Genomic DNA, 71,222 nt, shown 5'->3' on the forward strand with positions numbered 1-71,222 from the left:
GATTTTTTGGCTAGAAATCTAGATCATGCAATCACTTTTACACAAAAAGATAAGTTAATTTTTAGTACGTATTTGATTTTTTCTTGCTTTTTCCATCTAAATTAAAATAATATGATTTAGATATCAAGCACATAAATCTCAAAGAAAGAGAATCTCAATGTCTCGTGTATTACTCAAAAAGACTATGGAATCACTCGAAGATGATAACATATTAAACTAGAATGGCTATTGCCAAAGATAATAAGACTAAAAAGTCTTGAAACAAGACTAGAAACTAAAAAGATATTGACAAGGGTGAAGAAGACTTCACTCTTGCTTCCATACATACTATCTAACTAGAAATTATATAGTAATGCTCTATATAACCTCCAATATGTGTTGACTTTATAAGACACATGTTTAACTTGTAGGTAAGTTTTCTATATGTGTGCCATATTGTTAACTTGTTCTATAAGCTATCAATATCTATGGCACATAGTTAATTTGTTGATCGAATTTCTAATCTATCAATCAACTACAAATATGTATAAAATCAAAATCATATCTATGAAGCTTCTAAGAAGTTTTTTTAGAATTTATTATAAATTAATTTATATTTACCTACTTCTACTTAATCATATAGATAATTATTGGAATAAATATGCATGTCCATGATATTACCTCTTCTTCTAGAGATGAGTTCTATAAGAAGTGATCATCATCTTTCAAGAATCTTGATATTCTTTATCTTGATTTTGATGGATTTTGTCAATGAAAAGCTTCAATCTTTATTGCTATATTTGTAAGATTCTTTGTTGGCTCTCATTTGTATTCACTAATATCATATTCATGCCTATGAACAAGATATTTCAATTTATTTTAGCGCTGCCTTAAATTTAAGACTTTTTTCATTCAAATTCTTGATTATTATCTACTTTTGTAAGAAGAGGTGGCATTTGTCTTCTTCTCAAAATATTTTTTGTCTTATATAGCTCAAGAATATTAGTGCAAAAATAAATTAGTACCAAATAAATATTATCTTTTAGGCTTCAAAAGATACTTCAGCTTTGTTCCTCTATTCAAGTTTGTCTATACATGTCAAATGTATACAAGAAGACACAACTTGAGAAAAGTTCTTGATGAAGATCTTGTAATAATTAAAAATCCAAAAAAAAAAAATTTTACATCTCTGATTGTTTTTGAGATGTTCCAATCCATAATAGTCTGGACCTTCTTTAGATCCATTACAATATCATCATTTAAAATGATATATCCTAGGAAGTCAACTTGAGTAGTATAAAATATATACTTTTTCATCTTGATGTATAATCGTGCATCTCTTAATTTTTATAATATATGATAAATATAAACTTCATACTCTTTTCTATTGTTTCAGTAGATTAAGATATCATGTGAATAGCAAATAATAAAATCATCAAGAAACTCGGAAAACACATCATTCATTAGATATTGAAAAAGCAACTAGTACATTCATAAGTCCAAAAGGCATGACATTATATTTAAAATATCCAAACTTGATTTGAAATGTAATTTTTTATTCATCTTATTTTTTAATACATACCAAATTCTATGCTTCTTGTACATTTACTTTTGTATAAATTTTTTTTTTAATTTAATTGATTAAGAAGTATTAAAACCAAAGTTAGAAGATATATATTTTTGATGGTAATCTTGTTGAATTTTTGATAGTCCACACATATCTACAGAGATTTGTCTTTTTTCTTCACAAATAAGATTGGAGCTCCAATTAGAGATTTAGTATGGCATATGAAGTTTTTAGCAAAATTCTTATCAATATACTCTTTAAGTACAACCAAATTGCTTTGTGATAGGTTATAGATTGGTCAAAATGGTAGTTGAGTTCTTTCTTGAAGATTAATAAAACAATCATAGAGATGATGCTTTTGAAGAATATTTACATTTATCTTTTCAAAAATATTTTAATAATCATGGAATTGGCTTAGAATATGACTTGAAATCTTTTTTCTATCAATAATAAGTCTAACGTATATATCAAAAGTTGATCTTTCTTTTGCAACATGTATAAAAGCTCTTGAATCTACCAATAATGGTTTGGATTTATTAATCTTATTGGTTTCTACTTATTTAGAAAAATCTTGGTCTAAACTAAGAAAAAATTAAGATTACAAGAAATCCAGTCTATTTGAGGGTTATACTTTTTTAGCCACAAAATTCTTAAAATAATTGGATTAAAAAGAGATCTAATCATATTAAATATTATTAGACTATTATAACTACTAGTTGCTACATCTAAATGAATGGTTTCATGTATAATATCTCTTGAAGATAACAAACAAGCATTTGTTACTTCTACATGTATAGTTTAGGTTTTTTTAATTAAGGCAATTTCTTATTTTTTGACAAAGTCTTTGTCTATAAAACAAGATAAAGCTCTTGAATCTAATAAGGCTAAGACTTTGTAACTTTTTGGTCCTATACAAACTTCTATTATAAAACAAAGTGACAAATTTGAAGAGAGAATAGAACTTTTATTAGATATTGTGTAAGATTCTAGCCGCATATTTTCTATTATAGCTAAAAAAACTTGTTTTTCAATACATCATCCTCTATAGTAACCATACTCCTCATATTATAAATGCATTGCTTCCTTGAATAATATTGAGTAATGTGCTTGGATTCTCCACAATATAGACATAAACCTTCTTAATAATGACGAGTCTTTTTTCTTCTATACTTGTAGTAATAAGATTCTTTAGATTCAATGGTGAATTTGATCTACTTGTTTCTCTTAATTGTACAACTTCTTGGCAAAGACTTTCAACTTTATTATTGACTTCTTCCATGGATGTAGGAATAATGCATCTATAATTGACATTAGAAATATATGAGATTTCTATTCTAAGAATGTTGACAAACTTGTGAAGATCTAAAATAGTTATAAATCTATTCTCACTTCCATCAATAGTAGCATCTATAATTTATTCTTCCTTCTTTTCATAGATAATTCAAATAAATTAAAAATAAATAAATAAATAAATAAGGAAGATAATCTGCAACTAATAGTATCAAATGAAATTTTCTACAAAGAGAGGTAATTTACTCTCTTTAATGAAAATTAAATGTTAGAAAATTAAATTATTTATTTAAAGATAGATAATCCATAATCTTTAAATGAAATATTAAAATTAAAATAATCTACTTTCTTCTAAAACAAAACAAGAAAAATAAGTTAGTATTCTTGTCAAACTATCAAGGACATGATTTAAAAAAAAAAAAAAAAAAAAAAAAAAAACATCAATACACTCTTGTGTCATTCAACAAGACTATGACATCTTTCAAAGATAATAATATATTGAACTAGAATGGCTATTGCCAAAGACAATAAGACTAAAAAGTCTTGAAAGAAGACTAGAGACTAAAAAGACATTAACAAGAGTGAAAAAGGCTTTACTCTTACTTCCATATATATTATCTAACTAAGAACTAAATGGAAATATTTTATACAACATCCAACATGTGTTGATGTAGCAGGACACATGTCTTAACTTTCAAGGCAAGTTTTTGATATATATGCCATATTATTAGCTTGTTCTATAAGCTACCAATATAAATGGTATATGATTAATTTGTTGACCAAATTTCTAATCTACCAATCAACCACAAATATGTATAAAGTCAAAACTATATCTATCAAGCTTTTAAGAAGCTTTTTTAAAAGATATTATGAAATTAATCTATATTTACCTACTTCTACCTAATTATATAGATAATAATTGAAATAAATATACATATCTATGATACTAGGATATTTATTGTTTGTGAATGAAATAAATAATATTCTCAATTTTTTTGTTTTAAAGCAAGAAAATAATAATAATAAATAAATAATAATTAATTTAATAAATATTTTTTAATATTCATTAATAAATGGTATGGAATTTAGATTGGCTTAAAAAATTTATGTACTAGTTTTGAATAAAATTTAATTATTCTAATGTCCTTATTAGAACCTTTTCAAAATAATTTTTTAAAGTATTGTCATATTATATAGAATTTGGTTTTAAAATGCAATGGACTTAAAATTAATATATATATATATATATATATATATATATTCTACATTCAAGTTATAATATAAAATAATAATATATTTTATAACACATTTCTTTAATAATCTCAACTTCCTTAACAATTCTATATCTTAAATCCTAATCCAAGTTTGAAATCTTAATCCATTTGAAATGTTAACTTTTTTTCAAATTTGGTTTAGAATTTAACTATAACAACTCCTACTAATGACTTAAATCTCTACTTTTGCAAATTTAGATAGTTAAGAAATTGTGATTAACCTGAAATAGCTTAATACTAATACTTTCTTGTGTAGGAGGTCAAATATCCTCCAATCTTATCAGGAAACATGTAAATGCCAAGTAATTTTACAAATTTTAACTAAAATGTTTTATGGAATTTATTCAAATTTATAAATAAAACTTTGAATTTTTTTATACAGAAAGCTAAGTAAATATAAACATAATTATTGCAAAGATGTATATATATTTCAAAGTTTTTTATTTTTTAAATTTATACTTAAAACTTAAGATATGTTTGACAAAACTTTACCTTAAAACACAATCTAGATAATAATCAAAGGATTAAATATGTATTTCTTGTCATTTTATGTTTTGCATTTTCTTTTCTTTTCTTTTTTCCTGAAGCAATACAAAATATCTTGATTGCTTCAAAGAAACTCTAAATTTCAATTCAAGGTTACTACATATTTTAAACTTTAACTGAATTATTTGCATGTGTATATATATATATATATATATATATAGTTTTATGCAATGTTTTGAATTATTGATGCAATAAAATTTAAATGAAAGATAAGTTATATACATCCTCCCAATGTAAAACTTAATCCTTTGAATATTTTATAACTGTATTTCACATTTAAAAAATTTATTAACTTTCAATTCATTAACATAATTAACTCCAATTCAGCAATAATATGAGGCATATTAACCCAAAAATTAACAAAGAATATTATTTTTAAAAAACATTTAATATTTTAATAACTGATCATAGTTGAAATGATTGCATCAGAATAACAATGTAAGGTTAAGCTGTGCAATTTAATGATCCAGCAACACATTGCATCATCTTCTTTGTACAAATAAAGGAGCCACAATCCTAAATCAAGCCTTTGAAAACCTAGCAATTCCGTCAAAAATTATTGAATGCCACAAGTAATCCTTGTCTTAAATGTATCAAAACTCAATTTCTATAAGGTTAGATTGATTTGAGATTTAGATCAATGGTTGGTAATTGTCTTTAAATCAAAATGTCTTTAAATAAATATATATATATATATATATATATATAATAAAAAACATTTTGATTTAAAATAAAGGAATTAGCAATCATTATGAGCTTCAAAGCAATTTAAAAACATAGAAACATGCATATATAGCGTTGTCTAGAAATGATCAAATTGGTTTCATACATTAGAAAACTTAGTTATGGTACTAGTTGTTCCCTTATGAATGTGATTGAGTTCTAATCAACTATTGGAACTCTGTGGTTTCAAGAGCCAAAACCATATAGACAATGATGTTGTAATTTTTTATAATTTTCACCTTTTTAAATGCATCAGCTGTATTTCAACAATAACTGTAATTATTTTATTTTTGATAAAATTTGAAAATTCACCATTGTAACCATAGTAGAAGTTGGTTTCTATTTAGAAGATGAAAACCAAAAAATCAGAAAACATATATCATGGAAGCAACACCCAAAATTATGAATAAACCCTAGTTTCCAATCAAATAGAAATACCATATGGCATCATGAAATATCAAATATGTGAAACATGTAAAATCACACTTCAAGGTGTAATATTAGGGCAAACGGTGAGAAAATGTCAAGCATGTTTATGCAAAGCAAAATTAGTCAATACAAAAATCCCACATTATTCAACTGAGGCAAAAGTCTTTGAGGAGGAGGAGGAAGAAGAAGAAGACTAATGAAGACATAGGCCAAAAGAAACCCATAAAAGATGGAATAATAGAATATGATGTTGTAGATGAATTATTGCTTGACACTCCATCAAAACTTATTACCAATGCCAATATTCAATTACAAGAATGTTTGCATGATAAAACACTAGATCCATGTTATGAAAACTTTACCGTAAAATATGAGCCAATTGACACATTCCATGTTGATGCATATCTTATTTCTAAAAATAAAGAAGCTATAAAATTGGATAATAGAAGAAATTTTTTTTTCCATGGATGCAAAAGAATACAAAACTTTGATGGTAGATAGGCCAACAACAAAGAAAGAAAAAGAATAGATATTTCAAAACAAGGTTGGTCATTGGGTAGACATTAGCAATTTGCAATGAAAAAAAGAATTGATTGTTGATGCATTAGACAGGTATGGAACAAAAGTAGAATTGAAATTAAAGAAAAAAGAACAAGGTTGGATTGTGAATGGAAATGATGCAATTCAAAAAGTAAGGTTTACAAAAGATGGAGTAGTAGATCAAAGTTTTGTAGGAAAAGAAAAAAAAAAGAAAAAACATGAATGCAAGGCTTGTGAAGGAACAACTTGAAACCAAGAAAAAATTCAAAATAATTGCAAAAAGGATTGAGAGTAGATTAAGCTCTTTCATACATCCGTTTCAATATGCATTAGAAAACAACGATGAAGAAGGGGCATCTTACACAACTAAAACAAGGAGCCATTCACTACCTTCAATCATATCACAAGGAAGACTCTCTAATGAGTCAAAATTGCATGAAACAATCAATTGCATCACACCAAAAAATCAAATTTGACAGTGGTGAAAAGAATTCGGAACCATTTTTTATAAATGAGCCATTGCAAAACCAATTTAATCAAACACAAAAAGATTCAAAATTTGGTTACTTTCCATCCACAGGTTCAAAATGTAACATTGTTAAAGTTTATTTTTGTGATATACAACACATTTTGGAACAACTTGCTAAAAGAGATGGAAGTGGAGAGACTTTGGTTCAACACAATTGTATTGAAAATAGTGAAAAACGAGGTGAAAATATGAGAACATTAAATGAAAGATTAGTAAACTATGTGAGCGGCAATGAAGCATTAGAACCAAACAATATCAAATTTCATAAATCCATCTCGCATCAAGATTCATGCACAGAACATCAACAGTCTAAAGAAAGCAATGAGAATTTTTTTGTATTTAAAAACATACAAGAAAAACAATTGCCTTCTCATTACTATTGTAATCCATGTGCAATGAATGTAATGTTTAGAAGTGAGGGGATCTAACAATGCATCAAAAATTAGGAGGAGTTTGTGCTTTACTCAAAACTTGATAAATTGTTCACATAAGGTTTTAGGTCCAAGTCTGGAAAGAAGCAAAAGTGATAATATTTCAACAAGCATAACAAACAATGAAAATTTGAAAATAGATACCTTTAATATATCAAATACTCTGCTTTCATCACCTCCATATCTTGAAAAGAATTGTGAACTTTGCATGCCCAAAGGAACCTATTTTGTGTTTATATTTAATAGAGATGATGGTATAATTTGTCCAAACAATTGCAATAAATATTCTTTTGTGTTTATATTTAATAGAAATGATGGTACAATTTTTCGTATTGGAGTTATGGGTGTGCATATATTTATAAAAAACTATTTAATATTTTTTTGTTTTTTCATTATTTTTTAAATGAATATTTTAAATATAGATACTGAATGTATTAATTTTTTTATCGTTTTATTAAAAATATTTAATATAAAACTTAAGAATGTTGAAAAACTATCTAAAAAAATAAAATCAGATATTAAAAATTGAACCAATTAGGGCTTCATTTCAGATGTGAAGAAAAAAACCAAATCAAAAGAAAAATAGTTTGTAGCAGTTTGTAATATCAAAGATTTTGTTTGTAAAAGAACTTTAATGAATACATGCATTCTATATTGGAGTATGAATATTCAACAACTTTGATACATCAAACCTTGTCTACAAATGATTCAAGGTTGCCTACTTCAATGTCTACAGATACAATAAATCATATTAACAACAATCCTTTGTGTGGCACAAAACCTGAAAGTGATAATTCAATTGGTGCATTTCAAACCAACAACAGTAAAGATGAAAATTTAGGTAGTTTTTCATGCCAAAATAAGTCCCCTTGTATAGTTAAACACAAAGCTTTTGAAACACCAACTACAAATGACCTCATAAAAATGTTGGAAAATGTTTCAAAACACATAGAGAATGTATTATTTAAGAACTGTTCATTTGATAATGCATCTCTAGAAATAAGTCCTCTGAACAAATTATCAATAGCTACTTCCACATGGATATCAAAAAAGCCTATTAAATCTAATTGTGCTTTTGAAGGATTTGAAATTGTTGAAGAGAAAAGTGCTTCAACCCCAACTTCTACAATGATGTTGGAAGACAAAGCAAAACTAGAAATAAAAGATGAAAAAACACAAGCCATTTTTTTTTAAATGTGCCAAAAATATTAGTCCCTTTTCACATTCCTCAAACACCTCAAATAAAGATGTGTTGTATTACACTATTGACAAATCAATCCTACGTTACTACAATGAAAATAAAATGGCTTTTGAAGTTGATCCAAAAACCTCTTCTTATAAGCCTAGACCAATAAGTTATACCATCATATGTCCAATTTCTAGACTTCTACAATGTATTAGCTACCTAATTATTTTGGTTTTGAAATTGATAGGTTTGGATGTACAATTTTTGTTTTATATAACTATGAGAATGTATAGGATGATAAAAAATGTGATAATTATATACATTGATAAAGTGAGACCAAATCCATTTGGGCATACTTGCAATATGTTTTGTACAAAGAAAGAGTTGTATAGACATGGAGGTACCTCAAAAATATGCATTTTAATTTTTTTGTGTTCTTTGTTGCTTCATAGTTTCTTTGATTTAGATATCTACCTTGCCAAAAGATTCTTAGGAGGACAAGTCGTAATTAAAAGAACTTTAAATTTTGATTACATAATGGAACATCCCATTCCCATTGTGAATCTCTTACTCAAAAAAGTATTAGAAAAGATCAAAAGTTATTTCCCAAGTAAAGTATTTCCAAAGAAAAGCATTTCCAACTTCTTATGTATTCCATGTGATAGTTCATCTCACACTCCCTGAGTCACCCCACAACTACAAAATTGGAATGTTTCAGGTTCACATTCCTTAACAAAATCCCAAAACACAAACTTACATTCAACTTTCTAATACAACATTCCATAGGTTCTTATATGTATGCATCTATATATATATATATATATATATATATATTTTATACACATACTAAGCTTAATAAGATTAAAATGTTTATTTATTTGTTGATTAGTTTCTAACATATTTTTTATTTTGCTTTGCTATTAAATTTCCTATTCCTATATGTTTGCTTGTGTAGGTAGCAGCAAAAACTTTCTCCTCAAGTGGGTACTCATTAAACAAGGCTAGACAAGCAAGTATGTTAAGATACTACAGCCCATCAATAAAACACATGAAAAATGTGGTCACCGGAATTCCAATAATGCTCGGTCTACTTGAACAATCCCAAATGCTTTCGTTAATGTTAATGGAGTCTCGAGAAGGAAGCGAGAACTCTTCCATGGCACAAGTCCACATTGAAATTGAACCAATAACATGCCATGCACTTGGCTTTGGGATCCCTGAAATTTATTGCGGGGAATGGCAAGTAATTGCCTATGATTCACATTTGCAAAATGTTGCTTGCAATTGGGTGTGGAACATATACCTTTGCATTGGTGTTGCTTTCTTTTTCTTTGAGGTTATGTTGGTCTTGTCTTGTTGTCAAAAATGCTTTCTACATGATGTTGATAGAAAGAAAATGATGCTAAAATCAAAAAGAAAATGTAAAAAGGCATTTTTTGAACAAAGACAAAAGTTAACACCACGGTCAAAAAAAAGTGAACAAACATGTTTATTTTCTTAAAGATTTATCAATAGTTCTACCATGCAGTTCCAAGAGTGTTGGTTCTTAAAGCATCTCTTATCATGGCATTATATACATACATGTATATATATATATATATATATATACATAGACTGAAATATAAAACTGTCAGAATAACATTTTATAATTAAATAAAATGAAAAACAACTTCAGAATCAAGGCACATAATATATCTTAAGTTTGCATTTGCAGATTGGTTAATTTTTTTAAAATTTTCTTTTTTTTCTTTTTTTTTTTCTTTTCCCAATCAAGTGTGTTCTTGTGCAATAAGATCAAACGTGGCAACTTTGATAATAGTATATTAAATGTAAAAAATTAAAGTAAAAAAAATCCAGTTTATTTAGTAACTGAAAAAAAGCCATATATTAGTACATATTAAAAATAAAAATAAAATATAAGTAAAAAGATGTGAAATTTTATTACTTTTTGGTTGTATTTAATGTCATTTTAATTCGAACTTTTAAGTTATTTTTTGTATATAAATGCATGTATTATATATAGTGTATTTGTGAAATTATTGTGCAAAAAATGTTGTTAACAACCTATTTGAGTGATGAGTTGGTTAGTGCAAAATATTTGAGCTATTGTCTTGAAATTGAAATTTCATCAAATCCAAATTGAGAAGGAGAACGTTGAAAATGCAACATATTGCACTGTATAGAAGTCATACACACTTTTGGTAATGTTGGTAGAATATTGCTATGATCTATTAACATTCATAATCCTTGTTTATACCATTTTTAGAAACTACAAAATGATAAATGCTTTGCCAATTGTGAGAAATTGAATTTAAATATATTGCTCCAATATGATGCCATCAAATTCAAAATGAGAAAAAACGGAAGAAATTATGAAGGAATCTATTGATTAAAGATTCAATTTATTAAAATAAAAATAAAATCAATTTATGCACCCTTGAAAAGTAAATTAAGATGTTTAGTAGTATAAATGTAAACATATTATTAACTTGTAAATTATTTTTGTACTTATTGAAGGTGAAATTAGCTAAAATTGGGATGATTTGTACATCTTAGTTTTTAAAGAATTAATAAAATACTTAATTTGTACTAGTAGCAACATTAATTAGTTCATTCATCTACTTTTAAATTAGAAAACATCAAATTAAAATGTGAACTACACAAAAAAAAAAAAAAAAAAAGATAAAAAAAGATAAAAAAGAAGGTAAACCATGAAAAAAAAAATGAAAACCCTTTTAGAATAAAAAATGAGTTTGTGCCTAGTAATTATATTTATATTTTTTAAAAAATAATTTTTATGAACTGTTCTTTAAAATCAACGTATTGTAATTTACTTCATCATTTATTTTCCAATCACAGTGGTGAAAAACTTGTTTGAGATTGTTGCTGAAATGTCCCATATAGAGTTATGAATGTATGCAATTAATAAAATTATAAATTTGTAGAACTATTCTTGACCATTTTTATGCAAATATGTTGTGGATACAACAAACCACTTCAAAAATACCAAAAATAAAATTGAAAAATAGAACAATCACTCTTGAATGAAACCACATCATTCTATGTAATAAAACATGTCGTTCAAACAACCAATTTATCTTTCAATGACATTCTATCAATGGAGAAAAAAAGAAAAAAAGAAAAAAAGAAATGTAGAAAGCTCTCTAGAATTTTCAACTAATTAAATCTCATTGTGCTATACATTGTATCGAATGCCGTCCCCGCCGTGCACGGCAATAGGGGAGGCGGTATAGCCAAGCCCTAGTCCAGTGCACTCACAGTCACACACACACTCTCTCTCTCGCTCTCTTTCTGTTGTTAGGGTTTTGGACCAGCTTCGGTGCCTTTTCTTTGTTTTTGAGCCACTTTCCCGCATTGCTTGCAGATTCTCCCTTCACCGCTACCAATTTCCACCACCCACCATCACCCACCACCTAGATCGCTCAGTTGTTTCCCATTTCCAGTTCTTCTCTCCACCTCCTGCATTTGGCGTGTTGGGTGTTCATCATTAGCTTGGAGTTAGGGTTCGAGGTTGTGGTTTAGGACAGGATTGAGCAGAGCAGAGTTGCGAGGCAGAGGAATAGGGAGAAGAGGTGGAGGAATTTGAAGAGATGGCGTCGCAAGGGGATACGAGTAATCCCGAGAGCGTAGAGGAGCTGACGATGATGGTGAAGTGGTCGGGGAACGGGACGTTTGTGGTGCGCGTGTGCGCCGACGATACGGTTGGCGAGTTGAAGCGCCGGATCTGCGAGTTGACCAACGTCCTGCCCAAGCGACAGAAACTGCTGAATGTGAGGGTGGGCGCCACCCCTGCGGTGGATTCCATGCTTTTGTCGCAGTTGAACATCAAGTTGACCACCAAGATCGTTATGATGGGGTGCGCTGGTGGCTAATACTTTCTCCCGCTGATTAATCATTGGTGTGAGTCTTGTTTTTGGTGGTCGTTACAATCGTCTTGGGTGCCAATTTTCGATGGTGGTTGTGATTTCATTGTTGGCAGTATTCTTTTTCTTTTTCTTTTTCCATTCCCCCCTCTGCAGTGACCACATTGGGTTTGGCAGCTTTGTTTCCTCACGTATAGATCTGTTCTGATGCAATTGCCAATTAAGGCTTGGTGGGGATGCGTTGACACATTGTTTGCAAATACTTTATTGCCAACATCGTAGTGGAAAAGGAGCTTTAGCATGTGAGAACAATGACGTGATGGCATGACTTGAAGAGGAGAAATAGTTTCATTGACCTGTATGATATGGACGATAGGGCTATGATTTTGTGCTAGGGATGAGGGATGTTCAAATTTCGCTGGTGTAGAAGATAGTCTGATTTGGAATGACGAATTATGCAGGACTGTTGAGGATGAGATTCTGGTGGAGCCAGTGGATGCACCCGAGGTTGTAGATGATTTCGAACTTGGTCAAGAAGATACCGTTGACATTATGGACAGAGAAGTAAATAAACAAAAATTGAGGCGTCGAATTGAACAGTTTAAGGTGACCATCCATGTACTCCCAACCGAGGCCTTACGGAACTTTGCTTTTGTATTCTCACTTAACGCTGTACTTTGAAAAAAGAAAGAAAGAAAGTACAAAAGAAAACAAGGAAATTGAATTGGGGCTACACGATTTATGAGGCCCTTCCTTATTATAGAGGTCAAACTCAAATACCCTATACGATTGATTCTAAGATAATTTTAAGAGCCTTGTAGAAGGGTATGGAGTACAGGGTAATTATGCTTGCCTTTTATGAATCTTACATTCAAATGGGTGTTATTATTGAAATTTGATGGCAGCTGAATCTAATCAATCCTCCTCGACCAGGCAAGAAGTGTTTGGTGTTGGATATAGACTATACCCTATTTGACCACCGTTCGACTGCTGAGAATCCACGCGAACTTATGCGTCCTTGTAAGTATTGTTCTATCACCACTTCTCTTTGTTAGGACACGATCTATTTGTTCCTTTGCCAATGTGGAATCTGTAGTTGCGAATTTTAATTTTGGGACGGACAAGTAGGTAGGTGTGGTATTTAAGCGTTGGCTTACTGTGTGTAACTGATGGACAGATCTTCATGAATTCTTGACAACGGCGTACCAGTTTTATGATGTCATAATTTGGTCTGCAACCAGGTGAGCTGCCTGTGATTCAACTCATACCCTCTGTTTATTTCTCATGTCCCAAAGAACTAGAAATGCAGTCGGGGGAATTCAGCCCATGGCATTCACGCTGTATTTGCTTTGAGAATTCACAACATATTGAGACTTTTATTCCTCATTGGCTTGAATCGAGTGTCATCTGTTAGCGCCGTTGATATCCAGTCTTGTTACGTATCATGCCACTTGATATCACAATCGAAGGGATGATTCGTGTGGGGCTGTCAGCATGAAGTGGGTAGAGGTGAAGATGAAGGAGCTTGGTGTACTTTCGCACCCAGATTACAAAATTACAGCCATGATGGACCATCTAGCCATGATTACCGTCCAATCAGAGTCTCATGGGGTTTTTGATTGCAAACCGCTCGGTGTCCTCTGGGGAAAGTGTCCTGAGGTGAGCATTTGTGTTGATGGCGTCAAATGTTTGATTCCATGCAGACTTACACCTTTGAACTTCCCCGATTTTAAAAAGCTGTATCGGTTGATGAGGTAGTGACTGCTTGGGTTTGTTTTGCAGTTTTACAACTCTAAGAACACAATCATGTTCGACGATTTGAGACGGAACTTTGTTATGAATCCTCAAAATGGGTTGGTTATCAAGCCTTTTAGGAAGGCACACATTAACCGTGCTTCAGATCAGGAGCTTCTAGGACTGGCTGACTATCTGGTTGCAATATCTGCTTTGGATGATTTGAGCGAGCTTGATCATCAGCGATGGAAAGATTATTCTGATCAGCATAAGAGGAGAAGGCGATCTTGACTGGTTGCTGGTTTTCCCTGAAGAATTGGCTTGGCTTGTAAAAAGAGACCATCGCCTAAATGCTGAATTCATGTATTAAAATGCGTGATATATTGAATTCACAACGTTTGGTTTGAAAATTACAAGTTAACGAACCTGTCTTAAATATGTGTTTGGATTACAGTTGCAGTATTTCTAATAAATTTAGTAAGAACTTTAATATGTTTTTTGGTACTAAAACTCTTTAAATTTACAGCTCTTGGGTTTGTGGGTTATATAATACAAAAAACATGAGGGCGTGTGGGTATACGAATCATTTTATACTGCGGTTGTTCAAATTTGGATGATATCCAAGATATATGATGAAAGTAAACTTAGGAATTTGATTGCAAGGATTCTCTTGAATTTCTATAAATAATTATGGAAATCAGCACCTAACTTAATCCTAATGTACACGGTAACAAGAAACAGTGTGCATTGATAGTGCCAGATAGTACATATTTTAAAAAATTGAAGGTGCATATTCTTGAAACTTTGTGATATCTCGTGTTTGTCGCTATCATTTAACGAGCTAAAAATCACAATATCTTGTTTTTCAAAAACAAAAGACCTAATTAGTTTTCTTGTATCAGAGTGAAATACCACTTGTGTTGTCCTAATTTAAAGAAACGCGTACCACCCCATATACCAAACTAATTCAACACATTTTAAGTTTAAGAAGACAATGTGAAGTTTTCATTTAAAAAACGTTCTAACTATCGTTAACATATTTTTACAAATGAGCAATCACACACGCCTGTTTGTTCAATCTATTGATTTTTATTCACATGTATCAACCTAGACTTCTCTTATGAAACCCAAATTTTTTTATTGTTACTGCAGTGAAACAAATTTCGAGTACAGAACATTCTTCTTTTTCTTCAAATCTTTATTTTCAGAATTATAATTACTGAGTTAAAGACAAAATTGCTCGACTTTTTCCACCCAGAACCTTTCTATAGTTCAACATGATGCCATGGTTTTGAACTCAACAGTACAATTTCCCAACGTTATTCGAGAGAACAGGTTCTACTTCGGAACGGTCGTTGTGAAATGGTGTTCTGCGGTGGAACGGTCGAGCCCTAGGAACCTCGATCTCCAGCAGCCCTAAGAGCGGCTGGGACACCTACCACTGTCTCTTTTGCGTTTTGCATCTTCGCCCTCGCCTTGATAGTTTTCTGCTTCGCTCCTGGACATCCCAGCTCGAGCATCATGGCGGAGCAGGTATGCTTGACTCTGGTTTTGAACCTAATCAACTCAATTTTTACTTGAACCTGTCCGAACCATAAACTGATGTGGAATTGGACAATCCAGTTTTCTCTAGGTTGCGCATTCTGTGTGCTGTGCTGACGAATTTCGCTCTTGTGTGTTCGCGGTTTTCTTTTTGCGCGCCTGTAGACTGAGAAGTCTTTCCTGAAGCAGCCCAAGGTCTTCCTCAGGTAGCACTTCGTTCTTTATGCTATTGCTGTGGGCAGACTTGTAGTGTAAAAAGTTCGTGGTGCACTCTTTTTTCTTGCACATTGTGGGTTGCGAATACTCGATGTTTATTTCTGTGTTGGTTGACTCTCCGCAGCACTAAGGCTTCAGCGAAGGGGAAGGCTGCAGGAAAGGCCGGTACCCGTTTCTGGAAGAATGTTGGTCTTGGCTTTAAGACCCCTCGCGAAGCTATTGAAGGTATGGCTTCTTTTTGGGTTTATTCCCATTCTTTAAGTTTCATCAATCCGTGTTATTGGGATTTTTTGAAAAAAGTAATATTTCTATGAAGGCTATGCTGAAAATACCGTTCGCGTAGCCTTTCTCTCTCGCAAGGACTATGCATTTCGTTAGACTGCCTGATAGCACCTCATCGCATCGAGTGGAATGTTGACCTAACACTCAAGGATAGTTTTTTTATGACTTTCGAATACATGGCCTAGGATCTGTCATGGGGGGTTGTCCTACATGACTGATAGGGTATAAGAAGAATTTATGCACGTACGTGGTGGGTAATTGCGTTTTTTCAGACTTGGGCGGGATGTCCAATAGCTGTCGTTAGTCGCAGCGTCAAGCGCTAGGCAGGGCCCGTGATTATCTTTCATGCTTAGACGTAAAATAAATCCCAAGGTTGCATTAGGGTTTGATGTGAATGTTGAGTGATCTGTGCTGAGATCTCGGGAGTGTTCTAAACTTTCAGGCACCTACATTGACAAGAAGTGCCCATTCACCGGAGATGTCTCCATTCGAGGCCGCATCCTAACTGGAACTGTGAACTGCACCAAGATGACTCGCACCATCACCATTCGGCGGGATTACCTTCATTTCGTCAGGAAATACCAGAGGCGAGTTTTCTTTATGTAAATGTCACCGAAAGTACGTGGATGATTCGTTGGTCATTTCTAAGGTGCTGGTTCACGCAGATGGTACTCTCTCCGTGTGTTTAAATGGTTAGTTTCTTTTTGAGTATTTAGCCCCAATTTCATACAGGTACGAGAAGAGGCACTCGAACTTGGCAGCTCACGTCTCTCCCGCATTCCGTGTAAAGGAGGGTGATAAGGTTATCATCGGACAATGCAGGTTAGATCTTGTTCATTGTATTGGAAAAATTTAAGGATGCAATGGTGGTTGAAGAGTGTCCTAGTCTGCTTTTTTCTTCCTTCGAGATCTTACTTCGAAACCCAGTGTTCTTGTTCTCTTTCTATGTATTTTGGAATTTTCTTATTCTGAGCCGGTCATTTTCCTCCATCTTCCCCAGGCCTCTTTCGAAGACTGTGAGATTCAACGTCTTGAAGGTTATTCCTATGGGCGCCTCAGATGGAGGTAACAAGAAGGTGTTCACAGCCGTTTAGAGCCTTAGTCTGGTTTCATGGATTAGTATGATGGTTCGCGGTTTCACCGCTCTCTTTTGAAATGTGAAATTCACTCATCCATCAATATTGTTCGTGCAAGTATCGCATCAAACTTTGTCCTGGCTATATGTATGGATCGAATTCGTCATATGATTAGCCCAAGATCGGCCTTCCTTCTTTCTTTCGTTCTTGTACGGTCTTGTATTCTTTTGGTTTCGAGTCGCAGCTTCAACTCATATGGGTGAAACGGATTAGTTCGTATCTCCGTTTGGAAGAGTCCCATTTCCTATTTTTGTAGCAATTTCCTCTGAGGTTCCACTGTCGACTGGAAAGCCTACCAAGTCAGACGATTCCATGTGTAAGGCTTGTCGGATTCCTGCTGTTTCTCAAGCGAATGTCTCTTGCATACAAATTATGAGACGAAGTTGAAACTGATTTGGTAACCCTGATCGAGTGAAGTCCAAATGACGACATTCATGACGTTAATGAGCACTTTCACAGCCCAAGCCACCACCACATCAGTTGTGTACACCTATCATGATTTTTAGATTTTAAGTTTTTCTGGAGCTGTGTCTTCATCTTAAAAATCCTCTATGGACTTCTCTGTCATTGTTACTGATTGAATCTCATCCAAGTCGCTTGGACGACATGGACGCAAAGCTTTTTGCCATTGATGAAGTTACCTACTCACTTTGTGGGCCCACCGAAAGTGCACAATCTGGTTGCAGTAACTCCATGCTGATCCACTGTTACCCGCGCCTTGGAAGATGTGTGTACCATGCGTCCAGGTGTTAAAAGATGATTCCTGAGTTGTGGGTGGTGCCTACGTTACTACTCCTATATCCACAGAACATTTTCATGCGTTAAGTGATACATGCGGCCCATTTCAGAAAAGGGGAGCGTTTTGTTCAGAATCGTCATTAGACATCTCAAGCAAACTCCTGAAAATAGTATCGAATTCCAACATCTACTAATCGCGATTCGTCGAGAATGAGACTTTGATCGAATGAATTAAATCAACCCCAATCCTTGTCCAAAACCAGCAAATTTGATTAGCCAAGACAATGGTATGCGACTTTAACGAAAGCGGTGCGAAAATGAATTTCGCACTACTTTGAGCGAATCGAGTCTGGCAGCGAATCGGGCCGTACATATCCACCGGATTTTCCAGTCTTCACAATTGATCTGGTGGCGTTGACACTCTGCGATCACTTTCAAGTGGCCAACAGAGAATGAGCTCAAACCGAGCAGCAAAAAAGGAGACGAAAAGAAAGGAGATGAAATCGAGAGGCATGGAGAGAAAGAGCAGAAATGAAGGGAGGAGATTCTGCCTTCCATCATAGTGGTGGAGGAACGAGGACTCACCCAAAGAGATAGGAAGCCAGACATTGAAGGGTGGGGACTTGATCATCCTGGCCTCGTCCAGGTTCACGAATCACGTCAATTCTACTGAACGGGCCTCCACCCTCGTAATCACATACATTGTCAGGCACAAATAGCTCACCCCATCCACACTGGAATTGTGGACATAGTTGGAGCTCCGCCCTCTTAGAAAACAGAACACACCGCTGTGAGCTTGTCGTAGTTGTGGTAACTGTGCCTTGCGCTGAAGTTCTGTGGTTTAGATATCCTTGCGAGGAGGGAGTTTGTACCGCCAGCGCTATGGCCATGGCTACTGCACTGCTTCGCCTCGCAAGGGCTCAGGGGCAGCAATTGCAGCGTACATTGCAGCAAGCACCGGCTGTCGCCACCGCTAGCTTCCGCTTCGCCACCGTGAGTGTCGACTCTTCTACTGTTTCTCGTTTGTCACTGCAATGGAGTGGTAGTAACGGAACCGGGCCTTACGTTGGATCTTTCCTGAGTGGGATACGGAAGTGGTACATGTTCTCGAGGTTTTATCTTCGTGTAATAGGATTGTGTTGCATCCTGTTAATGAACTCTGTGGATTTGATTTGTGCCGCAGTCCGCAGCTGCTGCAGAGGACCCTACCTCCTCCAAAGCGCATGTGACGGTGAGAGTATTGACCCTCCTTTTACAGCTGTTTCTGCGCACTGTGGTTTGTTGCTCTATCGTAGCTTATGGATCCAGGATTTCACTTTAGTTTTCTGATGAATCTAGAGGATAATATTCCATCAATTGGTCAATTACGTTTAAATTTTGACGTTTTTACTTCTGTTTCGGTCTAGTCATGCCGGAACTTGAGCAGTTATCTATTATTCTGTATGTTAGATATGCCTGGGCGGTGAAATCATGAATATTGTGCGCGGATGAAATGGAAATTCTACACCCGAGCTGCTGAGTAGGGTGATTACAACGTCCCAGTCACGTCAGTGCATAATCTGGTCACGATTCAATTGACTGTTAGAGTTGTTATGATTCTTTGAGCGGTTGCACCAAACGTATGTCGGTCGCAAGGTAACTCGCAACCAATCTTTCACGAGAGGAAGTCGAAGCACTGACGATGATACTTTGTTCTTTGTATGGACCAGTGGCCGAAGCAACTGAATGCCGACATCTCCGAGGTTGACCCCGAGATTGTCGACATCATCGAACATGAGAAGAACCGTCAATACAAGGTTTGAAGTTCGTTTCCTTGTGTTTTTATCTGGTGTTTTTATCATGTTTATCACGTGCCTTGCCCTTTCACTAGTATTTCTACCAAAATATTAACTTGTTAGAAGACTGTACGGACTCGTCAATTACTTTCTACTACCTTGAATTGTTGTAACACGAATTGCTTTTCTGTGTAGGGTCTGGAGTTGATCCCATCAGAAAACTTCACCTCCCTCTCAGTTATGCAGGCAGTGGGGTCAGTCATGACCAACAAGTACAGTGAGGGTTACCCCGGGGCTCGTTACTACGGTGGCAACGAGTATGTCACCTTTTCTCTGCTTCGTGGTGTTATTACATGACGTTAAACTTCATTACTATTTTCCAAGTGTAGTTTTGGTGGTCGTTTACGTGTGATCAGTTGGGCTGACAGCGCTACCCGTCCGCAGGTACATTGATATGGCTGAAAGATTGTGCCAAAAGAGAGCACTTGCTGCTTTCCGTCTCGACCCCGAGAAATGGGGAGGTCAGTCCTCTCTGCTTATGCATACTCAGTTACCGAATCTGTTTTCAAATACGTTTGCTGAAGTTCCCTTCCTGCTTACTCGGTAGCAGTATTCGTCTTTTCTAGAGATGCCTATCATGCTCACTTTCAACGTCTTTTTGAACAGTGAACGTGCAGTCCCTGTCTGGATCGCCAGCAAACTTTCAGGTGTACACAGCTCTCCTGAAGCCACATGAGCGGATCATGGCGTTGGATCTTCCTCATGGTGGCCACTTGTCTCATGGATATCAGGTACGTCTTCTGGTTTTCTATTCATGCCCAATTTATACTTGCTTGTGGTATTTGCTCAAACTGAATATCCTAAGATGGTTGCCATTCTTACTACGTATCTGCACGTTTCTCCACAATCATGAATTTATTCACACTTCATGCTTTTCATGGCAAACAGACTGATACAAAGAAGATTTCAGCCGTTTCCATTTTCTTCGAGACTATGCCCTACAGACTGAACGAGTCCACAGGTTATATCGACTATGATCAGGTAAATATTGTGCATTGCTACCGTAGAAAGTTTTGAATGTAAGCGTTGTTTCACCTACCGAGTGAATTCGGTTGCCTTGGCTAGCAATATCAGCAGCTGGGTGCTCAATACTACCAAGGATTTTACGGAACTATCTAAATTCTTTTCTCCTGATCACCAATGGGTCCACTTCCCGATATTGAAGTTTTAAAATCGTTTGATGCAGCGCAGTTTCGTTGCAGTTGATTTTCCCGAAGATTATGAAAACTAGGAGTTTTTTTCTGACAGATTCTCTAACTTTTTTCATCATATTCTTTTTCCCCAGATGGAGAAGAGCGCAACACTCTTCAGACCAAAGTTGATAGTCGCTGGTGCTAGTGCTTATGCCCGCCATTACGACTACGCTCGCATGCGCCAGGTGGGTTGCTAGTCCTTTTAACAGGTTTCTATGATTGGATTTGTTACACCCATATTATTGCAATTTAGTATTTGAAGGATCTGTGAACTTGTTAATCCCCCGTTTGAAAACTCACGACTGGCTGTTTTTTTTAGGTTTGTGACAAGCAAAAGGCGATTCTGCTCGCCGACATGGCCCATATCAGTGGACTTGTAGCAGGTGGCGTTGTCCCATCTCCCTTTGACTATGCCGATGTTGTTACCACCACGACTCACAAGTCTCTCCGGGGACCTCGAGGTGCGATGATCTTCTACCGTAAGGGTCTGAAGGAGACAACCAAGAAGGGTGAACAGGTAAAGTACTTCAGAAGCAGATTTCTTTTGTTTTTTGTTTTATGTTTTTTGTGTGGTACTTTCTATTGTAATCTCCCATATTGACTCGCACCTTGTTAGCATAGCCAAGCGTGATTTTCTTGAGTATGGTTATTTTGTCATTTTGTTCTTTATTCTTCCGTTGTTAGATTCTCGCATCAGCATTGAGCTGGGGTTCAACCTACTTTATCCCTGCTATACAATTCTGTTGTGCAGGTGTTCTACGATTATGAAGATAAGATCAATGCATCCGTTTTCCCTGGACTTCAGGGAGGTCCCCACAACCATACCATCACTGGTCTTGCTGTTGCCCTGAAGCAGGCTGCTACTCCCGAATTCAAAGCTTATCAGGAACAAGTTTTGAGGAACTCAGCACATTTTGCTAAGGTCAGTATCTCTTGCAACGATATCTAGTGATGAGAATTTCAGACAGTGACTATGTGGTCGGCGATTCTCATGACTAGTAGCAGAGCCATGTGTATGGTCAGTTGATTTTTTCTTCTCCAACCCGCTTTTAAGTATATTATTTTATTCATTTTAGATGTAAAACTTCCAGTAACTAACAATATTGATTCTTATAAAACAGGCTTTGATGGGCCGGGGTTACGAGCTGGTGTCCGGTGGAACAGAGAACCACTTGGTTCTTGTTAACCTCAAGCCCAAGGTGTATTCTGCAAACTCTTCCTCAGTACTGTTATCACATGTTCCATGTTCTAATTTTCTACCAGTATGACTATTAATTAAGACTGTGTCCTGATCTGCGATGAATGGTTCTTGTCATTGTGTAGGGTGTGGACGGTTCAAGGGTGGAGCGAGTGATGGAGCTTGCCCACATTGCAGCAAACAAGAACACTGTTCCAGGAGATGTGTCTGCATTGGTACCTGGAGGTATCCGTATGGGTAAGTGTAAACGAAGCTCTCGAATCAGTAGTCTTCTTATTTGAAAACGATCTAGAGATAAAACCAGTGAAATGACTTAATGCATTAATGTAATCTTGTAGGTCGTAGTGGTGACTGTATGCAGTACACAGATTTATGCTCTGAGTTCTTATTCGTTTCGACTAGCCATCAAGACTCCACAGTAAATCTTCATCAGATATTGATGAATATGAATTCTGTTTGATTACAGGAACCCCGGCTTTGACAAGCAGAGGGTTTACCGAGGAAGATTTTGAGAAGGTTGCTGAGTACTTCGACCGTGCAGTGGAGATCGCCGTGAAAGTCAAGAAGTCCACAGGTGAGATTTTTCATATATTTTTAACCACAGAACAGATGTCGTCAATGACACCAAACTCTCTCGAAGTTGGAAAGCTTATCACTGAGCGTTATTTCCTGTGGCAGGTACGAAGTTGAAGGACTTCAGGAACGTTGTCGACACCGACCCTGAGGTTCAGGCTGAAATTGGAAAGTTGAAGCACGAGGTGGAAGAGTTCGCGAAGCAATTCCCCACTATTGGTTTCGAGAAGTCGTCAATGAAGTACAAGAACTAGATCCGCAGTCGTTGTATAAATGGAAATTAGCTCACTTTACATTTGTCTGTTGACGAATGCGTAAGCATGGTAGCTCATCCTAGTTTTGTTGTGAATTCTTGAATGAACGGGGTTTGTTAGTGAAACATTGGCAACTCTGTTAAGTTCTGCTTGATGGGCATTTTCCTTTGGCTTTCTCAGGAACAGCCCGAGTAATACTGTAATCCATGTAAACTGAAATGAAGATATACTACCTTTTGAATAGAGTATCGTACCTTGGAATAAGCACCAAGCATCAAAGTGAAATGTTTGCATACCAACTTCATATTATGCAGTTTGGATTTGTGTGACTAATGAGTAGATTATGAGCTGAGAGTGCAAATAGTTCAATATATAACTTGCCTTGAAAAGTTGATTGTCTACACAAATGAAAAATTCGCTATTGCCGAATACACATCAACTCTAAACCATGAACGTATGGCAACGCCAAAACACCATATTGCAATTGGATGTGAAGACAAATCTCCTAGATCGAATGTGGGGATGTTATATTTGGAATCATGCAAGTCTACTGATATGCTATGATTGAATGACAATGTCTGAAAGGTATTGATCTCTTCTTTGTCTTTGGATGCAACTTGCTGATATTTCATTGTTTCTTCCAAATTCTGATACTTGAACACGCCAAACCATTGTACAGATCACAAAAGATAAACGATACATTAATTTGATTGTATAGTACACATGTGTGTATTGTATTATCTCAATCATGATTGAGTAGGATTTTTGAATATCACACTAGAATTGATACATAAGGGGGTGTCAAACTCAGAGAAGACTTCAAAGAAAGGAAAAAAATTGAAATTAGAGAATGGAGAAGTCAATGTGAAAATGTAAGCTACTTTACAAAATTCATTAGAGAATGCAACTTATTAGGAGTAGAAGAATAACTTAATTACAGGAGAAAAGTATGGGTTGACATCATGGGTAATTATAAAGTGCATGGATTCAACCTCATCCTTTTCTATTTAATATAAGAGAAAAGCAGCTGTTGATAAAAATTAGAAGAAAATGTTTTGCTTTTCTTTGATTCCTTAGAGGATATTGCAATATTTGGATTAGTGGCATCAAAATTATAGCAATTTATTATATTTTAATTATATTATTTTCAATTTTTTTTTTTAACCTTTCTTCCATATTTGACACCTCTAATGAAACATATATATATATATATCTATATGATAAAGAAATTCAAATTTTTATTAAAGCAACTCACTTATCTAAGCCATCATTACATTCCATGTTCTTTGTCATCATTCCTCCTATTTCCAACTTCTCCAACCTTATTCCTATCCATATCTCCCATCTTGACCTCTTATGTATTCCCAGCACTGGTTCTTCGTTTCCTCTATTCTTTTGTTCCTTCCATCCATTTCTATCCACTATTTGCCATCTCTATTTTTAACCTTATCCACCATCTTAAATTGCCAAATCTAAATGAAGCTTTATTCCATAGTTTATTCAACTCATCATCCTTATTTTATCAACATAAGCAGATACACTCAAAAATTTGCACCTGCTTCAGTCTTGTCTTATCCCATCTCAACTTTGAACATCTTTATTGACATGTGGTACAAACAGGATCCCACAAAGTTGATGGCATGTTATTGCAAATTAGGAATTGGGCCAATGGGATGAATGTCACTTGGACCATTAGTCTTGGGCCTAAAGATGATTGGATTGAATATTCTAATGCATCCTGTGCGCTACTTACGAGTTGTTAGTATTTCTTGAACCATATTTTTTTGGACAATGGAGTAATCATTATCAAAGTCCATTGCATATTCAGCTACAAATTTCAATCCAAGATTTAAGATAGAGAGTGATATATGAAGATATTGTATAGATAAAATCATCCCTTCTAGATGTGGCTAATACATTATAGGATTTTGAGCCAAAATGGAAGAAATGAAGATATTGGCAGGTTACCAAATCTTCAAAATGAGAACCTCAGATAGATATGAATTAAGTGTTTAAGGATAATCAACGATCTTGTCAATGTTGTGCAATGGCTTGCCACATAGATGAAGCAAATGAATGCAATGATTTAGTGCAAAAAGATATGATTCTTGACATGGGATTTATTATAATATGGATTGCAAAGTGAGGTAAATATATCAAATGTGAGTTGACCTACTTGCTTTAATAATTGCTCACAATTCAAAGCTCTACTTTTCAACCTCATTTTCATTAATGAGTTTTGAATTCCCAAGTGATCTTTTGAAAGAATCAAGTTAGAAAATTCTTTAAACATTCAAACCTTTAGATTGTAATATAGAGATTCTAGTATCAGTGGTAATATCTTTCATATTAAAGAAACATTGATGCACTTTGTACTACTTAAGAATATAGATTATTTCAAATGATTTCAAGGTTTTTATTTAAATACACATTTCTTTAAGAATTACAATTTCAAATGGAAAACCTTTTCTTTCAATTATAGTGGTTTCTAATCCTATTTACAAACTATACATAAAGCAATCAAATAGAACCAAAATAATAGAAGGAGATTTCAATCCTCAAAAGCCATTGTATAAGCTTCAATTTACATTATATGAGGAATATCATGCATTGAAATGATGGAGTTTGGAGTCTCAAATTTGGAAGTTGAATTCACAATGTTGTGAAGGATGTTAAGTCATTGGATTATCTAATTATTTTTTATCTTGCCATCTTCAAAAAGTTATGATTTACAAGGAATTTCATCTTTTGCTTAGATTTGGAATCAGACAAATTTGTTTGATAAAAGCGTCTCACGTATTTTGTTAATATGCTTACTAGTCTAATGATATATGTACAAATGTGGCTATATTATGGAGATCATCTTCATCTTTTGTACTCCCTATTTATAAAAGGATTTGTAGTATTCTAATGTAGAGTTTTTCAAACCCAGATGCAACATCTAGCCAAAGCTATTGAATTTAGTAATATAGAAGTTGGATTAGTTACTTCTTGATGATCAATCCTTTGCAACCATCAAGCTAAAGGATTTATACATCTATTCATGATGTCATTTGAGCTTTGTAATATATTAAGTAAGTAACTCACATCTCATCAATTAATTCTTGATTATGGAACTAGTGTTTTTAATTGTCAATAATTATTGGGGTATGTTAATAAGCTTTTATATAGATACACAAGCCGCACCACAAGCCTAGTCATGAAAATTTTCACGTTGAGATTTAAATGCTATAAGTATATAAATAATTACACGACATAGTTCTTACAACTTGCCTTTTATTGCAATCAGCTCTGCATATCACAAGAACCAATTTAGCAGTTGAGCTACAAAATTGACCATTAGAGGATGAAGATGGCAACTAAATCAAAGACCATAACAATCTTGCTCATCACCTTGGTCTTGTGCTGCAAAATGGTAGTACCTACGGAAGGAAAGGCATTGCTTAAAATAGATAAGCTTATCAACTATTTTAAAGCTCACTATCTACTACCATCAAAGGATCCCATTTGTATCATTTGTCGATAAAGATATTTAGAGTTGGAATGGGACAAGATGGGACGGGACTAAAGCAAGGGCAAATTTTTGAGTTTGTTTGCTTATGTTGATAGAATAAAGATAATGAACTAAATAAACCATTGAGTGAAACATTGTTCAAATTTGAAAATTTAGGACATCAAACGAAGTTGAAAGTAAAGATGGTAAATAATAGATGGAAGTAGACAAGAGGAATGGGAGAATAGAAGGAATGAAGAACCAGTGCTATGAATAGTAAAGGAATCAGGATAGAAAGTATAGATGAGAACATGGTTGAAGAAATTGGGAATATGAGAATAAGAACAAATGATGGGAGGTATAATGATAGTTTAGATAGGTGAGTTGCTTTAGTAAAAATTTGAGTTGTTTTATCATTCTTTAATATATGTATATATATATATATATATTGATCTACATACATATACACATATATATTTACATACATATACACATGCATTTATTTATAGTGGTTACATCATGAATATATTATAGTTTTTTTTAAAATAATTTATTTAAATAAAAAATTTAATCTACTTCAAGCAATCGCTAGTTGTTTGTCATCATTTTAAGTTTCTTTTGATAAGTATGATTATCATTGATATTTATATTAGTATCCAAAAAAATACTTTGTAGAAATTTTATCAAAAAAACGAATAATTATTTAATTTTTGCAATGTTTTTCCAATTATTAGAAAAACAACATTAAATTTTTATAATTTATTAACGAAGCCTAATTTAAAAAGCCATCCATCACCACCAAGCCCATGAATAGGAAGCCTCTCTCATGCCATAGGGCTTGCCCAACGGAATGTGTGGACCACGGTATTATCCTCATTCTCTCGCGGTCATGCATTCCCGCGAAGGCGCTGGTTCTAGGGCTGGGCGAAACTGAAGCGCGCTGCTGCAGGCGAAGTTGCCACCTCGAATCATAACTTCGCTGCAGGTCGCAATAATTTTCGAACCTATAGACTGATCGATAGATAGTTTGATCGACCGATCGATCGATGTTTGTATGTGCCCGAAGTGATGAGACCATCGCACGGGTTTCACGATTCTGCGTCTTCCGCAAGGAGTAATGCAAACTTTGGCGTCGAAGTATAGCTTGTACACCGCAAATTTCAACCTGCGAGACGATTGAACCGTTGATCGATAGTTCGATTGCGTGTATTGAAAGTTGTCGTGTAGATTGAGCGTAGGGTTGGGAGTTAAGAGCCCTTGTCGTTTGATATTGGTGGCGTTGACCCTTCGTAAGATTTCTTGCATTATTACTGCATAAAATGAAGTAGGGAAGGAGGAAATAGGGTTTATGGTCGGTTGGCTGTTATGCAATTAAGGGGAGGGAGTTGTGCTGCTGCGTAGTTTCGCAGTGGTTGATTTAGTGGAGGGGATTTTGAGTTGATTCGGTGACTGGGTTTTGTATTAGGACTTGAGTTTTAGATGGCGACCTCAGGGGCCACAGATGGAGCATCGGAGGAAGCCGTCCTGGATCGGATGCTCACCAGATTGGCACTTACGGAGGAAACGCAATTGGAGAAGGTGTTGTCCAAGCTCTTGCCACTTGCTGTGTCGCGGTTGGGCTCTTCGTATCATCCAACGAAGATGAAGGCAAGACATACGCACACTGTGTGATTTATCCTCTCGCTGCGTGTTAGTTATTGAATTCTTCCCTTTTTCTGCTTCATCTATTCTAGTCAAGTATGATATCATCCCACAGAGAATTAAAGTACATACATCGATCTTCATAGACAGCTGGGATACCTCTTTCATCTTGAATTTGAAAGGAACCACCTTGACAGTGATTTGTGAAATTTGTTGCGTCTCATGGTCTGATTTGCATAACTCCCTGAAGTTTGAGGTTTATGTATGCGATTTTACTTGCGAAGATTATACGTTTCGCAGTTGCTGCTCTGTTGAAGTGCAGAGTTTAATTGGATCTTTAAGGCCAGGTTTTTTCCAAATTGGATCTTTCAGGCTGATTGTTGTTACGAGTTTTGAAATTTCGAGTATCTGGACTTCTGCCCCTATGTACCGCAACTAAAGAAAAGGAGATAAAATGCTTAGCATCATGCTGTGTAGCCACTGTGCAATTCTCATTATTGTGTCCATGATTTTTTCATTAACGTTAGATTTACTATGGACATCACAGGTCATGGAAATGCTGTCCCACATTAACAAGCGTGTGAAAGACCAGGCCTCGATTCAATTACCTTTGAGAGAGCTGCTGAAGCTCTATATATCTCCTGATTCGGCCTCCATGGTGCGGAACTTTGCCCTTGTGTACATAGAAATGGCCTATGATCGGGCCCCTGTGGATGAGCAAACGGAAGTTGTTGGATCGCTACTTTTGGGTCTGGCCAAGGCACCCGTGCAGCATCAAGATATGATTTTGCGTATGGCGGCCAAGGGCTTGGATCGTTATGCTGGATATTTTTCCAATAATCAATGGACAGGAGAGTTTTTGAAAGATCCTGCCAGCTGTGAAATATTTCTAACATACTGTTTACACATCCTATTGTTTCAACCGATGATGACCACACCTGAAGGTGCTCTAGTGCCTCCGCCAGGCTTGTCCGTGGAACAAGCCAAACGTGTAAATGGAAAATCAGTTCTCAAGGGGGATTCTCTGACATCAAGGAAGTTGGGCGTTCTTAATTATTTGGCCGAGATTGAGTTACCTACAGACAGTGTCTATCCTCTGTACATTGTGGCTGCTGCGGATGGGAATGAGCGAGTGTCGCGGAGAGGAGAAGAGTTGCTGAAACGGAAGGCAAATGGGGCTAACCTTGAAGACCCTTCCCTTATTAAACGACTCTTTGCAATATTTCAAGGTATTCCGGATATCCATTGTGACTACCGTGACAGATTTGTGTGGAGCTAGGTTCTCAATTCTTTGGGAGCTGTGACATCACTTTGATGTGTTTCTCTTGCTTATGAATACGTTTATTTGATGTCTTGTTAAGGTTCATCGATATCAGGTGAGACACCCGAGCAGAAAGTGGCGCCAGCTGGACCGAACTTGAAGGCGAGGTTGATGTCTGTATTCACTCGCTCCATAGTAGCGGCGAATGCGTTCCCTTCTACCCTCCAATGTGTCTTTGATTGCATTTATGGACCTGGGACAACTATGAAGCTGAAACACGCGGGGATGGAATTCGCCGTTTGGATTTTCAAGCATGCGTCAGATGATCAACTGAAACCTATGGCGCAGATTATCCTCAGTGGGCTACTAAAGCTTCTTGATGGCCAGGATCCAGGCGATACAGACTCGTCCTCCAAACAGCTTCGATCATTCACATACCAAGCGATAGGCCAACTTTCCTTGCGGGCTCCTCACCTGTTCAACAAGAATACAGACATGGCGGTTCGGATGTTTGCGGCATTGCGCAGTGAGCCTGATTCTGTTAGAGTAACTGTTCAAGAAGCGCTCTCCTCGTTAGCTAATGCTTACAAAGCAAGGCCAGATGTTTTCAAAGAGATTGAAAGTCTCCTATTGGAAAACATAAAGCTTTCAGAAAGCGGGGCGAGATTTTGTAGTGTACTTTGGGCAACACGGTTGTACCCTTTTTCACACGCCCCCAGTCGTTTTATCTGTATGCTGGGTGCTGGAGACGTGAAGCTTGACATTCGGGAAATGGCAAATGAAGGTTTAAGGGCCCCAAACGCCGAGAAGGAGGGTGTTGAAGGCTCCGTACTCACTGCTGAGTACCCAGGGTTGAGGCCCATGATGGAGTACATCTGCCAACAGCAACCGCATGTTTTATCGAAGCCTCCTCTGGGTGAACGCACTATGCTCTTCCCACCCAAAGCTTATGCCGCTATGATAACTTTTGTTCAGCATTGCTATGAAAATGAGATAGGTCTTGATAAGAGTAAACTGAAAGGTAAAGAAGATGTATTTTCTGATATCTTGGGGAAAACTCCTCCCGAGGAGGCCTTCCAGTTGTTGATGGAGCATGGGATGGCCATTGATGGAACTGCAGACTTACAAGGAATAGCTAGCACTGGTTTACTCAAGTTGGCTTCTTTTAACCCCAACCAATTTGCTGATGCATATGCAACCCGAATAACATGGCTGAGACAGTTCATTGGCCACATTGACTCAACAACGAGGGAGGCCATAGCCCGCCTGTTAGGTATCGCAGTTTCCAGTCTCTCAGCGCCACAAGCTGCCGATCTGCTCCAGCAGCTGTTGTCTACATTCCATAATGTACAGAAGGCGCGGTTTGAGGATTTGCACGGTAGCATATGTGCCGCAGGTTACGTGCTCGCACAATGTATGACGAATACTCCTGCTGTTCCAGAGAGTTTAATTTGTGATGCCCTTAATGCTTTGTTCAAGGAGACGAAGAATGCAAATCCTTCTTTAGCAGGATCAGCAGCTGAGGCCATTGGGCACGCAGGGTTGAGAAAGCCTTTACCTGTGGTTATCGGAGATTTGGCCTCAGCTGCTTCGAGCACAAAAAGTGCGAAATCTTCTCCGGAAGAAGCTGCAACGACTGGAGTCGGAGCTGAATCTAGCACGGCTACCACTGCAATGCCGTCTACTGCTACCACACAGGAGAAAGAGAAATCGGATGATGGGAGAGCTGTGGTGGAGAAAGGAGAACTGTCATTGGCGTCCATTGTGACACAATTGCGGGTTTTACTTGGAAACAAGGATGTGAAAGTCATGCAGAAGGCGGCGATAGCACTGGGACACCTGTGCTTTGGTGACAGGAGTGTCGAGCTTGCCAATGCTTCCCTTACAGCACTTTTTACTTTAAGCAAGACGAAGGCTGAAGATGTGTTGTTTTCTGTAGGTATGTATGTTTTCTCATTCATACCTTCTTACTCCTGCCTTGCGTAAACGTACATACCCAAGGGCATTTAATTTCATGAATTTTACCATCAGTTCCTGTGGACTTGTATCTGTCCATGTTCGACCAAGTTTGAGCAAAATCATATGACAGTCGGTTACGAAAAGAAACCACGTAAGCTGGTGTCGGAAGTTTAAGTTAAAGTGGTTTGCTTTGTTGGTTGATTGCGTACAATTTGTGGCTTACTAGAACTTTTTTATGTTTCTATAGGTGAAGCTTTGGCTTTCATTTGGGGGGGCGTACCTGTCACAGCAAATAGCATCCTCAAGTCAAACTATGTATCTATGGCTGCCACTTCAAATTACTTGTCTGGGGAGTCATTGGCTTACGGTAAAGATGTTGAGATGATTGATGCTGTTGAAAGCACTGATGACACAACTAGTGAACCCGCACGAGATAAAATTGTCAAGAAGCTGTTCGATGAGCTCCTTTTCAGTGGTTACAAGGACGAGCGTTGCTCAGGTTCAGTGTGGTTGTTATCAATTATCAGCTATTGTGGGCATCATCCGCGCGTTCAATCTATGTTGCCTCAAATTCAAGAAGCCTTCTCTCATTTGCTTGGAGAGCAAAATGAGCTTACGCAAGAGATGGCATCTCGAGGGATGAGTATTGTGTACGATTTAGGTGATGCTGCTACCAAAGACGAGCTTGTTAAAGCCCTAGTTTCAAATCTTACAGGAGCAGCGAAGAAAAAGCGTGTTGTGAAGGTTATGGAAGACACAGTTGTTTTTGAGGAAAACACTCTCGGTGAGACTCCAGGTGGAGGCAATATCTCGACATACAAGGAGCTGTGCAACATTGCAAATGAAATGGGACAGCCAGATTTGATCTACAAGTTTATGGACTTGGCGAATCATCAAGCTTCCTTGAATTCGAAACGAGGCGCTGCCTTCGGTTTTGCAAGAATAGCCAAACAAGCAGGTGATGCTTTGAAACCGCATCTGAAGACGCTTGTCCCTAAGCTGGTCCGGTATCAATATGACCCAAATAAAGCCATTCAAGACGCCATGGGTCACATTTGGAGGTCCTTGGTAGCGGAGCCGAAGAAAACCATTGATGAGTTTTACGATGAGATCATGGAAGATTTACTATCGCAAGCAGGGTCGCGACTTTGGAGATCACGAGAAAGTTCATGTTCTGCTCTGGCAGATCTCATTCAGGGGCGGAGGTTTAGTGAAGTAGGGAAGTATCTTGAGAAGGTTTGGAATGTTGCTTTTCGTGCTGTGGATGATATCAAGGAGACTGTCAGAACGAGTGGCGACGTTCTCTGCAGGTTATTCAAACCCAGTTTTGCAGCTAAACCTCGATTTTTTGTTTGTTTTGTTAATTCTCTGGCTTGATTCGAGGAGTTCAATGCATAAGGTTTGTGCAGGCTAATGTTAAATTTTAGTTAGACTCGTGGTCTTAACTGTCTTCGAAGATACTTGGAACAATTGATTGAAATACAATGTCGGACTTGATTGTTCATGCAGATCTGTAAGTTCTTTGAGTCTTCGATTGAGCGACAATTCCCTCTCTCCGGAAAAAGATGCCCGGGATACTATGGCTATAGTTTTGCCTTTCCTTCTGACGAAGGGTATCATGAGCACTGTTTCAGATGTCCGGCGTCTTTCTATCAACACTGTTATGAAGCTTGTGAAAGGCGCAGGTGCAGCAATACGCCCTCAAATGCCTGATCTTGTAAGCTGTATGATCGAGAGTCTCTCCAGTTTAGAGGATCAAAGACTGAATTACGCAGAACTACATGCAGAAAGGGTGGGGATTAGCCAAGAGAAACTCGAAAGTGTTCGGATTGCTGTCGCAAAGGATTCACCCATGTGGGATACTCTTGATCTCTGCATTCGCCATGTTGACAATTCAACTCTTGAATCTTTGATCCCTCGATTGGTTCAATTGATTCAATCTGGAGTAGGCCTGAACACGCGAGTAGGTGTGGGAAAGTTTATAAGTATGTTAGCTCAACACTCGGGACCTGACATGAAGCCGCACTCCGTCGTTCTGCTCAGAGCGTTGTTCTCGGCAGTTAAGTCAGAGAAAAGTGCAGCAAGTAGAAAGGCTTTTGCAGCTGCCTTGGGGAGTGTTGCAAAGTATACTTCGGAGACCCAAGTCCGGAAGCTACTCCTTGACGCGGTTGCATTGTACAATTCTGAGAATGATCGTGATCAGCGTATGGTGAGTGCCTTAGTTCTTAAGGAGCTGTCTCGGCAAGCTGACGATGTATTCAAGGGGAACTATACCCTCATTCTTCCCATGACTTTTGTCGCACGGTTTGACGATGAAAAGGACATAGTGGCGCTGTTTGAAGAGATTTGGGAAGACAATACGAGCAGTGCTAGTGTTACTCTTACCATGTACATGCCTGAGATTGTAAAGCTTCTGATAGAGGGGATTGGTTCATCCTCTTGGACGCAGAAACAGAAGTCTGCTAGGGCTTTATCCAAGCTCGCAGAAAATGTTCGGGAGGGGGTGACCCCTTTCGCTCAAGAGCTTTTTGGAGTGCTTCTAGCTGAAATTCCCGGTCGGTTATGGGAAGGGAAAGAAGTGGTCCTAGAGGCCCTTGGTGCTCTCTGCAAAGCTTGCTATTCTGCAAAGCACGCAAAGGTTGTCTCGGCGCCCACCCCAACCATCGGTCCTGATGCAATCGTTTCTGCTGTTGTTGCCGCGTGTGGGCGAAAGAAGAAAGCTTTCCGTGATGCCGCTTTTGCTTGCCTTGAGCAAGTTTTGCTTGCTTTAGACTATGATACGTTTGAGCAAGTCCGAGTGATTCTCCTTGACGCGTGTTTACAAGCACCTCCGCGCAAGGATAAAGTAGAACTAAAGGAAGGTGAGGAGCCGAAAGAGGAGGGGCCATCAGTTCCGTATGAGAAGGTATTAGGATGCCTGACGGCAACCATCACATCCGCTTCCACTGCAACAGTTTCGTCTCACGAGAAAGAGATTTCTTCTGCTCTTGCTGCTACACTGGGAATTGGTCACACATGGCAGGTGAAGAATGTGTCCCTGTCAACAATCAAAGGCTTTGTGGGGAAGGTCAAGGAAGGTAAAAAACAAGCACCCTCGTTAGAATCTTTAGTCCTCCCTATATTTGAGTGTGTTAGCACAGTCAAGATTGCTCAGGTGCGGAATACAGCATTAGAGACTCTAGCAGAACTTGTACAAGTAGCCAACCTGACTGTAGGATTGCCAGAGCCTCTCGTAGAATCTTTGGTGGGTAAATTGACAGATTTGCAAAGTGTAGAAAGAGTCCCAACCACTTTACACGCCATATCGCAATGTCTTGATTCATTGAGATCAAATGCCGTCTCTCCCATGCAGGAATAAATTTATAGAATCTGCTTGGATTCTCTTTGCATAATCCTTGTCGACTTGTTTGTGTGTGCTGAATATTCTCGATTATGTTATCTCTAAACAAGAATTCAGGTAATAAGAAGATGGGATGGGATGGAATAATAATAGACCCTCAAGTTATATCGTTGCATCACCAGGTCTTCATTTGGGATAACCTTTGTGATACCTAAATGAGTATTTAGATGTCTTACCTTGGAGAGAGTTTACAAGGTTAGAATGCTCACTTGAGGACCTTCATGTTATACAGGATTATGTTTTTTCAATTCTAAATTTTGCATGTGTATTGACTGTTAAATTGATTGTATTTGAAGGGGTTCATCATATATGCAAAACACAAAAGGATCAACATGTGTGTATATATATACACTAATAGAAAGAGAGAAGATCATTTGCCAATAAATAAGGATAACTGAAAGTAAAAAGGAAATTGATAAATCTTGGTATTCTATTTTTTAGATTAATTCTTGATTTGTAGACAGTAAAATTGGAATCTAATATAAATACAAGATAAGTAATTTATTAATATTATTATTTGTAGAAACACATTATAAAAGTGAAGTAATAATTTTTTTATTCATTATTTAAAAATAAATTAATACTATTTTACATTGATTAGAATTAGTACAACCATTAAAAATTCACTATGTACTTTATATATCCTTCATTTAGTCCTATATTAAAATAAATATCTTAAAAAAAGTTACCACCATCTATTTTTGACAAGAGTTGGATTCATAGATATATTTGTATCTGGAAGTACTTTTTTTAATTTTTTTTAATTTTTATTTATATCTTTGATGAAAAAGAATTCATGACTCTTATACGATGTAAATTTATTTTTAGAAATATTTATAGCCATATTTTAAAAAATAATTGAAAAAAAATAGCAAATATGAAACTTCTATTTTCATAATAATAATCACAATCAATTATTACATATACTATTGAATTCCAAAACTTGGCTTGCAACGTCAATTAGAATAATAAAGCCCTTATTAATTAATTCTAATTTAGATTAAAAGATAATATTAAAGACTTATTATTAACATTGCCAAAAAAAATTTATTAAAAAAATTTATTGCTTAGGCCATTGCATGCAATAATGAATATTTCAAAAACACAAAGAACAAAAATTTAGTTAGATAGAAACAAGTCAAGTTAGGATTCCTAAGTTTTTTGAAATTTATTTATTAAAGCCAAAATCTATATAAATTGATATGATATGCTATAAATCTCTTACTAAGCAAAAAAAGATTCAATGTTGTTAAGAAAGTTTATACTTATATTGTAGAGAACCTAATTATATTGTTCAACATTATTTAAAGAAGTAATGCAATCACAAAATAAAAAACATGGTTACTAAAGATGACATTATATTGGAAAATAAGTTTGTTCAACTATAATAAAAATTGCACGGCTATTGTAAAGCAAGATTACAAAGTCTCTAATTTATTAGATTTAGCAACATCAACTTACTTTATATAAAAAGTCTTTATTACAAAAAATTATAATAATAATAAAAACTAAGTTTATATATTTAATAGTTGTATATGGCTATTTTTTTTTTTCTTTCTAGAGATGTTTTTTTATGAAACTATTCTTATAGTCATAGAAACTAATGGTTATAATTACTTTTAATATTTAATGTTATTAGATCTTCCTTTAACCTAGTCATTTTAGGTTTATTAAGGCTAGAGAAGTATAAACTTTGCATAGACTTTATTTCTTCTAATCTTGATTTTTTCTATGATGTAATTTAGACTTTTGTTATTTAAGTAAAAAGTGATAATTTTGAAACATCTAAATTCTTATTATGAGATGCAAATTTTTTTATACATGCTGTAAAAGAAGATTCAATTTTTGCTATTTATACCACATCTATTTCTAATGTTGAAAAGACTTCAAGCGACATTTTGAATCAATATAAGAATTATTAAGATATTTTTGAAAAAAAATATGAATATTTTTTTAAAGCATTATTCTTATAATTACTTAATTAATCTTTTGAAACTCAATGACTATTTGGATTAAGTTAGATCAATTTGTAACTTGTCTTAAATCAAGTTGCCTCTACTTAAATTTGATAGTACTTAAATTTGATTAGTATGCAATGATAAAAACTTTGTCAATAACCTTATATATCATTCAAAATTTCTAAAAATAGTTCTTATCTTATTTGTGAAAAAATATAACAAATCATTGCAAATGTAAGTGGACTATTAAAGATTCAATAAGACCACCATCAAAAATGTTTATTCTCTATTTTTGATATTAAAACTTCTTGATCGATTAAATTGAGAAAAAATTTATATAAAAATAGACCTATAAAAAATATACAACTTAGTATGTATTAAAAAAAAAAAAAAAATTTAAAACTTTTTTTGAATCATATATGAACATTTTGAATATAATGTCATGCTTTTTGGACTCACAAATCTACTAATTGCTTTTCAACATTGAATGAATAATGTTTAAAAAAATATATATGATTTTTTTGTCTATTATTTAGAAAGTATTTTTATCTATTCTAAAAACAAAAAATAACATAAAATTTATGTTTGTTATGTATTACAAATACTTAGAGATTATGACTATATACCAAGACAAAAAAAAGTGTGTATTTGACACAACTCAAGTTCATACAACAGTCCCAATCTTGTATTACATTGACAATAGACATTGTATGAATAGTCATTGGATTAGAAGTGCCTTCTAGGTAATAGCACCATTTTTGAAATGAATCTTCAATTATAAAATGCTCTTTTTTATGGATCTTGCAGTTGATTTCAACTATTGAATTTTTTTTGAAATTAAAATTTGTAAGGTGAAGTTTGTCATTTTCTTTTATTTGTGATTTGTCAAACATCTTTTTTTAGACATTTTTATCTTGTATCAGAGGAAAAAATATATAAATTTTATTCAAAAAAAAATAAATCTTTTGAAGTAAGAATAATTTCATGTTTCAAAAATGAAATTAATATTGACTCTTGATTCAACATTTTTTTAAGAAATTAAATCATTTAACCTCAAATATTTTTATTTATGATATTAAAAATAATCTTTCTAAATCTCATAATATTTCTAAGTTTGAGTTCTAGAACAATCTATTTTATTTCAAAAGATACTTATATATTTAAAAAGATGAAATATAATTATATATTCTATAAATTCATCATGATATATTAAGTATATGATATTTTTGATATAATATGACTTTGGAATTAACATCAAGAGATTTTTGGTGGCTTCAAATGTAGAATGCAATTAAAGATTTTATACTATCATACATTATTAGTTTACGATAAAAATTCCTTGTTATTAATTTTATAAACTTATTTTTTTTTTTAAAATAAAATAATATATTATTTTATCCAATAATTATTATTATATATTAATTATGGCTATCATCCATAATTTGATGCATTTGACTTTTAAAAGTTGATAATCATGTGACAAAAAAATTAGCAAATTATTCATCAAAGTTATATGCAATACTAAAGTTACAATTAAAAAAAACTTAAAAAAAACAAAAGACCAATACAAATTTCTATTACAAGGAACAATCTTAATTCCTCATTGGTGACACAATATAATTACATTGTTATAATGTCAAAAATATTTGATTTGGTGACAAGTTAGATTACTATAGACTTTGACCATTTTTTATTTATAACTATATCAATTCAATTACTTTTTAAATATACATTAAAGTCTATAAAGTTCCATCACTTGTTCTATATGCCCCTTTTTAAATCATATAAGATAAAGGGTATATCAAGAAGAAATTAAATACCATCTTTTCTTATAAAAATAAAAAAATAATAAAAAAATTGAGGTTAAAGAAGTCTTAGACTCAAAGTAGGACCAAAATAAGTTTAAATATTTTGTACATTAGTATGGATATGATATTAGTGAAGATAAATAGAAACTAGTTAATAATCTTATAAATGTAATTAAGAAGATTGATGCTTATTATTGACGACATCCATCAAAGTCAAGATGAATAGTCAAGCAATTTTTTGTTATAAATAAAATAAAATTTAGTGAAGATTATATTCTATTTTTTATTCGTATTCATAATTTTTATATATTTATAGCATTAAAGATATATAGAATGAATAACCACTAGATTCAATTTAGGAGCTATTATTTGCTAAGTTATAAGACAAGACATTGAGATTTTTATAACCTTCAAGATGACATAATAATGATAAAGATCTTAAAAAAAAACATGTTTTTTCTTCATTGAATACTAAAATAAAACATATTTAGTATTACAACTTTAAAAGAGACTTTCAATTTTTGGTAATATTATTAGAGGTAAGAACTATTCTAGATGGTATTTCAAATGTTTTATTTGAAGGAAGTTATAAAGCCCTCAATAATGATTAAATAATTAGATAATTTTTTTACTTTAATGTGAGATACTATTAATGGTTAAAAAAACCTACCAATTACCTTTAAAAGAAATAAAGTTTAAAATATGTAACAAATAAAAATTTTCATATCTTGGACTTTTTTAACATTTGATCATTGTTCTTTGTAAAATTCATTCATAAAATGGAAGATAATATCACGGACCTACATATTTATCTAAATTATACGAATTAGATAGAAATAATTAGAAATAAATGAATTTGATAACATCATATGGAGAAGCTTTTTAGAAGCTTTATAGATGAAAATTTGACTTCATACTTATTTGTAGGTGACTTATAGGTTAAAAACTTGATTAACAAGTTGTCCATATATTGCACATGTAAGAAACTTGTTTCATAAGTTAGAGACATGTCATGCAAATTGCACATGTATTGGAGGTTTTAAAGAACATTGCTATGTAGCTTGTAATTAAATTTTATATATTAAGGTAAGAACTAGGCTTTCTTCATTCTTATCAGTACTTTTCTTGTTCTTAACTTTGTTTTAAGTGTTTTTACTCTTTTTAGCAATAGTCATTCTAAGTTGAATAAAATACTATCTTAGAATGTATATCTATTATTTTTAAGTAATACACAAGTATAATGAGATTTTGATTATTTATAATTCATGTCCTTGACATATAGTTATGAAGGCCCTAACAATAATCAAATACATAGTTCATCTTCTTCCTTAGGTATTAGACCTTATCAATGGCTCAAAAAACCTAGTAACTACTTTTTTATAGAATAAACATTAATGTATATTTCTTACACCATTTAATAGATCTTAGACTTCATCAACTTATAAAATAACTTTAAATGTTATCATAGAACTTATTATTAGAAGAAAGAATAATATAACAAATGTTTATATTATCAAAATAAATAGAAATAAATGGACATAAATAGAATATGATATATAAATAAGATCTTCTTTAAAATATTTTAAAAATTATTTTAGACATAGATTAGATCTTTTGATTCTTATAAATATGTAAGATGGCTACTAAAACTTATCCTGTAATTTTTTTACTTTTAAGAAGCTACTTTGGAAGTATTTTATAACTTGATACTTGAACCACAAGTCTCGTGGTTATTAAGAAGCTTCTATAAAAGCCTTCTTGATATCTAGTATATATAAAGTAAGAATGAGGTCATCTTCAATCTTGTCAATACCTTTCTTATGTTTTAGTCTTAATTCAATATTCACTAGTTTTTTGGTATTTTAAAAAAGCTATTATATTTCTTTTCTATCTTACTATTATATCTTCTTTCTTTACTTTCTATCTTCTTTACAAATGCATAAATATACTAAATTTTAGATTTTATCTATATTTAAGTCTTTAATAGCAAAGAAGCAGAAAAATATTATTTATTCATCTATCTTTTTAACTTTATAAGTTTCAAATATCTACATCAATAAAAATATTTTCTAAATTTTAAAAATATTATAATATATCTTTAATTTATATTTAAATTTTAAGATTTATTTTTTTATTCTAATTTATATTATTTATATTTCTCAATTTATTTTTATACAATCTAAATTTTTATAAATTAGATGATGTATTTGCTTTCAAATATATATTCATATAATAAGTTAATAGATTATAAAGCATGTATTTAAAATTGATTTTTAATGCTATATTTTGATATATTGTTGAATCTATTATCATTCATAATACAAATTACAAGATGGCTTCAAGTAAGAGTTTTTTTTGTAATTAAAGGTGTATAATGAAAAGAACAATCGCATTGATTTCAAAAAATTAGAATGTTCTAAAGTAGTGGCATATAAGCAATTGCACAGTGATTTATTTCACTTAATGTATTAGACTGATGCAACCTACATGATAATTTTAGATATCTCCATTTGTGACCAACATCATTCATCTCCCTTATAAAAAATAAACAAAAAAGTAATTTATAATTATTTGGATCAATATATGGATTGATATACTTCAACTTATAATAACCAATGATTTGCTCAACACCATAGAATCTTCTTACGTTAGGCAACATCCTACAAAACAAGACTTTTCCAAAGTATTTTTTTCTTTGGCAATCCATACTACTAAGAAATAGATTTCATCCCTACCCCTTCAAACAGCATTTCTAAACATAAGTGATTCAAAGCGCTCGAGAAAAAAATACTTTCTCCACATACAGCTTGTGCCACATGGAGGATAAATTTGTAGATAGAACATAACTTCAACTCTTAGTATTCTGCACACATACACGACCTAATTGGAAGGTTGTTCTGGCTAGACCAGATAGAAAACAATGCACACAAACTGTGGGTGATACCAGCATGAGTCGTATTCGTCAGTGAGCATCGACATGGCCTCTACGGATCTAAACCATCCCAAAAACCCATGCTTCAGTCCTTGCCTCCGACATTCTTGTCCCCCTCCAGCTTGTGCCACATGGAGGAGCAGAATCGTTTCTTCCCAGACACTTCTGTTGTTCCCTTGTGACTGGCTTTGTGAATTCCCTGGACCCGGATCTCTTGATTCACGAAATCCGAAGCACTACTCCAATCCCAAGCGTTGCACCCACCACAAGCGTACCGATCATATGCATCACACTTGACGAGTCTTCTTGTCCACTCCCACAATCATGTACAAAACAACAGCTCAAGGAAGGCAGGAATGCGATCCCAAGTGTGATGACAACACTTGGTTGAATAGAATTTTGATTGATGGAGGGCGTGAAAGCGAGACACAATGTCGCCTCACAATAAATGCACGCTACACTAGGCTAGGCTATGGAACCACGCCGACAGCTCAATTCGCAGCGACAATCGTCGACTCTGGGGCAAACCTAGCCTACTCATCCACTCACTACAACTTGAACTACAACTAAAAGGGCGTAAATATGCTTCGTGTTGTTGTGGTGCTCAGACTCACGGCCTCCATGCCATGCCAGCTGCGCATGCAGACGGTTTGGGACGAATCCGAGGCATTGCAATGCGCTACTTCCTAGATTGCTCATGCGCTCAAAGGTACGAGAGCAATTGGACGGCGCTGTGTGGTGACGTTCAAGCCCGTGTGGTGAAGCTGGCCTTGATGTGCTGGACTTGCTTCTGGTTCAAGTTGAACGCCTTCTCCAGCACCTCGTCGTTGATGGGAGGGTTGGCTGCGAACAGCGCCGGCGCCACTTGCTGCACTCCCGGGTTCTGGCTGCTGAGCGCCGCGATGGCCACCGCCGCGCCCTTGCCCACATTGAGCTGGAAGTGGACCAGCCCCCTGGGGAACACGAACACATCGCCTGCGTATAGCGTGGTGGCGAACAACGTGTTGTTGGTGGTGCTGACGAACCCGACGTACAGCTCCCCCTGCAGCAGCGCCAGGACCTCGGTGGCGCGAGGGTGGATGTGGGGCACGTTGATGCCGCCCTTGGCAAAGTCCAGGCGAGCCAGGGAAATGCCCAGAGTGTTGAGGCCGGGGAGCTGAGCGGCGGCCACGGGCGTGACGGCGTTGGCGGTGGGGCCGTTGGTGTTGCCGGGCTTGTCGAGGCCCCTGAACAGGAAGTCGTTCACCTTCACGTCGGCCGCGGTCTTACACACCAGACCATTGATGGTGAGCGTGTTGGAGGCGTCTGCGACGCAGAAGTCCTGGATGGGATCGGCGTCAGCTGCCATGGAGAGCATGGGTAGCAGAGCGGCCTGGACGAGGAGCGCCACGAACACGACGCGCTTGGCAAGCGTCTCCATTGTGCGCCCACTGCGTGACAACGATCGTTCACCGCTGGGGTTGGTTGGGAATCCCGTCCCCTCTCGGATGTTGCTCGCTGGGTTGTCTTGTCGCGTGTCGTGTCCTGGGGAATTTGAGCAACAAGAAGAGTCGTTGCCGCACTGGTGTCGAGGGGCTTGGAGAGGGCTTGGTGATTGGAGAGTGCTTGGTGAATGAAGTGATGGGAAGTCATGGGCTGCACAGCTGTTTTATACACCGGAAGGATTGAGGTCTGTCCACCGGGCAGCAGGTCTCGCTGCACGCGGTGTTGTAATGTCGAAACGCGGCGCGCAAGGCAACGACGTAGCTTGACGACACAGGGCTTCCCTTCGTCACTTCAGGTCTCGACCCGCTGTGATTTTCTCCAATGTCCGGTCAAACAAGCGTGTCGCTGGGCCCCGCATGTTTTATTCCTGAGAAGGCACCTCCGACTCAATCTTGCCGGGACAAGCCCGGAAGCTGCGGAGGCTGTTGCGTTGGCGATGGCGCATGGTGGAGGGCCACGGAATGACGTCGAGTGTCGCAGACTCGGAGACGCGAGAGGGACCGATGATCCGGAGAATGCCAGTGTCGGCGTCGTTGGCATGAGCGACGTTGGATGTCGCTGGTGTTGAGAGCTTCAGGTAAGTGGGTTGTGCTCAAAGCTCCATGTGCTTGGCGAAGTGGGATGGCTTCAGTTTGTGATGGAAACAGCTGCGTGCGTGCATTACACAAACATCTGCTTCCAGGGAGGGAGGCAGGGAGGCCAATCAATTTTGGGGGGTTTTGATTCCAGGATATAGTGGCTTGCATTCTGTGCAATTTATATCATTTCAATTTCTTGAACCAGTTTATCTGTTTATGTGTTTATTTAAGTGTCTTTTATGTCTTTGATTCCTGTTTGTATGGATGTTTTGTGGTATTTGAGAGTTTTGAAGTTGCCCACCTTGTTGTATGTAAATATGTGATGCTTTATTTTTTGGGATTTTTTGGAGTTTGCTTTTGTTTCTGTCTGTGGTATTGAGTTTGAATGTGTTTCCATTTTTAATAAGTGTTTGAATGTTTAGGTATATGTCATTATTACAATTTTCTTTTATTGTGATTATGTTGTATTTGTGAGTTTTGAAGGGCCCACCTTGTTGCTGTTTAGTATGTATGTATGTATATATATATATATATATATATATTCTTTCTTTCTTTCTTGTTTATGGGAGTTTTGTTGTGTTTTGTAATATTTGGTTTGACAAAAACTATTTATTTATATATTTATTGATTTTTAAATTTTTTCTGCTTTCTTAATAATTATATTTATACATACATATTTACATGTATATTTATTTCTTTTTGTTTTGGTATTTTGATCCTAAGCTTCAACACATAACAATCATAAACCAATTTTCTTATGCTTGTATTGTTTATAATTTCAAAAGTATGTTTATACAATTTCATAAGTTTTTATCTTGATATTATATTGATTTTTTAATAATTTTAAAAAAGAACTAGCTATAAATGTTGTTTGTAGATATAAGAATGCTATATGTATTTAACATGATTTTGTTAAATTTATGGGATTGGAACAATTTTATAATTGATGTAAAAAGAATTGTCTGAATTATCTTTTTATGTAAGTGGAACAATAACCTACACGTAGTATGAGCATAATGAATAGATTAATAGTTGATTTAGTATTAATTCTAATTGATAATGTTATCTTTTTTTTTACTTGTAGAGATTTTTAAATCTAATTATATATACAAAGCAGTCATGTGAAAGGAATTAATTTAGGAATTAATTACATTCAATCTAATTCTATATAACCTTAAACTTCATTAGTATTAGAAATTTTTATAATTAAGACATGCAAGTAGTCAAAGTTAATTGAAAAATGTCCTTTAATCCTGATGGTGAAGTTGATTAGGCCAACAATACAAATTTAGGTTCATTTGATGGTCATTACCTTAATTTTGGTCTTGACCTTTATGAGCTAAAATAAACCTCCACTAATTGTAAGTTTATTCTAGTTCATAACCAATGAATTAATTATGTATGTGTTAGAATTTTTAGTTCTTAGTTAATCCAATTTAATTCACTCTTAATACTTCGTAAGTCATCTAAATAGTCAATCAATGTCTACCATTAAATCACACTTACAATAGTCAATCACTCACAAAATGCATGCCTAAGAGAATCCTTTCTTTAACTCTTAATTTTTTTTTCATTGGATGTGGATTTGGGAGCTCTGCATTCGACGGTTGGGTTGGGGTTGGCAGTTATCTCCTTCTATTCCCGATCTTTGGTTCTGCTGGGATCTGCAGTTTGTTAGCGGAGGTGAAGCTGGAGGGCTGTTGGGCTTGAAGGAGCATCGACATATTTTTCCATTCCTGTCGAACTGTCATCGCTTTTGGGGTTGGGCGGCGGTTGCTGTAGCTATGTAGACTTGGTTCACCTCCCTTCTCTGCTTGTTTTTTTGAGTTTAGGTAGAGATCCAAGTTTTTAGGGGAGTGGGCGCATGGCCTTTTATTGTTTCTGTCTGGATTTTATTCGTGTCTGCATTGGTGCATCGACTGCAAGGTGTACTATGGAAGGATGAGTAGTTCATGACAACAGAAGGGCTGGTGTCAGTGGTTTCCGTTCGGGCAGCTTCCCGTTGACGTCAAGAAAGCGGTCAGCGCCGCTGGGCTGCAGTCACCGAGGAGGAAGAATTCTTGAGCCGGAACATAGAAAACCATAGAAAAAACACAACCGCCATGCCACAGTTGACACCACCAGTGTCCTTGCCACTGATACCAGCCCTTCTGTTGTCATAAACTACTCATCCTTCCATAGTACATTGCGTCCCCTCCACCATGCGCCATCGCCAACGCAACAGCCTCCGCAGCTTCCGGGCTTGTCCCGGCAAGATTGAGTCGGAGGTGCCTTCTCAGGAATAAAACATGCGGGGCCCAGCGACACGCTTGTTTGACCGGACATTGGAGAAAATCACAGCGGGTCGAGACCTGAAGTGACGAAGGGAAGCCCTGTGTCGTTAAGCTACGTCGTTGCCTTGCGCGCCGCGTTTCGACATTACAACACCGCGTGCAGCGAGACCTGCTGCCCGGTGGACAGACCTCAATCCTTCCGGTGTATAAAACAGCTGTGCAGCCCATGACTTCCCATCACTTCATTCACCAAGCACTCTCCAATCACCAAGCCCTCTCCAAGCCCCTCGACACCAGTGCGGCAACGACTCTTCTTGTTGCTCAAATTCCCCAGGACACGACACGCGACAAGACAACCCAGCGAGCAACATCCGAGAGGGGACGGGATTCCCAACCAACCCCAGCGGTGAACGATCGTTGTCACGCAGTGGGCGCACAATGGAGACGCTTGCCAAGCGCGTCGTGTTCGTGGCGCTCCTCGTCCAGGCCGCTCTGCTACCCATGCTCTCCATGGCAGCTGACGCCGATCCCATCCAGGACTTCTGCGTCGCAGACGCCTCCAACACGCTCACCATCAATGGTCTGGTGTGTAAGACCGCGGCCGACGTGAAGGTGAACGACTTCCTGTTCAGGGGCCTCGACAAGCCCGGCAACACCAACGGCCCCACCGCCAACGCCGTCACGCCCGTGGCCGCCGCTCAGCTCCCCGGCCTCAACACTCTGGGCATTTCCCTGGCTCGCCTGGACTTTGCCAAGGGCGGCATCAACGTGCCCCACATCCACCCTCGCGCCACCGAGGTCCTGGCGCTGCTGCAGGGGGAGCTGTACGTCGGGTTCGTCAGCACCACCAACAACACGTTGTTCGCCACCACGCTATACGCAGGCGATGTGTTCGTGTTCCCCAGGGGGCTGGTCCACTTCCAGCTCAATGTGGGCAAGGGCGCGGCGGTGGCCATCGCGGCGCTCAGCAGCCAGAACCCGGGAGTGCAGCAAGTGGCGCCGGCGCTGTTCGCAGCCAACCCTCCCATCAACGACGAGGTGCTGGAGAAGGCGTTCAACTTGAACCAGAAGCAAGTCCAGCACATCAAGGCCAGCTTCACCACACGGGCTTGAACGTCACCACACAGCGCCGTCCAATTGCTCTCGTACCTTTGAGCGCATGAGCAATCTAGGAAGTAGCGCATTGCAATGCCTCGGATTCGTCCCAAACCGTCTGCATGCGCAGCTGGCATGGCATGGAGGCCGTGAGTCTGAGCACCACAACAACACGAAGCATATTTACGCCCTTTTAGTTGTAGTTCAAGTTGTAGTGAGTGGATGAGTAGGCTAGGTTTGCCCCAGAGTCGACGATTGTCGCTGCGAATTGAGCTGTCGGCGTGGTTCCATAGCCTAGCCTAGTGTAGCGTGCATTTATTGTGAGGCGACATTGTGTCTCGCTTTCACGCCCTCCATCAATCAAAATTCTATTCAACCAAGTGTTGTCATCACACTTGGGATCGCATTCCTGCCTTCCTTGAGCTGTTGTTTTGTACATGATTGTGGGAGTGGACAAGAAGACTCGTCAAGTGTGATGCATATGATCGGTACGCTTGTGGTGGGTGCAACGCTTGGGATTGGAGTAGTGCTTCGGATTTCGTGAATCAAGAGATCCGGGTCCAGGGAATTCACAAAGCCAGTCACAAGGGAACAACAGAAGTGTCTGGGAAGAAACGATTCTGCTCCTCCATGTGGCACAAGCTGGAGGGGGACAAGAATGTCGGAGGCAAGGACTGAAGCATGGGTTTTTGGGATGGTTTAGATCCGTAGAGGCCATGTCGATGCTCACTGACGAATACGACTCATGCTGGTATCACCCACAGTTTGTGTGCATTGTTTTCTATCTGGTCTAGCCAGAACAACCTTCCAATTAGGTCGTGTATGTGTGCAGAATACTAAGAGTTGAAGTCATGTTCTATCTACAAATTTATCAAAAAGATTTATTTGAGTAAAGACAATTACAGAAATAAAAATAAAACCATTGTGAAAAGTCGTCAAAATAATGTAATAAATCAAATTTATTAAGAACATTCTATTTGATGAATGAATTTTTAACCAAGCTCTATAAAATTATTGATTTTTTTATGCTTGTAATTTATTTGTTAGTTATTTTTTTAATAATTAGAAATCATGAAAGTATATGTATATACATATGATCGATTTTTTTCTTTTTTCAAAAAATAAGTGTTTATTTAAAAAATCGAAAACGAATACAAAATTAAAATTTTGAATAAATCATAATTTATTATGGGTTTCGGAAATACTGAAAATTAAGGTGGGAGTATCACTTTGTCTTTGTTTAAGTATACAAACGAAACTTTCAGTTTAAATACTTAACAGTTTGAATTATGAGCCTTTTAATTAAAAAAATCTGATATAAGTTAATTAAAATTATAAATAATAAATTAATTTAACATAAAATAAAAAAGCCAAAAGTGCTTCTGATTTGCAAATAATCTTATTATTGTAAGTTCTACAATATATTGTATTTTAGTAAGAAAGGTTATAATTTTAATATTAAGTTCTCATAATCGTTGTGGAACTAAAATTAAATATCCATTGATTTCTTTACTATGGTTGTTTGAATATTCAAGAATTTTAATATTGTTATTTTTATTTTAATTAATTATAATTTTCACTTTCTTATTTTCATGGCTTGTTCTTTCAGAAGTAAATAAATATTTTACATAACAATTTATGTTGTTTACATCTCACTTGCATTCAACTCTTCTGATACTTTAATTGTAGAAACTTGAAATTCAATAACAAAAAAGAAGATTAGACAAGGAATTGATTATAAAACTTTGCAATGTTTCTACTTAATATTTTCTTTTTGTTGATTTCAAGATTGTGGAAATATTCCTACTATGCTACTCCCACAGACACAAATTAAAATTTTTGCATGCCTCTCCACAAAGAATTGTTCCGCTCATCACCCAATTTATGTAAAATAAACCCAAAATATACCTAACATGGCTTGGAGATATGATACTTGACATGGTGAAAGAGAGGCATGTCAAATTTCATCTTCAGATTATCATTCCTTTAGCACTAATAATAAATAGTTTAATCAAATGAATAAATGATCTCAAAAACTAGATTTGCCACATGACAGACACTCATACCTGTGGGCCCTGTATTGTGCCCATATCCATGAACTCTTATGCTGAGCAGATTGATAGGACCCACTACACCATAGGTCGATGCTTTTTTGTGGGCCCAACCAAGCCCCAATGGTGGAAAACCTGATTGGACACCCATGGAAATGCTCATGGTTCTAGTAATGCTGCAACATGCACCCATCATTTGTGTATTTCCTTGAAATACTACTTAAGAACATAAGGTTTAACCAAGTCTATTTTGTGCACCCAAAGAGCTTGTAGCCCTCTATACTTCTGAGCACAGAAACTAATTGGATGACGGTTGATTTAATCATAACCAGCTTAAGTAGCAATTTCCAGACCCTGAAATAAAAATCAGAATGAAAAAAATGTAAAGTTTTCACAAGGCACATTATAGATACTGAGCTAGAGTGACGATGTAAAGAGCCAGAGCATTTTGAAATTTGGTGCTGGGATGTGAATTGCGAATCTGGAATACATCTGAAATACTTGCAATGAAATCGGTACGCTCCTAGACACGAAGTTTTTGAATACTTGAACGCTCTGGTGTGTGATCGTCCATCTCCTCTAGGTTGTCCATGTACGTTCTATGACCACTATCAAATGACAAGCGACTCATTTGATTGATGCTTACTACAAACCACTTCTCGATTTACAAATTAGTTATTATACCAATCACAAAGTCCGCACTGTATGCGCAGGTAATAGACGCTTGGATAGCAAATCAGTGATCAAGTCGTGTAAAGGCAAAGTCCTAGTTTGTTATTTGTGCACTATTTCTTGATTTTAAAATCGAAGAAATATAAATTGCATGATTACTAAAACAATGTAGCTGATTGGAACTAGTTTAAGCATTTAATAAATTTTCATTCTCTTTGGGAGTTCAACCTTAACGATCAAATAGTAATCTCGATTTGCCCCCCATCTAATGTCACGAATTTGGGGCTAGTCCATAACATACCATCCATCATACCTACCATTAAGATGTGGAAAAATTCGTTATCTTGAACACCATATTCAGCATAGAATCCCTGCAAAATGTCCAAAACTCACCACCTCGCTAAAAGCTTGTGTACAAGTAGTGCCAACGCATATTCAGCTTCAGTAGCACCTGTGAATGCATTGAGGATTTCAGTTTTCATACTTGCTCCCTACAGTCAAACCAAAGATCAACTTCGGATCAACCAAACAGTCCTAAAAGTTAAAATTGTGCAAGACATACCAATAAAAGTGAGGTGCAAATGCCTGACTTCATTTGCTCTTTCAAACCTCACTGCTCCAATGGCGGCGGGACCTCCTGAAGGCCTTCAATCCATAGCTGACTACCAGGTTTCACTAGAAGGTTGTGAAAGCGAATCGCAAGGCAGTAATTTTGGAAGAAACTCTAAAAATGTGTCCTACATGAAGCTTTGCTTCAACTCTTACTATTCTTTGCTGCAGGCATAAAATACCGCAGATCTGATATCGCTCGCCTTTTGAGCGAAATGACATCTACAAAAGAAACAAAATGTCTTGTTAGTAGTTAAGTTTGTGCACGAAAGAGCTCTATTCATTCAATAGAATGCCTATCAGAGCACAATTTAGGGTACCTCACCATCTAATGCTCAATGGTATTTGTGGAGGGGATGGTAACAACAGACAAGACAACTTGAAGAGTGAATGTTGAACAACACAATCTCACATACATCCTTTTCACTGGTTCTATTGACAAGACTTTCACCATGAAGGAAACACTCTCATTATCACTGCATGAATCTAAAAGAGGAATCCGCACCTGTTAACACTTCCTCCAGCCTGCGCTGGATGTCAGAGGCCACTGCAAAATCCATTTGAATAACTCCCGCGTCTCCTGCATTTTTAAATCGTAAAAAATAAATAAATAAATAAATAAATAAAAAATACTACAATTACAAATACTCCCTTACCAACTCTCTAAAATTTCCGTGCATCAGATATTGCTGAAATGCTGAATTCATGGAAACCCAAATTGAATAACAAACACCCACCAGTATAAAAGAGCTGTAATCAAACGCCAGATAATTTAGTATTGAAGGTCATTAAGAAATTATCCAGAAAAGGTCAAATGTGCAGAAGACTAAAACACTTGCGATAGACTGATTTATATAACCAAAAAAGCAGAGTAACCATAAGAAGAAGAAAAAAAAAAAAAAAAAAAAAAAAAAAAAACCTGAAGATTGGATGGAAGCTCTCTCCACAAGCAGCTTCAAGCAAAAGCTAACCTCCTCAAAATCGCCAACAAAATATTCTAATCTCTCCTCCTCTTTCTTCTCTAGCAGCAGAGTCCGAGCCTTGCCCCGCTCTTCAGCAGACAAAGGCAGCTCTTGTAAAACTTTCTTCGCCTCTCTCCAGCTTCCAACAATCCTCCGACTCTGTTCTTCCATAATCACATTTTCCCCGCCCGCGATTCGAAACTTATCTGCGGAAAATTTCACGTCACTTGCTTCAGGAGGACCAAGCAATATTCCTTGGTGCTTGGAATGGTCACCAAACATACCATCCATCTTATCAAACCACACCCAGCTGCACGTCTCCGCTCCTGTGCTTGCCTTCCTGCCCCTCTCCAGCTTATGACGCTTCTTCAAGGAGTCCATTTTGTCCCGGCACTGCTTCATCGTCTTCCCACATCCCCCTTCCATGTTAAACCGCTCCACCAGCTGCTCCCAGTCCTTCGATCGGAAACCCCCCCTGTCCATTTCGAAGTACTTTTCTTCGTAAAGGTCGAGGAATAGGGCCACCGCGCGAGCCGACCATTCCTCTCGTTTCTCCTCAACATTTCTAACTGTTAGATTCTTTTCCAACTCTGGATGTTGTAACGATGATGTAGAGAGCATGCTCATAGGAGGTGGAGGCAGAAGTAGCGATACAGGCAGAGGTGTCTGGCTTCGGTCACTATCCATCGCAAGCCAATTCTCTCAACCCAATGGGCCGCTTAGATCGTCATTTTAGCGCAATTGCGACCCAGTAATGCCTAAGAAAATCTAGTGAGAGCTCCTTCCCATTCAACTGATGTTTTATATAATACATACATGTTAGAACATTGTCGGGTGAAACTTATATCCTAAATTCCCCCTCAACACCAGAACAACAAAATTCACAAAGAAAACATGTAGGGGACCGACGCCAAAGCAAGCACTACTGCGATCAAATTTCTAATATCCTACAAGAGGCCGATACCACAAAACTCACAACCACTAAACTCACAACTTGAAAGCCTAAACCCATACCTCTATCCCCAACGTCCTCGTACAAAAGTCCAAGCAAAATTGACACTAAAATACAGTTGTAAGAAGGCTAGAATATTTCCTTAAGAAATCAGACCCCAGCAATCGAACACCGAATCCAATTCAAACAAAATCGCACATCTCCGGTACCCACGAGTAGAGAACAAGAACGGGACTAATTCAGTAAATGCGTATACAAGATCCGCTAAGTCAATTATCCACTTCAACGTTTCGCAAATTTCCAGAAGAAGAGAGCATCGGCAAACAGCTTCCCATCTGCGGAGCCGTAAAGCACACCCAACACAGAAACATGTCATGATTGACACATTCCATGACAAAAAACAAAAAACAAAAACAAAGGCATGGGGAATCAATCACTCCATAGCTGTAGTAAGTAGTATGAGAAAACCTGCAACTGCACCTACAAGGGGACGGAGAGAGAGAGAGAGAGATAGGGGAGGAAATCTTCGCCACAAAATTGGGGTGTGTCACTCTATCGTCGGATCGCATGCACTTGACACTGTTTTGGTTGTAGATCGCATGCCAAACAGACCCAAGTTAGTAATCCGACGAGCAAATCTCAGCAGCAAATGATCGTGGAAGTGCTGCTGATGGAGAAGAAGGGTTCCGTGGGCTCGCAGAGATCCTGCCGGTTGCTTCCTTCCTTCCACGAATAGATGGATGTCTATGAATAAATGGTTTCATTGGTTACTATTTGGATGGATTGATTAATGGTGTGCGTTCATCTTGATGCCGGATGGATGAATGTAGCGGACGACGACCTCTGGACCGCCCTCGTCGCTTCCCAACACAACGAACGATTTCTTCCCTTTCGTCCGTTTCGTCATCGTCGTTCCTTACTGTTTGTCCCCGTCTCGTCATCTTAAAGCGTGGCCCGAGTGTTGTGAGCAGGCGTTGGATAATTGACATCTCAAGATTTTTGGGCATTTTTAATCTACGTAGTTTTATTTTGCATTATGATGACGATTTATTAGGATCTTAGTCAGCAAACCTCAGAGACCAAAAATTTATATGATACTTAAATTTTCATGCATGAGTATTTGGTTTTATTCGTGGAACATGCTATTAATGGCCAAGAGCTTAGTTTCTTATTTTTGCAATTTTTTTAATGTTCTCTAGCAAGAAATAGGCTCATTGGTGTGATACTTATTGATTTTTAGGGGCACAAAAAAAATTCTAGAAGTGTATTTAAACTTTGTATTTCAAAGCTAGATTTTTATTAAAAACAATATTGATGTTTATAGGATTTATTTTACATATCAATATATTATATTTTACAATAACGTCATTGTGTTTAATTTTTCTTATTTCGATTTTTTATATTTTATAATAATATTAAATTATAAACATATAGTAAATTTATAAATATTCACTTCTATTTTGGAGATCCTTTGATGGTTCTTGATTTTTTAAATCAAAATTTGGCACTATTATTCATTATAAAAACCTAAAAAGGCATAAGCTAATGTTGATTTGAGATCAAATTTAGAGAAAATTGACAATAAAATTTTATTATTAATAAAAACTAGCATTGATGGAGAGTTTTTAGATAAATATTGAAAGTCAAAAAGTCATATTGTTTTTTATTAACTTTTAATTAAAATCAAAACAAGCATCATGGATAAATTAATAATAAAATCACTATATATATATATATATATGTATATATATATGTATATATATATATATATATATATATATATATATATATTTATTTAATTTATCAAAATTATAAACATTACATATCTATCAAAAAAATTATTTAATTAATTAATTATTTGATACCAACATATGTTGTAATATAAGATTATAATCATTTATAACTATCATATTTTATTTTAAAAATAAAGTCCTTTTTTAAATTGAGTTTAAAAATAAATAGAGTTAAAAAGAGAAGAAAAAAAAAAACCATCAAATTGAATATTTTATATTATTTTGTTGATTGCTTCAAAATCACATAAACAATGATTTGATTAAAAACATTGCAATAGATAAAAATAAAAAATAAAAAATAAAAAAATTTAATTCAAGTATTTAAAAAATATAATTTAATTTTTTTAAAAAAGAAATAGAGGACAATGACTATATGGAGAAATAACCTAGTTCAAAGCTATAGCAAGACACAAGACTAGAGAGCAAAAGCAATATAGAAGCATGATAGAGAAATGCAAAACTTGAAGAGTATTTGAACATAGAATTTAATCATAACAAAATACTTTGCTTATAAATGGATAATTTTGTAGACAATCATCCTTACATCATTCAAAGAGGTTAAATACTATCAAGGACAAGAACTCGATGAAAAAACAATTCAAACAAGTGAGCATTCACTCAAAGAGAGGTAACAAAATATATATAAACAAGTATATATATTGAAAGAGAAACTGGAATGGCTATTGCCAAAAGACAAGAAAACTAAAGACCCTTGAAACAGACTAGAAGCAAGAAAGGAGTTGACAAGAGTGAAGAAGCCTTCATTCTTGTCTCTATATATACTCTCTAACTAGGGGCTACGTGGCGACATTCTATAGGACCTCCAATATGTGTTGACTTTGTAGGGCACATGCCTTGACTTACAAGGCAAGTTTTTCTACGTGTGGGCCATATAGTTAGCTTGATCTTCAAGCTAACAACATGTGTGGCACATGGCCAACTTGTTGACCACGTTTCTAATCCAAAAAGTCAATTAAAGACACCTATGAAGTCAAAGTAGCGTCTAGAAAATTTCTAGGAAACTTCTATATTAAATATTATAGAATTAACTTATTTTTACCTACTTTTACTTACTTCTACCTATTTCTATATGTAATTATTAGCTTACATGATTATGGCCGTGACATTACCCCCCCTTCTAGGGACGAGTTCCACGAGGAGCGGTCATCATATGTTGAGGAAATCTATGATGCGACGAATTGTATTCGCTACATACTTTGATCTCTGTTCTCTTCGAAGATGATTGATAGAGCCTCTCAACCATCGGTAGTATCCCATACCAGGGCGGGAAGACCACCCAGTTATTTGATCATTGTTGAGGCCTTCGTAACTTCCTTCGAATAAAATATTTGGAACACCATCAGGAGTTGTTCCTACCTCTAGCAAAATCACCAAACATCGGGAGTCCCTTTCCAAATCGTGATACCAAACGCGTTGTATCTCACCATCTATTCGAGGAAGAACATGTCGTTCTTGAAGATCTTCATCTCGATTGTGTCGTCTTGAAGGTTGTGACAATCGTAATGTCTCATCCGGCAGGTCAGCAAATGAAGACTCTTGAGTTAAATCTACTGGTTGTTGGTTCTCCATCTCCTGAGCGCCACTACTACAACGAAGCTATGAACAAGAATTGAAAGTAGAATGTTATCTTGCCTAGATGTTGTTTCTTTTATAAAGAAGGTTTTCATCTTGATTTTGATGGATGTCGTCGATGAAAAGCCTCCACCGCCTTTGCTGCGTTTGCAAGATTCTTCATTGGCTCCCATGTGCGTTCACTAATATCATATCCGTGCCAATGGACAAGATATTCTATTTTATTTCGATGCCGCCTTGAATCTAAGACTTCTTCTACTTCAAACTCTTCATTATTGTCCACTTCTATAGGAGGAGGTGGAGCTTGTCGTCTTCTTGGTATGTCCACTGTCTTGTATGGTTCAAGAAGAGACACGTGGAATACTAGATGGATTTTTATTGTCTTCGGTAGATGTAAACGATATGCAACTGGATTGATTTGTGCAAAAATAGAAAATGGTCTCAGCCTTCGATAGTCCAACTTGTCGCAAGGACAAGTGGTCTTGATATTACGACGAAGTAGCCATACCTTATCACCCACGTTGAGTTGTGGTTGCTCCTTACAATATACATCTGCGTTTATCTTTTGTCGTTCTTGAGCTTCCTTCAATTGCACCTTCATTATTGCATGTAACTCTGACAACCGATTTGCTATATCTTTTGCTGCAGGATTATCAACTTTTGAAAAATCAAAAGCATCAAGTCGTGGATGATAGCCATAATTGGCAAAGAAAGGTGTTTGTTGTGTGGAGGAATGTACCGTATTATTATAAGCAAACTCTGCCAATGGCAGAAGGGTTGTCCAATCATCTTGTTGGTAGTTGATGGTACACCTTAAATAGTGCTCCAAGACTTAGTTTACGCGCTCTGTTTGTCCATCAGTTTGAGGATGGAAAGCCGAAGATAGCTTTATGTCCACTTTTAAAATCTTGAAAAGGGTCCTCTAGAATCTCGACACAAATTGAGTTCCCTTATCCGATATGATATCTTTAGGTAATCCATGATAGCGATAGATATTATCAATGAAAAGCTTAGCTGTTTCTTCACGTGTGATAGATTTTGTACATGGTATAAAATGTGCCATCTTGGTGAAACGATCTACTATCACAAATATAGAATCATAAGATCTTGAGCTTGGAAGATCTGTGATGAAATCCATAGAAACATAAGACCATGGTTGTTCTGATATAGGTAATGGCTGAAGAAGTCCGTAAGGTTGATGACGAGGAGTTTTTGATCTTGAACAAATATTACATGATTGTACAAAGTCTTTGACTGACTTCCACATTTGTGGCCACCAAAAATCTCTTGATATGAGTTCCAAAGTCTTATTATATCCAAAGTGTCCTGCTGCTGGAAAATCATGATGTGCTTGAAGAACACGTAAACGTGCTTCTCCTTCTGGAACATATAGGCGTCCTTCAAAATATAATAGATTATTCTTGAACTCGAACTTAGAAGAATCATGAGACTTAGAAGAATTATTCTCAATATCATGAACAAGAGGGTCTGAGGACATACTGGACTGGATTTGCTTGAGAAAAGTTAAATCAACAGTCAATGTTGATTTCATTGCTTGGAGATGAAATTGCTCCGGTTTCAAGAGGACTGCTCTTTGTTGCTCAAAAGCTGCATCTCCTTCTTTTGGTGCAAAATAAGAACGTCTAGACAATGCATCGGACAAACCTTGTTGTTTTTCTGGCCGATAAGTGATAATGAACTCAAATCTTGACAAAGACATACTCCAACGAGCTTGACGATGATTCAACACGCGTGTTGACATGAAATACTCGAGGTTCTTGTGATCTGTATACACAGTGACTGGACTAGAAGTGCCTTCTAGATAATGACGCCATTCTTGAAAGGAATCCACGATTGCAAGCAGTTCTTTATCGTGGATCTCATAATTGATCTCGGTTGCTGAGAATTTTCTTGAATGAAAAGCTATCGGATGAAGTTTGTCATCTGTTCCCATTTGTGACAAAACTGCACCCAAGGCAAAATCCGATGGATCTGTTTCCATAAAAAATGCCTTGGAAAAGTCAACACGATATAAGACTGGTGCAGAGACAAACGATGTCTTCAAGGCTTCAAATGCTGCTTCCGCTTCTTGATTCCATTGGAACTTGTCTTTATTGGTCAAGCATGTAAGTGGAGCTGCAACTCGTAAAAAGTCTTTGATGAAGATCCGATAGTAATTGGCAAATCCCAAGAAACATTAGACATCTCTTACTGTCTTTGGAATCTTCCAATCCATGATTTTCTGGACTTTCTTAGAATCCATCATGAGACCATCATTTGAAATGATGTATCCTAAAAAGTCAACTTGAGTAGTGTGAAATACACACTTTTCTATCTTGGCATACAATCCTGCATCTCTAAGTTTTTGTAATACTTGACGAACATGTATTTCATGTTCTTCGACATTGTTAGAATAGATCAGGATATCGTCTAGGTAGCAGACGATAAAATTGTCTAAGAATTCACGAAATACATCATTCATGAGATGTTGAAAAGCAGTTGGTGCATTCGTGAGTCCAAAAGGCATGACATTATATTCAAAATGTCCGTACCTGGTTCGAAACGCAATCTTCCATTCATCTCCTTCCTTGATTCGTACTAGATTATATGCTCCTCTTAGATCTATTTTTGTATAAATCTTAGCTTGATTCAACTGGTCAAGGAGTCTTGATATCAAAGGTAATGGATACCTGTTCTTGATTGTGATCTTGTTGAGTCCTCGATAGTCAACACACATTCGCAAAGATCCATCTTTTTTCTTTATGAATAGAATTGGAGCTCTTGTTGGAGATTTTGAATGGCGTATGAAATTCTTCGCTAAATTCTCGTCAATATATGTTTTGAGTTCAGCTAACTCATCTTGCGATAAACTGTAAATTGGTCCAAATGGTGGCTGAGTTCTTTCCTTGAGGTCGATTGAACAATCATATGGGCGATGCTCAGGAAGAATATCTGCATTCTTTTTCTCAAAAACGTCTTGATAATCCTGATATTGACTTGGAATGCCACTTGAAGTCTTTACGCTTTCAGAAATAGGTGCAACATAAATAGCAAAAGTTGATCCTTCTTTTGCTGTGTATATAAATGCTTTTGCACCTATAAGTACGGGTTTTACTATACTAGATTTATAACTTTTTACTTGGTTGGTAGAACTATTAATAATGCTTTGGAAAAAGTCAAGTTTACGAGAATTCCAATCTATTCGAGGGTTATATTTTTCTAGCCAGGATAAACCTAAAATAACTGGATTGGACGGGGATTTAATTATGTTAAAAGCTATGTAGCTAACATGACCGTTTATTGTTACTTTTATAGGGTGAGTTTCATGAGTGACATCTCCAGAAGACAAAGGACGGCCATCAATGACTTCTACATGTACGGATTTAGTTTTCTGTACAAAAGGTATTTTATGACTTTTAACAAATTGTTCATCTAAAAAACATGCTGAGGCTCCCGAATCTAATAAAGCAAAGGCTTTGTAATTCTTAGGTCCTAAATATAAGTCTATTATAAAACAAGGAGAGGGTTCTGAGGAGAGGATAGGACCTTCATTAGGAATTGTACAAGGTTCCAGCTGCACGGTCCCTATTGTAGCTGGACGAATCCGTTTTCCGACATGTTGTCTTCTTTGACCGCCGTACCCCTCATTTTATAGTTACGTTGTTTCTTTGGACAATGTTGAGCAGTGTGCTTAGGTTCTCCGCAGTATAAACATAATCCTTCTTGACGACAACAAATCTTTTCTTGCTCAGTTAGGGGTTTAAAACGTATCGTGTCAATTTGCATGTCTTCTACTTCCGAATGTATGTTTGGCGAAGATGCTGATGTTGCCATTGAGTAATAATGTTGAGGTTCCCGTGTATGACTCTCGAATCGAAATTCAAAAAGTCGATTGTCACATTTTACCGCAAAATCGATTGCTTGACTCAAAGTTTGAGGATCAGGTAAGTTGAGCATCAATTTCTTTATTTCGTATTCCAATCCATAAAGAAATTGACTGATGAGTGCAGCATCATCCCACTTGATGTCAATTGCAAGTTGTCAAAATTGTAAAGCATACATTGTTACTGAGCGGTTTCTTTGTCGCAGAATTCGGATCTTATTTGTTGCAACATGAGTTGCATCGTGTTCACCATACATAGATCAAAACTCCACCAGAAAAGCTTCCAAATTGTCCAATATTGGATTTTGTTGTTCAAAAAAAGACGAAAACCACGATAATGCAGAACCAGAAAGTAGAGTGCCAATAAACCTGACTTGTGATCCTAGAGTTGGATAGCTTTGCAGTTGAAGTTCAATTGCTAATTGTACTTGATTGATGAGCCCTCAAAACTTTGATCTTGTACCATCAAATTTCTCAAGTAAAGCAATTCTTGGTTCTCTAGTGCTTACAGGGTGTTGTACAATTGGAGAAGGAATGTGATTTAGTGCAAATGTTGAAGCAGCTCCGATCATCTCTATATCTCCACTTTCTGCTATTCTTGTTCTTTCTTGTGTTGGTGAATTGAGTTGATGCATCGCAAGCATTAACTCCCTCAATTGTTCTTGTATTTGTGCCATTGTACTCTTCATTTCAACAAGCTCTGCCATAATGATACTAAGAAGAAAAATTTGTCTGATATTGCTCAAGACAAAAGAAAAAGAAAAGACTTGATAACAAAGAAGATACTAAGAACAATATCAGTTTAGAAGTGGGTAATCCGCAAACTTCTAACACGCTTATGTCTTGTCAAGAGAAAGGGGTAATCCACTCTTACTCAAGAAAAACAAAGCTCTGATATTGTAAGTGTACTCTTGTCAATCTATCAAGGACAAGAACTCGATGAAAAAACAATTCAAACAAGTGAGCATTCACTCAAAGAGAGGTAACCAAATATATATAAACAAGTATATATATTGAAAGAGAAACTGGAATGGCTATTGCCAAAAGACAAGAAAACTAGAGACCCTTGAAACAGACTAGAAGCAAGAAAGGAGTTGACAGGAGTGAAGAAGCCTTCATTCTTGTCTCTATATATACTCTCTAACTAGGGGCTACGTGGCGACATTCTATAGGACCTCCAATATATGTTGACTTTGTAGGGCACATGCCTTGACTTACAAGGCAAGTTTTTCTACGTGTGGGCCATATAGTTAGCTTGATTTTCAAGCTAACAACATGTGTGGCACATGGCCAACTTGTTGACCACGTTTCTAATCCAAAAAGTCAATTAAAGACACCTATGAAGTCAAAGCAGTGTCTAGAAAATTTCTAGGAAGCTTTTATATTAAATATTATAGAATTAACTTACTTTTACCTACTTTTACTTACTTCTACCTATTTCTATATGTAATTATTAGCTTACATGATTATGGCCGTGACAAATACGACCTTTAATACAACCAAGCTCCAATGTTATTTGAACAACAAGTTGTAAACTTTATATTGGAAATGCATGAAGACTATGTTTTCAAAGCCAATAACAATACAACATTGCTGTAGGTATTAAAGGTGCAGGATGGATGAATTGCTCCATTTTTGAGACTTATATGTGGTGATAATCAGTATCTCCATTATTCACTTACATAAGTAATATTATTTATAGAAATATAAATTTGTATTTAGTTTTATAAGTCTTTCTATATAAATCTTATAGACTTCATGTAGCTCTAGTGTAGCTTGATCTTCCATCTTTGATCTCTTTAAGTATTGGAAACTTGTTCTAAATCTGAAATAAAAGCAAAAAAGAAGCAAAATCACCACTTGTAAATGTTGGTTTAAAGTAGAAGCCAACTCGAGTGAAATTTGTTGACAAGAATGTTTGCGCAATGATGGAAATAATAATATTAAATATTCCATATTATATGTATTGAAAGCTATGACTTATCCAACATTTAATTAAGACATTAGAAGTGCCTTTCTTTAAGCTTCTAGCATGTTTTTATTTGCAACAAAATATAATTCATGCAGTTTTCATAACATGGTATCAAAGCTGGATGAAAAGTACTACGGATAAATATTATTGGAAAAAGTTTGGATAAAAAATGAATATTTTATGTAAATGAAAACTTAAATGATTTGCTTGCTATCGGAGATCTATGGTTGTTGGAATGCTGCCAAAGTTGAAGAGTTCCTAGAGCCTTGTCGTAGCTTTCTTGGAATTACTAGAGCTATTGGAGCCCTGTTAGAGTTACATTAAAGTTGCTAGAGCTAGAATTTAATTCTATTAATAGTTTTATTTATTTAATTAAATTCTGTTTATTCTAATTAAATTCTATTTATTCTAATTAAATTCTATTTATTACACAAACATAATATTGTAAAAGAAATGGAGAATGTATTGGTTAAGATCCAAAAACCCTCAAGAGTTGTTATTGAGATCTTCTTAATGGAAAAATTCTATAATCTTTGATTTGTGAATGAAAAATTTATGGAGATTTTTCTTGAAGATATTTTTGATCCTAAGGATCAATATATTTGAAGCAGGTGGTGAAATGAGCAAATAAAGCTTGGCATTTCTTTCACTTACTGCATTATCAAAAGCTTGGAATCTACTTGTTTAGTTGATTGTATTAAGAAAAAGAGAAGAGATCACAAAAAAGTAGTATAATCTATTTTTCTTAAAGAAGAGATGCAAAAGTAGGAAAAGACTAGTTCTCTATTTTTTGCTTTAATAGTACATGCAAGAAAAAAATAAGTCTTAAAAAAATACGATCTTCAACAAAAACAAAAGCCTAAGATTGATTAGTTTAGAAGTACTTGTAAGGCTTGTGGAAAAAAGATGCATTAATAAGGTGATACAAAATGTCCTAAAATAAATAACAATGGTATAGTAAGTGTTGAAGTTGCTATTGTTCTTTTAGCTCAAGATACATTATTTAATTCAAAAACAATCATTATATCATTATCTCAATTACGGTATTATGTATATATTGATAATGTAGTGGATGTATACATCTAAAGAAATAAGAGTAAACTTTTTAATTTTAATGAAAATGTGACTATCCAATTCCAAAGCTATGATGGTGGCATTAACAAATCACAAGGCTTAAGCAAGATGTATCTCACAATTTTAAATCTTCCAAGAAAACGTATTCTTGTACTTGTGAAGGATATCTACTAGGTTCTTGGAGCATGTAATACTTTATTATCAATTACAAATTTATGTTAATTTAAGAAAGGTTGTAAATTTAACTTAGATGTTAATAGAGTTAATTAGATTCTACCTTCAGGTAACTTATTCACACAAGACATGCTAGTAGATAAAGCTTATCTTATGCCTTGTAAAATTGAAGAAGTTGCTATAATTTCTAGTTTATCTATTTTAAGTCATATACTTATTAAATGGCATCAAGTATTAGCACATGCTTTAATGCATACAATAAAAAAAAGCAGAGCAGATGAATTATATTGAAGAATTAAAGATCAAGATGGAGAAGGATAAAATATCTATATGTGAATCATGCATTGTTGGTAAGACCTATAGGCAACCTTTTTCACACAAGTATAAGCATGCCACTGATATTTTAAATGTAATAGTATCTAACCTTGGTTATTTCAATATAAATAGCTTTGATAGTGCCAAGTGATTAGCTATATAAATTGATAAATATTTTGGCTATTGTAGCCTTGCATTTCTTTAAAATAAGAACTAAGTACATATTGCTTATAAGCCTTCAAAAGCAAAGACATAAAGAAAAAGTTGAAAAAACGTAATTTATTTTTTTCTTGATCAAAACACTAAATTTTTAAATAGTAAGTTTGGATCTTATTTTAATGTTGAAGGCATTTGGCACATCATCACTCTTGCATATACATATGAAATTGTCGGCATGGCAAAGCATATGATGTAGACTATTATTAAAGGAATATAAATACTTTTAAATGATATTAAATTAGATTGTCAGTATTGGGCATTTGCACCAAAATTTGTATCTTGGACTTATAATTGCCTTTTATTTACAAATCTTAATGATAAAATACCACATGAAGTTTTTTACAATAAAAAATCTTTTTAAAAAATGCTCATTGCTTTGGTTTCTATCAAAGATATGAATTTTTTAAAGAAAGAAAATTTTCAATATATTCTTGTGTTATTGAAAAGAACTAAAAAGTAACTCAAAGATGATATAATATTGAACTAGAATGGCTATTGCCAAAAAAAAGAAGACTAAAAAGTCTTGAAATAAGACTAACAGATAAAAAGACATTAATAAGAGTAAAGAAGGCTTCACCTTTGTTTTCATATATACTTTTAACTAGAAGTTACATGGCAATGTCCTATAAGATCTCTAAAACATTTTGACTTTATAAGACATGCATCTTAACTTGTAAGGCAGGTTTTTTATATAAGCACTAAATAGTTTGCTTATTCCGCAAGCTATCAACATGTAGTTAATTTATTGACCAAGTTTCTAACCTATCAATCAACTAAAAATACATATAAAATCAAAAGAGCATCTATGAAGCTTTAAAGAAGCTTTTTTAGAAGATATTATGAAATTAATCTATTTTTATTTATGTTTACTTATTTCTATCTAATTATGTAGGTATTTTTTAGAATATGTACATATATACAAAACATTATCTCTCCTTTTAGAGACAAATTCCATGAAGAGTGGTCATCATGTGTTGATGAAATCCAAGATATATCAAATTGTATTTGTCACATATTCTAATCTTTGTTCTCTTCAAAGATGGTTGATAGGTCTTCTTAGCCATTAATAGTATTTTATACTAGGATAGAAAGACCATCCTATTATTTGATCATTATTGAGGCCTTTGTAAATTCTTTCAAATAAAATATTTGAAACATCATTAGGAGTTGTTCCTATCTCTTATAAAATCACCAAACATTGGGAGTCTCATCCAAAGTTGTAATATCAAATTTGTTGTATCTTGCTATCTATTTGAGAAAAAAATATTGTTCTTAAGGATCTTAATATCAATTATGCCACCTTGAAGGTTGTGACAATCATAATGTCTTATTTGATAAATCAGCAAGTGAAAGCTCTTGAATTGAATCTGCTAGTTGTTGGTTCTCTATCTCCTTAGCATCACAAATACATAAAAGCTATAAAAAAAGATAGAAAGTAGAATGTTATCTTCTTTGAATCTTATTTCTTTTATAGGAAAAATTTGCTATTTTTCATCTTGATTTTGATGGATGTTGTCGATGAAATGCCTCAACTTTCTTTGTCACATTTATAAGATTCTTTGTTAGCTCCCATGTATATTTATTAGTATCATATCTGTACCAATAAATAAGATATTTTAACCTATTTTGGTGCCGCCTTGAATCTAAGACATCTTCAACCTTGAACTCTTAATTAATATACACTTCTGTAAGAGGAAGTCACATTTTTCTTCTTCTCGAGATATTTACTATCTTATATGGCTCAAAAAAAGAGACATTATCATATTATAAATTATTTATAGTATGTAAAAACTAACTAAAATATATATTATATTTATAAGTATTGATGTACATTAGAATGGTTAGTATGTTAATTTAAATATATTTGATATAAAAAAAATTATTTTGAGGTTTATCTATGTTGATTATAATATTTAAATTATATAAGATTTAAATATTTAATATAAAATTTAAAGAAAATATTGGAATTCAAAGATGAAAATCCAAACCTCTAAGAAACTTATTTGGAGAGATGAAAGCAAGGTATAGATGGATGAAGGCAAAAGGAAAAGATCTTCATTCCTATTAATCAAAGGTTATATCCAATAGGCATTTAATAGGATGTCTGTGACGATTAGAAAGGTTTTAGTAACTTCAAAAGAGACATTTGAAAATTAAAAGAAAGGATTATAAAATTTACAATTTGAACTACAATTTGTGTATAAATTTTAGAGGATTTGAAATTAAGATGATGAAGTTATAGCCATTTGAAGTTTAGGTGTCTTTTTTAAGATGTACTATTACTCTTTTGAGGATATAAGGCATTTTATGATAGATTTTGGAGATTAAAAGATACAATTTTAAGGGTGATTTTAAGAACTACATCTTTTGTAAAAGAATTTCTGCATTGAGAGTTTGTATGAAGAAGTTATAGAGCATTGAAGATAACACATGTAATTCAAAGGTACTAAGTTATTTTATTGATAGTAATGGCTGGAGCCATATCTTAAGCTACCAGAGAAATTTTTAGTTCAAAATTTCCAAAACTTTGTGTCATTAAGTTAAAAAGCTATATATCAAACTTTTATGATATTTGAATATTTAGTTTGTAAGATATAAAGAAAATTTCATCCAAGTATATGTAAACAAAGATTTGAAGCTACTGTTAGGATTTTAGCAATATCTTAAGATCCATAACAAATTTTTTTTTGAAATTTATTGTCGTATTTGTTAAAGTATATTAATATTCCATGTAAAATTTTGGTTTATTTGAATAGTCCAATCATGAGATATGAGTTGTTGAAGTTTGGAAAAAATTCACTTTAAGGATATACAAGGTATTATAATATTTTTATCATATTTTTGATGATCTTTGGTACTTAGGACTTATGTATTGATGTAATTTCTCCTATAGGAACAAATTTATTTATAATCTTAGTATTTTTTTTAATCTTAAGGCTTGATTGAGCAATTAGTGATAGCCACAAGCCCAATTCTTTTTTAAGATAAATTCTTTCTACTTCAATAATGTGAAATATGGAGTGGATCTTCATAGACTCTAGTAAATATAATTGATAAGCAAAGGATTGACTTCTTAAGTAATAGAAAAAGATCGAAGACTAAAATAGTCCAACTTGTTATAAAAACAAGTACTCTTGATGTTGTGATAAAATAACCATATTTTGTCACCCACGTTGAATTATGGTTGTTTCTTGTAATAATCATATACCTTAATCTTTTGTTATTCTTGAGCTCTCTTTAATTGTGCCTTTATTGTTGCATGTAGCTTTGACAAACAATTTGTTAAATCTTTTGCAGTAAGATTATCAACTTTTGAAAAGTTAAAAGTATCAAGTCATAGATGATAACCATAGTTGGCAAAAAAAGATACTTTTTGAGTGGAGGAATATATTGAATTATTATATGCAAACTCTACCAATGATAAAAGAGTTGTCCAAGCATTTTAATGATACTTGATGATAAATCTCAAGTATTGCTCCAAAACTTGATTCATCTGTTCTATTTGTCTATCAATTTGAGGATGAAAAGATAAAGAGAGCTTTATATCCACTTTTAAAATCTTATAAAGATTTTTCAAAATCTGGATATAAATTAAATTCCATATCCGATATAATATCTTTAGGCAATCTGTGATGGTAATAGATATTGTTAAGAAATTTTTTTGTCATTTCTTCACTTATGATAGATTTTGTATATAGTAAAAAATATGCCATTTTGGTATAATAACTTATTACAAAAAATATGAAATCATATGAATGTCAGACTAAAGATCCATAGATACAAAAGACCATAATTGTTCTAAAATAGGTAATGGTTGAAGAAGTCCATAAGGTTGATGGCAAAGAATTTTAGATTTTAAACAAATATCACATGATTATACAAAGTCTTTGAATGCCTTTCACATTTGAGGCCACCAAAAATCTTTCAATATTAGTTCCAAAGTCTTGTTGTATCTAAAATGTCCAATTGCTAAAAAGTCATGACAAGTTTAAAGAATACGTAATTGTGCTCTATCTTTTGGAATATATAATTGTTCTTTAAAATAGAGTAAGCTGTTTTTAAATCCAAATTTGGAAGTATTATGAGACTTAAAAGAATTATTTTTGATATTATAAAAAAGACAATAAGAGGATATATTTGATTAAATTTGCTTGACAAAGGTTGAATCAACAGTCAATGTTGATTTTATTGCTCGAAGGTGAAAATGCTCCAACTTTAAGAGAATTATTCTTTGTTGATTAAAAGATTCATCTTTTTATTTTGATATAAGATAAGAACATCTAAAAAGAGCGTATGACAATCTTTGTTGTTTTTTGAGTCGATAAATAAACTTGAAATTGAATCTTAATAAAGACATGCTCCAACAAACTTGACAAGTTATCTTTTAAATAATGACAGCATTCTTAAAATAAATCCATGATTGCAAAGAGCTCTTTGTCATGGATTTCATAATTTATCTTGATTGCTAAAAATATTTTGGGATGAAAATCTACTAGATGGAGTTTGTCAACTACTTCCATTTGTGATAATATTGCACCCAAGGCAAAGTTTGATACATTTTTTTCCATAAAAAATGCCTTAGAGAAGTCAATATGATATAAAATTGGTGCAGAAGTAAATTCTTTTTTTAAAGCATCAAATAATGCTTTTGCTTCTTTATTCCACTTAAGTTTGTCTTTAGAAGTCAAATGTATAAGTAGAGCTACAACTTGAGAAAAATTCTTGATAAAGATTTGATAGTAGTTGGCAAAGCTAAAAAAATATTACTTGTCTTTCATTGTTTTTGAAATCTTTTAATCTATGATAATTTGGACCTTCTTCAAATCTATTATTAATTTTTTTTTGGAAATAATATATCCTAGAAAGTCAATTTGAATAGTATAGAATATATACTTTTCTAACTTGGTATATAATCCTACATCTTTAAGTTTTTGTAGACATAATAAACATAAATTTTATGCTTTTTTATATTCTTAGAATAGATTAAGATGTCTAAATAATAAACAACAAAATTATCAAGAAATTCATAAAAGACATCATTTATTAAATGTTGAAAAGTAATTGGTACATTCATGAATCCAAAAGGTATGAAATTATATTTAAAATATCCATATCTGGTTTAAAACATAATTTTCTATTCATTTCTTTCTTTAATGCATACCAGATTATATGCTCCTTGTAGATCTATTTTTATATAGATCTTTGCTTGATTGAGTTGATCAAAAAGTCCTGAAATCAAAAGTAGAAAATACTTATTTTTGATGGTGATCTTGTTGTATTCTCGATAGTCTACATACATCTGTAAAGATCCATCTTTTTTCTTCACAAATAAGATAAGAGCCTAGCTAGTGATTTAGAATGGCATATGAAAATTTTAGCCAAGTTCTCATTAATATACTCTTTTAGTGCAATTAATTGATTTTTTGATAAGCTATAGATTAATCTAAATGGTGGTTAAGCTCCTTCTTGAAGATTGATGGAACAATCATAAGGACAATGCTCTAGAAAAATATCTACATTTTTTTTTAAAAAAACGTCTTGGAAATCTTGATACTAGTTTGGAATATTACTTGACGTCTTCTCACCATAAAAAATAAGTGTATCATATATAATAAAAGATAAACCTTCTTTTGCAACATACATGAACCCTCTCACACTTACCAATAAGGATTTGGATGTACTAGATTTATGAATTTCTACTTAACTAATGGAATTTTGGATTAAACTATCAAAAAAATTAAGGTTACAAGAAATCCAATCTATTTGAGGATTATATTTTTTTAACCAAGATAATCCTAAAATAACCAAATTAGATAGAGATCTTATTACATTAAACATTATTATTTTATTATGATCTTCAATTCTTATATCTATAGGAATAGTCTTATATATAACATCTCTAGAAGATAGTAAACAACTATCTATGACTTCTATATATAGAAGTTTAGTTTTCTTGACTAATAATGTTTCTTATTTTTGAAATAATCTTTGTCTATAAAACAAGCTAAGGCTCCTAAATCTAATAAAGCTAGAACTTTGTGATTTTTTTTTCCTAAATAAATTTCTATTGTAAAACAAGATGAGAGATATGAAGAGAGAATATGATCTTTACTAGGAATTACATAAGATTCCAGCCATATGGTTTGTATTGTAGTTGGAGAAACTCATTTTTTGACACATTGTTTTCATTGGAAATTAATACAAATTAATACAATATATCTTAAACTTTCCATAGAAGAAAAAAAGTCTCGACAATGTCAAGAAGACTTATGCTCCATTAAAGGCGCAAACTAAAAGACAACACTTTCCGATAGAAGTGCACCTATGAATCCGACTTGAGTAAATCCATAAGGATATTGGAAGGAATGTAACCTTAAATAGAGCTTGATTTATTACAAAAATCCTCAAAATTTTGATCTTGTTCTATCAAACTTCTTAGGCATACTAATTCTTGTCTTCATTATACTTGTAGAAGAAAAATTCCTTGGATTTGGTTGTGAGATTGATCTACTTGCTTCTTTCAATTGCATAACTTTTTGAAAATAACTTTGAACTTCTTCCATAGGTACAGAAATAATACCTCCATAATTCATGTTAGAAATACATGAAATTTCTACTCTTAGAATATTAAGAAGCTCATGAAGATTTACAATAGTTATAAATCTATTTTTACTTTTACTTACAATAGCATCTATAATTTTTTCTTTTATAGAAAACTCAAACAAATTCAAAAAGTTAAATAAGAAGAGGATAATCTGCAACTTCTAATATCAATTGAAAATTTCCACAAAAAGGTGTAATTTATTTTCTTTTGGGAAAAGATTAGTGTTAGAAAACAAGATTTTTTGTTTAAAGGTGGATAGTTTGTAACCTTCAAAAGACAACAATAGAAATAGAGTAATCCACTCACTTTTAAAATAAGATAAAAATAATAAGTTATAACTCTTGTTTAACTATCAAAGACATGAATTTTGAAGAAAAAAATCCTCAATATATTTCTATGTCATTGAAGAGAATTAAAAATTCATTTAAAGATGATATAATATTGAACTAGAATAACTATTGCCAAAAACAAGAAGATTAAAAAGTCTTGAAATAAGACTAAGAATTAGAAAGATATTGATAAGAGTGAAAAAAACTTCACTCTTACCTCTATGTACTTTCAACTAGGAGTTATGTGGTGATATCCTATAGAACCTCCAAAATATGTTGACTTTGTAAGACATGTATCTTAAGAGTGAAAAAGGCTTGCAAGAGTGAAAAAGACTTCACTCTTGTAAGTTTTCTATATGTGCGCCACATAGTTAACATATTTTGCAATCTATCAACATGTAGTTAACTTATTGATCAATTTTCTAACCTATCAATCAACTACAAATACATGTGAAATCAAAACAACATCTATGAAGCTTCTACGAAGCTTGTCTATAAGATATTATAAAATTTATCTATTTTTATCTATTTTTACCTACTTCTACCTAATTATATAAATACTTATTAAAGTACATATGTATATCCGTGACAATGTCCCTATTTAGTATCACTTATCAAAGGAAAAATGCCAAAAATTTGATACAAAGGCAAAGAAGGATATTTTTGTTGTATATAATTTGTTAGATTTTCAACATCCAAGTTAATAATAAATATTTCAACTTCAATCCTCAAGATTATATGGACATGATAGATTGGAAGGAAAAATGGTTGAAGAAGAAGCAAATTATATACCAATGGAAGTAATCAAATTCTATCAACCAAAAGTGAAGGCAACCATTCAAGGTCTATTACCAAGACATCATTATGTAGGTGGTATTGACCTAACAAATATTATAAGTGGTAGTAAGATGTATTGCATGCCTTGAAAAAAAAACAACAATTTTATTTGAAGAAATTATGACTTATCAATTGAAACATTGGATGTAATTCATATTGATGAATATGCAAAATTAGAAATTGTTGAGTAAGCCATAAATTCATCTTTTAGTAAAGAGTGG

General features: G+C 34.8%; 7 protein-coding genes across 9 annotated transcripts; 5 read left to right on the plus strand and 2 right to left on the minus strand.

The window, feature by feature from the left end:
- The first annotated feature begins 11,815 nt into the window (after positions 1-11,815).
- On the plus strand, positions 11,816-14,533 carry LOC112289606 (ubiquitin-like domain-containing CTD phosphatase). The gene is made up of 6 exons (XM_024534958.3): positions 11,816-12,371; positions 12,840-12,984; positions 13,284-13,398; positions 13,556-13,619; positions 13,872-14,037; positions 14,161-14,533. The coding sequence occupies exons 1-6, from the start codon at positions 12,106-12,108 to the stop codon at positions 14,401-14,403; spliced, it is 999 nt and encodes a 332-aa protein (XP_024390726.1). The 5' UTR covers positions 11,816-12,105; the 3' UTR covers positions 14,404-14,533.
- Positions 14,534-15,569: 1,036 nt separating this feature from the next.
- Positions 15,570-17,358, plus strand: LOC112289618 (small ribosomal subunit protein uS17). Its single transcript, XM_024534971.3, has 6 exons — positions 15,570-15,645; positions 15,820-15,860; positions 15,995-16,095; positions 16,595-16,739; positions 16,885-16,974; positions 17,153-17,358. The coding sequence occupies exons 1-6, from the start codon at positions 15,634-15,636 to the stop codon at positions 17,244-17,246; spliced, it is 483 nt and encodes a 160-aa protein (XP_024390739.1). The 5' UTR covers positions 15,570-15,633; the 3' UTR covers positions 17,247-17,358.
- A 1,422-nt stretch (positions 17,359-18,780) lies between these two features.
- Positions 18,781-23,320, plus strand: LOC112289599 (serine hydroxymethyltransferase 1, mitochondrial). Its single transcript, XM_024534937.3, has 14 exons — positions 18,781-19,019; positions 19,210-19,257; positions 19,736-19,822; positions 19,997-20,118; positions 20,246-20,322; positions 20,468-20,592; positions 20,750-20,842; positions 21,147-21,239; positions 21,374-21,571; positions 21,806-21,976; positions 22,176-22,253; positions 22,378-22,489; positions 22,719-22,826; positions 22,931-23,320. Exons 1-14 carry the CDS (start codon positions 18,909-18,911, stop codon positions 23,077-23,079), a joined length of 1,572 nt encoding a protein of 523 aa, XP_024390705.1. The 5' UTR covers positions 18,781-18,908; the 3' UTR covers positions 23,080-23,320.
- A 4,245-nt stretch (positions 23,321-27,565) lies between these two features.
- Positions 27,566-34,825, plus strand: LOC112291627 (uncharacterized). 2 transcript variants are annotated; one of them, XM_090252852.1, is made up of 6 exons: positions 27,725-27,861; positions 28,038-28,219; positions 28,761-29,442; positions 29,575-31,413; positions 31,681-32,743; positions 32,943-34,825. In XM_090252852.1, exons 2-6 carry the CDS (start codon positions 28,052-28,054, stop codon positions 34,789-34,791), a joined length of 5,601 nt encoding a protein of 1,866 aa, XP_090108978.1. In that variant the 5' UTR covers positions 27,725-27,861; positions 28,038-28,051; the 3' UTR covers positions 34,792-34,825. The 2 variants fall into 2 exon arrangements, with proteins under 2 accessions (XP_024395125.2, XP_090108978.1); XM_024539357.3 differs by having other exon boundaries at positions 27,566-28,219.
- Positions 34,826-41,888: 7,063 nt separating this feature from the next.
- Positions 41,889-43,164, minus strand: LOC112280140 (putative germin-like protein 2-1). The gene has a single exon (XM_024515252.2). The coding sequence runs from the start codon at positions 42,949-42,951 to the stop codon at positions 42,277-42,279; it is 675 nt and encodes a 224-aa protein (XP_024371020.1). The 5' UTR covers positions 42,952-43,164; the 3' UTR covers positions 41,889-42,276.
- Positions 43,165-46,090: 2,926 nt separating this feature from the next.
- On the plus strand, positions 46,091-47,368 carry LOC112280229 (putative germin-like protein 2-1). Its single transcript, XM_024515472.3, has one exon. The coding sequence runs from the start codon at positions 46,306-46,308 to the stop codon at positions 46,978-46,980; it is 675 nt and encodes a 224-aa protein (XP_024371240.1). The 5' UTR covers positions 46,091-46,305; the 3' UTR covers positions 46,981-47,368.
- Positions 47,369-49,648: 2,280 nt separating this feature from the next.
- Positions 49,649-52,886, minus strand: LOC112290232 (uncharacterized). Of its 2 annotated transcripts, none has more exons than XM_024536391.3 (4): positions 51,214-52,886; positions 50,800-50,874; positions 50,248-50,516; positions 49,649-50,136 (listed from the first exon to the last, which is right to left on the minus strand). In XM_024536391.3, the coding sequence occupies exons 1-3, from the start codon at positions 51,941-51,943 to the stop codon at positions 50,440-50,442; spliced, it is 882 nt and encodes a 293-aa protein (XP_024392159.1). In that variant the 5' UTR covers positions 51,944-52,886; the 3' UTR covers positions 49,649-50,136; positions 50,248-50,439. The 2 variants fall into 2 exon arrangements, with proteins under 2 accessions (XP_024392159.1, XP_073392300.1); XM_073536199.2 differs by having other exon boundaries at positions 51,266-52,837.
- Between the last annotated feature and the right edge of the window lie 18,336 nt (positions 52,887-71,222).

The sequence above is a fragment of the Physcomitrium patens genome, chromosome 1, assembly GCF_059467195.1.
Source record: "Physcomitrium patens ecotype Gransden chromosome 1, ASM5946719v1, whole genome shotgun sequence".
Classification (NCBI taxonomy): domain Eukaryota; kingdom Viridiplantae; phylum Streptophyta; class Bryopsida; order Funariales; family Funariaceae; genus Physcomitrium; species Physcomitrium patens.

What these genes read in the sequence shown, in the direction of transcription:
- LOC112289618 (XM_024534971.3), top strand. An exon ending in CAGCCCAAGGTCTTCCTCAG is followed by an intron (nt 15,861 to 15,994) that starts GTAGCACTTCGT and finishes GACTCTCCGCAG; the next exon opens with CACTAAGGCTTCAGCGAAGG. An exon ending in TTCGTCAGGAAATACCAGAG is followed by an intron (nt 16,740 to 16,884) that starts GCGAGTTTTCTT and finishes AATTTCATACAG; the next exon opens with GTACGAGAAGAGGCACTCGA.
- LOC112289606 (XM_024534958.3), top strand. Translation starts at nt 12,106, where the DNA reads ATGGCGTCGCAAGGGGATACGAGTAATCCCGAGAGCGTAGAGGAGCTG. An exon ending in ACCAAGATCGTTATGATGGG is followed by an intron (nt 12,372 to 12,839) that starts GTGCGCTGGTGG and finishes CGAATTATGCAG; the next exon opens with GACTGTTGAGGATGAGATTC. An exon ending in ACGCGAACTTATGCGTCCTT is followed by an intron (nt 13,399 to 13,555) that starts GTAAGTATTGTT and finishes ACTGATGGACAG; the next exon opens with ATCTTCATGAATTCTTGACA.
- LOC112280229 (XM_024515472.3), top strand. Translation starts at nt 46,306, where the DNA reads ATGGAGACGCTTGCCAAGCGCGTCGTGTTCGTGGCGCTCCTCGTCCAG.
- LOC112290232 (XM_024536391.3), bottom strand. Translation starts at nt 51,943, where the DNA reads ATGGATAGTGACCGAAGCCAGACACCTCTGCCTGTATCGCTACTTCTG. An exon ending in AGCTTCCATCCAATCTTCAG is followed by an intron (nt 50,875 to 51,213) that starts GTTTTTTTTTTT and finishes TTAAAAATGCAG; the next exon opens with GAGACGCGGGAGTTATTCAA. An exon ending in GCTGGAGGAAGTGTTAACAG is followed by an intron (nt 50,517 to 50,799) that starts GTGCGGATTCCT and finishes TTTCTTTTGTAG; the next exon opens with ATGTCATTTCGCTCAAAAGG.
- LOC112291627 (XM_024539357.3), top strand. Translation starts at nt 28,052, where the DNA reads ATGGCGACCTCAGGGGCCACAGATGGAGCATCGGAGGAAGCCGTCCTG. An exon ending in ATCATCCAACGAAGATGAAG is followed by an intron (nt 28,220 to 28,760) that starts GCAAGACATACG and finishes TGGACATCACAG; the next exon opens with GTCATGGAAATGCTGTCCCA. An exon ending in AGTGGCGACGTTCTCTGCAG is followed by an intron (nt 32,744 to 32,942) that starts GTTATTCAAACC and finishes TTGTTCATGCAG; the next exon opens with ATCTGTAAGTTCTTTGAGTC.
- LOC112289599 (XM_024534937.3), top strand. Translation starts at nt 18,909, where the DNA reads ATGGCCATGGCTACTGCACTGCTTCGCCTCGCAAGGGCTCAGGGGCAG. An exon ending in CGACCCCGAGAAATGGGGAG is followed by an intron (nt 20,323 to 20,467) that starts GTCAGTCCTCTC and finishes CTTTTTGAACAG; the next exon opens with TGAACGTGCAGTCCCTGTCT. An exon ending in GTTATATCGACTATGATCAG is followed by an intron (nt 20,843 to 21,146) that starts GTAAATATTGTG and finishes CTTTTTCCCCAG; the next exon opens with ATGGAGAAGAGCGCAACACT.
- LOC112280140 (XM_024515252.2), bottom strand. Translation starts at nt 42,951, where the DNA reads ATGGAGACGCTTGCCAAGCGCGTCGTGTTCGTGGCGCTCCTCGTCCAG.